Source organism: Motacilla alba, chromosome Z (assembly GCF_015832195.1).
Source record: "Motacilla alba alba isolate MOTALB_02 chromosome Z, Motacilla_alba_V1.0_pri, whole genome shotgun sequence".
Classification (NCBI taxonomy): Eukaryota; Metazoa; Chordata; class Aves; order Passeriformes; family Motacillidae; genus Motacilla; species Motacilla alba.
In genome coordinates this window covers 68,714,628-68,786,716 of record NC_052046.1, presented here as the reverse complement: position 1 = coordinate 68,786,716, position 72,089 = coordinate 68,714,628, and the positions used below count along the sequence as shown (strand labels likewise).

Here is a 72,089-nt window from a genome sequence, read left to right as displayed (position 1 = left end):
TCCCCATGATCTGGAGTCATTGTCAGAACTTTTTTCAGTCCCCTCATCTGTCCACCTGCACCCCAACAATTCTTTGTGCAAGTGCACAAAGGTTACCTCTGCAAGCTAACTCCAAATTCTCACCCTGTTCCAGGACTCCAGAGACTGCCATAAGAATAGTAAGGATTTGCTTTCTTTTATGGCAATCTGAGGGTGCATGAAAAAAGGCAATCATGCCCTTCTGCACATCTTCCCGGTTATCTCTGTGTCTTGCATATATTTATTTGTCTTTCCAGCCTGGGAGATGTTGTGCATGAGATCTTTAACTCAGTGTTACTGCAGATCTCTTTTAACAACATTCAAGAACTCCCCAGGCCTGCAAACACAGTGAGCTCAGCTAAGCCATGTTTTATAAATCAAAATATCTTAGAGATCTACAGCAAAATACATTATCCTCAGACTTCTGCCCAATTCCCAAGGTACAAAGGCCAGGCAGGTCTTTCTGGCTGAGTGGCACAAAGTCAAGGGAGAGCTTTTATTCCCTCTCTTTTATCCATGGGAAAGCAGGTGCTTCACGAAGAGCAGTGGTGGGTCCACGCATTAATAAAAACCTATCCAGGCAGATGTTCAACCAATCCCAAAATGATCATTCGCTTTCTAGCAGAAGAGATGAGCTCCAGACAGCTCCTCTTCAGCTTTCTCCCTGGCTCCTGTCCTGACAGGCAACATTCCCAGAGACTTTAGAGTGCTTAGCATTTGGAGGAAAAACACACAAATCAGTATTTGTGAAACCCTGCCCAAGGCAAAACCATAATGCCTTGCTCCTTCTTCTGGTCACTGGCCAGCAATATCAGGGTTTTTCCAGTACTGCTCTCTCTTTTCAGCAGCTCAGAATCTGGTAGGGTGGTGAAAGGCAACTCTGAAACTGCTCTGCAGAACAGAGGTCCTGGAACACCTGCCTGTTTGGGTAGCCCTGAGTCTCTATAAAGACTTCAAAAGGCTGCAATCCCAGTTCAAGACAGGGATCTGCAGCACAGGTATCAACAGCTGAGGCTCCAGGGAAGAGCCAGCTGAAGGAACTGCCCCTTTTATCACTTTTTACTGATACCTCTAAGAGGCTCTTTATTCAAAATAAAACAGTGATACTGCAGCACACATCCAACAGGGCACTACACATTCTGCCATTTGGTTTGGCAGAGTAGTGCCTAACAATTTGACATTTAACAATAAATACAGTAACTGGCTTTTTACAATGGCCAATCTCTCTGGCATTTATATTCCCAAGTGGTTTCATTAAATAAAGTTACATCAAATAAGTTTTATCAAATAAAAATAATTATGATAAATTTAATCTCACAATCTTTCAAAAATGATGCTTAAATACACTTCTTTTTGCCTTACTCTCAGATGTACAATATAAAGGAAATGTAGAATGTAGAATTACTTTGTATTCTGCTGTACAGGACTCTTACAGAAACAATGAAGCCTGCACTGGTGCTCCTGTAGTTACAGATGTTACAGGCAACCTAATGCCATAGAAAACCTACTCCAGCAGCCTCAAGTCACTCAGTATTTCAATTTGCCCCCTCCCCATTTAGGATTTACAGTCAAATACCAGGCAATACATGCAATTCTGTGTTTTTCCGGTGTTCCAAAGTATTACTTCCCTCTGGCACTTGTAGATGCAGAAGGAGCAATTGTTTAAGAAACAGATTTTGGAAGTGTACAGCTCTGAGAGCCAGGAAGTTATAAACCCTCAATTTGCAAAGTTCTGTAAGACCTACAATGATAAGGGTTACAGAGACATGTGAAATGCTGCACTTCTTTGGACATTTAGGGATTCATTTGTATCAACCTGCACCCACCTGTGGGATTGGCTTTGGTCACCTTGGGACAGGGACAAACCTGTTGCGTGCTATGACCTCCACTGGCTGCACTCTGAGATCAGTTCCATGCTGTGCTCAACAGTAGGATTAAAATTGAGCCATCAACATTTCAAAAGCACTCAAGCTCCCCTTGAGAACTGAAAAACTCAAAAAAAAAATAAGGAAAAAAAAGAAATTCAAGCATGTATGCTTATACACAAGCATGAATTATCGAAAAGCTTCCAAATTTGCCATATTGAAGTGTTTTACTCTAGACATTTCTCATTTATTTTCCAACTGGAACTCACAATAGACTGAGAGGGATAATCTCCAAATTCATTACTGTTTGTTTCTCTGTTTGAAAGATTTAATTTGAGGCTTAATGCCTTGAAATATGTAAACTTTGCATTTAATCAGAACAGCATCAGTTTCTGCAGCCCCTGTTCCAAAAACTGCTGCAATTATAGATCAGCAAGCTACACTCAGAAGCAGACAGTAGCTTCTGATAATTTTCTGGTTTAAAATTTCAGAGTCAATAAAGAAAATTTAGGAAGATTTTGTAGCCTTTTTAGAGGAGCGGAAACTGTCTAGAATATTATTTTTATGGCAGTGGAGTGAACAGTTTGCTTTAATTTTTATGCAGTCAAGCTTTCTTACGGAATATTCTTTTAAAGTGACTCTGTTTGGCTTTCAAAATATTTAAAAGTTTCTTCTCATTTCTTATTTGCAGTTTTTAAACAGAAAATAACTTCCAAATTTCACTTAAACTCAGAAATATTTTAAACATTTTAGCTGTCATTGAAACTATGGTTATGTGCTACCTATGACATTTTGGGATTTTGGCCTTTTTTTAGCAGAGTCCAAGGAGATCCTGTGAATTCCTCTTACGCATCTCGAAAAAGCAGGCACTTGTCAAGGACTAAAACATACTCTTACTCTGGAATTCTACAGTTAGCATATTATTGGTAAAGATCTGAATAAACAGGAAGGGACAAAAGAGCAGCAGATATCATTCCTGTAATTTGATGTGATTGAATACCATGAGGTGTCTTAGGAAAAGAAAAATACAATGTAAAACAATGTTTGTATTATTTTAATAATAAAAAAAATCATAAAAGTAACTAATGTTTTGATTAGGAACAAGAAGGGTCTTGTTTTTAACAGCAGGCCATTTCATGTCTTTTATTTAGAATATCTTAATCTTCCACCAGCAGATCTGGGACATACATTAAGGTATCCATCAACAAACATCCTGGGACTTTGGGCTGCACCAATAAGGGAATAGTGTGGGAGTGGTCCCTCAGGTATCCAAAGTTTTAGGTTATTAAAGAATGTCATGGAGGACAAAAGAATGAACAATTATCTTGTGTGCAGCAGGTCTCCATCTGTATGAGGCATATTATTTGCTTACAGAACCCACTGCACACCATCATCAAGTGAGATCATTCTCTAAATCCTTAAAAATTGCAATCTTTTTGCATAGACTTTTTGTGTGAACAGCATGCAACCCTGCAGGTCTCAATTCCTCCAAGACCTATACATGGAATTTCCAATCAGAAGACATAAAACTTGACAATCAAACCTTTGACAGCACCACCACTGTGTTAATTCTTCAGGTTTTCATAATCTAATTCCCATTACCCAAATTTGCACAGTCCACTGCTAATGTCATTCTGGTTAATTGTCACCCTGGGGAGATCTTGAATAATTTGAATTCCTCATAATTGAATAATTTTAATTCCTCGTAACTGCAGTCATAACTTGTCATTGCACTCAAGTATCTAAAATCCCAAACCAGCCAAACATATTGTGGGTATCAGGAGTTGCAAACTCTGACCAATTCTCAGATGTGAAGACAGCATCTGAGATTTTTCTCTTGGGCTCATGTATGAGTGGATAGGAAAAGGCTTTACTCTTCAAGCAGCACTTTGGCATCACAGAAAAGTATCTCTGCTAGAAAAATTCACCAGGTAAAAACTAAGTGTAGCTCTGAGATTCCCAGGCACTGAACATGGAGCTGAAACATGGCTTGCCAAGCTTCACCAAATTATCCCCTACTTCTCTCTCCCTGAGCTCCATGATTCATCAGGAATTCAGCATGGGAAAGCAAGGCATAAAGCAAAGGTGTGTTGAACAAAACTCTTGGGTTTTTAAGAGCTAAGCCTCAACACTGAGGCACAAAAACATGACTGACAAGCTGGTTAGTGTTTTAAAGACCCAGAGAGGAAGGAGGTTTCTTAATCGTGGCCTAAGTGACCCGAAAAGAAAAGATTTCCCCTAAGTCCTGTTATCCACGGAAGAATGAGAAGTGCGTGACAGAGTTGTACCATACACAAAGGGAGGAATGCGCAACCAGAGCCACGTTGCAGTATTTTATGAACTCCTACCAAGCAGTGAAGCTTCTGCACTTTTAGTGGTGAGTCAGGAGGAAGAGCAGGCAGAAAAAAATTATCCTTTGCCATGACTTCTCACCTAAGACTTCCATAATGTAAGGCTCATGCCCAAATTACACCATGCTTCTTGAAAAGAGAGCCTGAAGAAATAAACTTTTCAAGCAGGTCAGACAGGCCACTGATTTTGAGTCTTTTCTATGAGTCACATTCTCACAGCCCTTATAATACATAACGAACATTTTTCTTTCAATGTGCTTCTTTTGAAATCAAAAACACTTCAATGGTTTCCTCTTTTTCTCTCAAAGCAGTGGTTTGGGGACAAGAAAGATTGATTTACCAACACATTCCTGCAGCAGCCTGCATTTTTTCATGGGCAATTATTTTGCCAGCATTTGTTTTATGGGTTTACATCTCTTTTAATGGAAGACGCAAGAGGAAATAATTGTTTATATCTTACCATTTGTAGCTTCACCTTAGCAAAGGGGCCTTGGAAAAAAGATAGGAGTGATGTGCTGCAATGAATTGCCTATAATGATTTCAGCTTTGTTACATATGCTTAATATTTTCTATAAACAAAAAACTTGTGATTTTGGGATACAACTGTCCAAAATCAGCTCAAGGCACAGCAACATGTACATGACACCCAAAATTTGCCAGAATCATACTTATCCTTGGTTAATTTGGGCTCAAGAGATGAGTGATTAGAGTGTCACATAATTCCACTAAATACCCCTCACTAGTAATTTTTGTAATTTGTGACTGAAGGAAAGCTGGAGATAGCACACAGCACAGTGTAAATGTTTGGACTGAAATTATTCCTGTCTGGACAGACCTGTTTATGCATCCACTTCCAGTGCTGCTTCACTTTACATCATATCATCCTGTGTTTTTCATCACAAAAATTTTACTGCAAGGCATGTATTAAGTAAGAAACCTTGAAAAATCACTTCTACTTTAAATTCATGTGTCTTTTGCCAGAATGCAAGGAAGAAGAGGAACTATTTAATTGTGTATGTCATCTTCTTGTGGCATTTTCTGGCTCACTTACCTGCTACACTCTTCTTTAATGAAGACATAAATGGGAGACTGCAGCATGATACAGCAAAGCTGAAGTCCAAGAGGTCCTGTTTCCATTTGTGCATTATCATCTGGTAGGCTCACAGTGAATAGGTCATAAAAACAGGTTTCTGTTAGGATCATCACTGGCATAAAGCCAAGCTATGGAAGGAGGGACTGAGTCCTACGAAGGAGTAATGTTTATCTGTGCCAAATATTTCTCTCAGGTATCTGAGCATATCCTGTAATTAACACATTTATGCTAAGAGTAGTAATGAGATACAGATAGTTTATCCCTGGATAAGTGGTGCCCCAGACAACCAATGATTTCTTGAAGGTCAAATGTGTTAGTCGTGATAGAGTACAAAATCCTCATACCCTCAATGTCCCAAGATCACATCTTAACCATGACTGTGCTGAGACAGAAGGAAAAAATCACCAAAGACATAGCCTGGTCTTTCCTCCAGGGAAGTCAATACATTCCCACCAAAGAATCACCTACTGAAGGGAAGTTGTACAAAATCAACCTAAAGCCACTTGGATTACATCAGGTTTTGTTTATTTGTTTGTTGTTTGCAGTTAATAGTACTTGCCAGTGACATTCTATTTTGCTAGTTTTAACTTTTTCTGATTTTACGGACTGTTTCCTAATAGTTTTACTCATATGTGCTGTACATGAAGGTGATACGACAAAACCAGCCCCTTTGTGATCAATATCTGTTCCTGACAATGCGGGAATGAGAGCTCCTGCAATGAGGTTATCTCAGCACTGCTGTTTTGGTCACTGAGCTCCACTGATTCTCCCTTATACTGGCAAGAATTTTGAGTGTTCAGCCCAACAAATATGCTTTGTTTTTGTTGTCACTGAATATTCTGCTTAGAGAGAATATTTCAGGGAGTGTTTTATTTGCTGAATCTCAGCAGAGAGATCAGGCACTGAATTTAGAGAAACTAATTTTGTAACTGTGGATTCAGGCATTATTCTTCTCTATCCTCAGCAAATGCAGCAGCTCAGGCTCCAGCATGCCATGGGAGAGCCCCTGCCAAACAGAAAGCCAGTAGCTTATGACTGCACTGTGCATTCAGAGAAACCTCTCTCACAGAGAGTCCTTCATCCAACAACTTATCTTTATACTTATCTTTATGTTCTGAGCAGTATGGCAAGCAGCCTTTTGTGCAGATTGTTATCCAGGAGTACCTGTGTTTGGCTTGGGAATGTGGTGCCGAACCCCTTCCACGGGTCAGAATGCCAAAGAGTTGGGATCCTGCCTCCCACACCTCAAGAGCTGAAACCCAAGTAGTCCTTAAATCCTGAAAACAAACACCAAACTTCTACAGATTCATGCACTGAGAGGCTAAATTAACTTTATGGGATCACTGTACACTGCATGAAATAAAGTACGTGTTTAAGTCCTCTGGCTTCAGTGCTATTTTAATATTCTTGTTTAGTTGCCAGTAGACCTGAGTTATGGTTACATTACTGAACAGATGCTACAATGGCCCCTCAGAGCACAATGAGACTGACACGCTGTCACAGTTTGGCGCTGGCGCAATGCCAGTGCCCCCATGAAAATATATTCTCCCTGGTGTCTGCTGTAAGATGTGACCAGAAATAGAGCAAAGCAGGCTTCAACTTAATAATAAAGGAAAAGAAACCTTATTAACTTACAACTATAATAAAATGAACACACAGATTTTAAAATTAAAACCTTCCAAACCATTTCTCCTCCCCCCATTTAAATTCCCAACACAGTACAGTGAGACAAACTTGGACTTCCAGTCAGGTTACCACCTCAAAGATAATCAATTCTCAGTCTATCACCACCCTTCAGGTAATCAACTCTCATTTCATCAAGGACAGAGGAGTCCCTCTTGTACCATATCCTGACCTCTTCCTTCCATGTCCAGTGCTCTAATCACTGTGCATGGACCAGAACTGCTTTTAGGGTTCCCCTTCTAAGGATGCTTTGGTCAGTTCCAAAAAAGCAACAGTCTCTCCATTTCAGGACACCAGTCCCCCCCAGTTTCATCCCCTGGGGCTGAGGGGTCTTGAGAACAGAGATCTCCCTCTCCATCTCTGTTCACACCAGTCCTTCACTGCCCTCTCTTGGCTCCAAGCCACTGCCTCCCCCTAAATGCAGTCTCTCTGTGTCACAGGAAGAAAATGGATCTGTCCATGTCTATACAAGAAAAGAGTCCAGCCAAAGGCCATTCCATCAACAACTCCTCCCACCTAGGATTCCTCTCAAGGTCTTCTGACATCCTTCACTTACACAAACTTTTTGTCACACTTGCCCATTTCCCTCAATTTCATCTCTATGTCTCTTCTCCTTCAGATCCAGGAGGATCAGTGTTTGTAAGGTTTTCATCATCCAATAAAAAGTTTAAAAGCTTCGGCTCTGTCTACCCAGAATTCCCACGGCTGCTGGCTGCCAGGCATCTTTTCGCCACACCCCCTGCCTTCTCCTTCGGCTTTGCTGCTGGCACAGGATATCAAATTTCAAGGTGGCAAAAGCACAGGTACAGTCTCTCTCCCCCTCTCTCTCTCGGGAGGGGGAGGCTGCCTGATGCCTCTCATTGTTTGTCCACCCTTCCATTCTGCAGAGACCTTCACCCTGCTTCTCAGTCCAAGGCTCTGGCCTACCTCACTCAGGCCACATGGCTTCTCCTCCCCCACCCAGCCCGCAGCTGGTCAGCGAGGTCCGACCTCTTCACCGACCCGAACCCAGAGAGAGCTTTCCTCTGGGAGTCCTCTGCTTTTAACCCCTGTGCTCTCAGAGGGGTATCCATGTCCTCAGTGGCCACACCAGGTGCCAATATTCAAATCTGAGCACCCATTGGTTTGACCACAGCCTCCCAAAAAACTCACTTCCTTTTCAAGCCACAACACATGCATAAGTGACAGACACATTTTCCTAAGCATCCCAGTCTGACTGGCATTGCTATTGAGCCTATGAGATGGCTCAAATATCCTTCCTTCTTTACAAGGCAGATCAGTGCATTTGTGTGAATAAATGTCAGCCAAATGCATTAAAATCTTCCCTGAGCTTGGAGGAATATCACATTGTAAGATTCAGTGTTAGGGAAAGCTATATTATGTTTTGATCAGGTAGTTGTCAAATACAATGACAATGAGAATCAGTCCTCTAAGAAATCATTAAACTAAAAATTAAAACAACTAAGAAATCATTAAACTAAAAATTAAAACAATCACAGGTCATGCTACAGTTTAAGGCAATATTTTATTAGTTCAAGGTAATATATTCCCAAGACCACCTATAACCAAAAGGAAATAGTATGTTTGCCTTGGAGACAACGACAAAAAAAAAAAAGCTTAGCAAATTATGCTAAGACCTAGAGACATTGTAGGAGCATTTTTCTTCAGTATATAAAAAAATACATCCTGAAGTATATGAATTTGAGTTTGTCATTCCTAAATAATTAGCCAAAAAGAGGTTTTGGGTTTTTTTAGGAAATGAAAACAAATGTAAAAATTTTAACTTGCATTGATTTCAACTCCAAATAAGACTGCTGTGGTATTACACAGAACATGGAGAAAGTTGCACCGTAAGTGGCTTTAAAAGATCCAACTTCCAGAAGGAAGAAGAGCAATTTGAGCAGTTTATGTGACCAGTTACAGAATTTGATCATGCAGAAATTGTACTCATTTAGACTCCAAAAGCATATTTTTGCTGTAATCAGCTATTGCAGTTCTTGAGAGTCCTTAATCACACAATCTGTGTTTCTTTAATCTTGCTTTATGTCTCTGGCTCATATGTCTTTAGCAGTTTTACTTAACAGCAGCAGAAGTGGTTTATTCACAGGGAAGAAAGTCATCATAATCCCAACCACCATCTTGACTATTAAAATTCTGGTTACATCTGGGTACTACCACACCATTTTTTTGCACACCCATGTATTTTTCCAGGCTACCAAGCATTAGTAGCTTGCTGCCATGATAATTTACTTTCCCAAGATTGTAGATGGCTGCAGAGACAGTCAGATTTCCTCCTGAGGACTGCTGGACCAACTGTCTGCTGCTGTGATCAGAAAGGAATGCAAACCAGCTCTTCTATGGAAATCCAGCATGGAAAGTCAGATGCCACCACTCGGAACTGTTCAGAGGGCTTGGTCAATATATGATCACCAGCTGAAAATGTATTCCACCAGATATTATCAGAGTCAGAGGAAGGGTCAGGGCACCCCACAGGAAGATCTGGTGTGACCTAGAGCAAAACTCAAGCCCAAGTCAAGCAGCAGTTTTCTATTACAAGTTTATTTTTCACCTTTCCAGAAGCATTTTGTTGATGTTCTCTGTTGGCAGAGTGTGACTCTGGGCTAGACAATGCTTTGCTTTGTAGGAACCAAAACTCCTATGTCTAAAAACCTCAGATGTGGAAAAGCATCCAACTCAATGAAGAATCTGACTCTATTCTCAAGCAGACTATTCTGAATTTTGAAATAATTTCTTTCTGCATGCTATGTTCAGCTCAGTTCTAATAAAAGGAAAAAAAAAGAAAAAAGAGGAAGAAAAGTAAAATAAGGATATTTTGGCCAACTTATCACCTCTAATGGGAAAAAGAGCAGATGTGCCACCAGGGGTTGACATTCTCTCTACTGTAGAAGTCATTGCATGGGATGTGTAGGACATATAATAAGGGGAGCTGGAAAGGGTTTTAACCAGCATGTGTTTTCATTTCATAGATACCTTTTTCTTTAACCAGCAGAGCAGATGTGTTTTTTGCTTACAGATGAACATTAATCCTTTAATGATAAGAGGGATCTCATGCAAGGTGGAGGCTTTTTGAGAAAGTAAAATCTATTTATCCCCTGTAACCAGGGCAAGGGAGTGACTCTCACCACCACAGGAGGAGATTTCTGCATCTGTTCCCACTTCATTTTCTTAGGCTTGCCTGCTGTCAGTAGGTTCAATATGAGTTGCAGACACTACCAGTAATCATTTACAGTGAAATATTCAGTGTCATGCTGCTCCAAGGCTGGTAACAGTCCCAGGCACTCGAAAAAGCATCTTATTTCCCCTGAGCTCCCACAAAAGCAGCAGCGTAAACACCACAAAACATTGAAACCTAAGTGACACATGGCAATAAAGGATGAAAGTTTCATTTTATTTTAGATCAGTGAGTATGAGCACGCACAATGGGATTAAGAGAGAAAATTCGTCACATCCTTCTGTACTTATATGCACTTTAGGAAAATTCTTCTCTTCCCCAAACAAGCACAATTAAGTATATAATCCAAAGATCCCCAAAAGGAGAAAAAATGGCGGGTTTATCCCCAAGTATCCCTGAAGTACCACTACTTGTAGTGAAATTTTTTGTTAAAATTTTGCCAGAAAGTGTTCAGAACTCCCAACTGTTTCCCTCGCAACTGTTTCCCTCACCTGCTGACTGCATTGAGTAGGGCTCTTGGCAGCTCATGGGCTTAACCTTCAGGTCTTGAGGTTTTACAGTATAACTAAGGACAGATTTTGGGTTTCGATTGCTCTTACATGTGAGTATCATAATCTGCAATAAGGTGTTTTCCAGAAACAAATTCTGGCATGGAAAAACTTCATTTTAACATAATGCTTCAGACATCTTGTCATGGGCTCTGCTGCAGTGTCTTGTCAACAATGATCTGTAACAGGAGCTCTGCAGCAGTGTTTTGACTGACACATGTCACATACTTTCTCTAAAAATGTCCTTTTCCAGTGATTTTGAAGGATTGTGATTATATTCTGAAATGCAAGTGGTATTTTAATTCCTGTCCTCATTGAGAAACTTCCTTGACAGTCGGTGCTATTATGTCCTCGCAACACCAGAGCAAAAAAGCAGGAAAATTTCTTCACAGCCTGTCACAGGCTGTCTAGGGCACTGACACAGTCACCATCCCTGAAAGGATTTAAAGATGTGTAAGAATGGCACTTGGGAATGTGTTCAGGTGGTGGGCTTGGCACTGTTGGATTAGTGCTCGGACTTAATGGTCTTAGAGGTCTTTGGCAATCTGATTCTACTCCTACCTTATTCTGTGGTTCAAAATTATCTACAAACTGAATTTTCAAATTTGTAAAGAATCATGTTGGGAAGGAAAGCTGAAAAGGAGTAGCCTCACCTGATGTAAATGTAAATCTGACAGACAAGTAGAAGAACCAAGGGTTACAGGACTCAGTAAAAAATATCTTACTGGAAATGCAAATTTCCCCAGACAAATGAATCCTATCCTGCTTGTAAACAACATGTGGCTGGACAGGACAACCCAGGGTCTGGCAGTCAATATTCTCATCTCCAAGGATGCTCAGACAATTCCCTGACAAGGAGACAAATGGTTGTGTATTTTAAAATTTTTGTCTCCCCTAAAGAGCCAGAACCCTCTACAGATCCTTAAAAGTTCCTGCCCTTAGGAATGAGAATGATCCAGGATCAGCCAGGTGACACTTTCAGTGCTGCCCTTGGCACTGTGTGGGGTTGGTGCAGAGAAGGAGTAGAGGCAATGTTCAGACTGACCACACCACTGCTGCTGAACCTGAGATAACAGGCTCATTCTCTAAAGCAGCAGGAGCTCTGATTTAGAATTTTCAGCTCATACTGACCTCAGGAAGGACACAGATGGCCAACACTGGTAGAAATTTAGGGCTGAGCAGGGTGGGGTTGTTCAGACTGCTGTGATGTGCCCAGACTTTTCTCCTGAGAAGATATGTCAAAGATAGTAATGGAGAGGTAGAAAAACTCTCCTGTTGCTTAAAACACTCCCCCTCAAGCCAGGCTTCCAGTTGTCACTCACTTGATCACTTCCTATGAGCTGTGGAAAAACCCAGCAAACCAGGGAGGCAGAGAGGACCCTCCTGGGAGCCTGGCTGCACTGATTTACAGTTCCCTGCACAATGCAGATGAATGGATTTGGGAGCACAACAAGAAAAGACAGATCTACCCTTGCAAAGTGACCCCATCACCTCCCAGGAAACCTTGGCAAGGTGTCAGGAGTGGGGATGCGACACAGGGCCAAGGACATGTGATGTTGGTGGCTGAAGTAGAGCAACATGCAAATGTAGAAACTGAAAAAAAGGAATTGGTGTTTTTACTTTCTCCTGATGCTGTGTGTCTGCAGAGGTGGACATCTCATTGTGATTTCACTGACTCATGGATGGTGACATCACTGAGAGTCAGATTGTGACATCTCCGGGGGATTTACTGTGACATGTCATTGCTTATAGTTGGATGTCAGCAGACACTGGGCCAGTTTGGCTTGAGACAAAAATGGCCACTGAGAGAGATGGCAACTGCCCCATCTGCCAGGACTCTTGGAAAAACGTGGCTTCTGCTCTGCCCTGTCACCACCGCTTCTGCCTGGGCTGTATCCTGCGGTGGACACACAGAAATCCCTCGTGCCCACTCTGCAGGACACCGATAGAGACCGTCAGGTTTTCTGAGCAGGATGAATGGGACTATGTACAGTTGACCATCGCCTCCTCTGCAGAGTCACCAGAAGCCCATAGCCCAGCAAGGAGGACTCCCAGTCACCTGGATGAAAACAGCCCCCATAGCCCTGAGGTGTCCCCTCCATCTTCCCCAGAGGGAACATTGTCTCCAGGTGAGCAGGGGGCTGCAGGGCCAGAGCCTGTGGGTGGCCTCCTGCCCGAGGTGTGGGCCAGACTATTCCAACAAAACCAGTTTCTCCTGGAGCCTGTGCGGCCCTGGCTGTGTGAGAGGCTGCAGCGAATATACCGGGGCCGGTGGTGGCTGGTTGAGGCCACAGAGAGCTGCATCCTGCGCTACCTCTGCATCTGCGGTCCGGATGCAGAGGCCTTGGCCCAGAGGCTGCGGGTCTTCCTTGAGGGGTGCACAGCACTGCTGGTCCATGGCCTCATTGAGGTTGTTCTAGCCCGGTGCAGCGAGGAGGCCCAGAGGCTTCTGCATTCCCACACTGCTGGGGAAGAGGACAACAGCCAAGCAGAGAGCAGCACCTCCAGCAGATCCAAGTCCAGCAGGTTCAGCTCCAGTAGCTCCCAGGAGAGCACTCCCACCAGTGGCTCCAGAGTGGAAGAAGAAGCTGGTACCTCAAAGGTCACTCACCATGGGATTCCCAGCCACCCCGCACCTGTGCCCAGCCCTGCAGAGTGGGACCAACCCCAGAAGGAGCCGAAGCAGCCAGAGCAGCCAGCAGTGGCAGGTCCCTCTGTCCAGGGCACCATCTGCAGCCCCCCTGCTCCCAGCCAGGGCAGAGGCTGCTTGCCTGAGGTGACCCACTATGCCCAAAAGAGGAAGGCCCCCAGGCCTCTGGATTCTCCCCAGCCCAGCAAGAAGCCATGATGGGACTGACTTGACCCCTGCAGCCCTAAGCGGACCTTGTCATCATTTCAGATTAAATGATTAAACTTCATCTCTATCTTCATTTGCCACTTCCCATCCCAGGCCAATGCATTGACGATGCTTTTGGGAAGTGACTTCACCTTTCCAGGTTTGACTTCCAGAAGGCATTTGTGAGGTCTCCATTCAGTCAGTCCCACAAAGACAGGGGTCTGAATAAATCTATAAATGTTGGAATCCCTCGGTAACTGAGAGAGTCTGACATCCTTAAATGCAAGCATTTGAAAACCTCGCTTCATATATGATTTGGCTTGTGAAAGAAAAGTGTGAATCAAGAAGCAAAAAAACTGTGGAGAAATAGGATTTCAATAAAGTTCTTGCAGTTTTATGAGCAAATTTGAAATTGATTGTTGAAGTCTTTAAACCAGAACCCAATAGTTGCTAGGCAGCAGTGCCTTTGGTCTATAAAGACTCTGCTGTGAATTTGAGGTCAAGGGCAAACACTCTTACAATGGCTGAGTCAGTTGGTCTGCTCCAATCAGCACAAATGGTGTTTTTCAATGATCTCCAGGGCCAGGAGGCCAATATCTGACAGACAAGGTGAAATGAATAAAGAATTTTAAAAAATTAAGAATTAAAAGAAAAAAAGAATAAAGAATAAAGAATTAAAATATATTAAAATATTAATAAAAATGGTGACAAGAAGTTTACTGTTATTTTTGACACTAGAAGTTACCTAAAGTTGCAATGGCAACCCAACTTATCTCACACAGACCAGTGCACACTACACACAACTGGACAGAATCCACTTGAAATAATGTATTATCTGCAGTATTAGTAACGAGTGACAATGTGCCCCATCCCTACAGCAGCGGTACAGTTGTTAAAATAAAGTAACCTTTTAATCCCTAATGCTGTGGCTGATCATTTTGTTATATTACGCTGTAATTATTGCACAGCAAGTTGTTCACTCAGGTGGAATAATGGACAAGGATGAGCAGTTTTCTAATCTTTCTTCTCTCCTCTTATCAGTCTTTGTGCACATTTCCTCCCACCCTTCTCTCTCACCTGTCATGCACAGGTGTGTTTTCAGGTCCTGTAAACCTTGATTTTAATGTTTAACTTTGCAGATACTGGTTGCTTATTTTTGTTGAGCCTGACAGGTACAGGATACCGCAACACAATTTGGAAAAAAAAAGTCATGGTGAAAAGCTTACACTTAAAGCAGCTTGTGATTAAAGGGAAGTGCATATATAGGAAAGAAGGCTTTTATTTTATCTTGAAACCAGTGGGAGCTACAATTCCATTTGTGACTTTTGACCTGGATGTCTCTGGAATCAGACTCCAGGATACCTCATTCTAATTCTGAGGAATTCAGTCACAGCATGGATCTACCCTGGAGGTGTTGGTCCTTGAAGGGCATAGTGCCTTGGAGCAGTGTTTCAGGGGTCGAGATGCCCAGACTCCCAGCTTCCACGTCTGTCAGCCTCCACTGATCTCAAGTGACAGGCTACAGTTTCTTTGCTGTTTGTTTTTTCAAAATCTCATGAGCTTCAATTCTTGCTGAAATTGTCTTTTGGCTTCAAAAGGCAGTCCATGTCAAAAATCAGTGACCAGCAGTATGTGCCAGCATCATGACTTGAAAAACACATGTCTTAAAATTATTTTCACCCATTGTCAGGCTTTTTTCCTCAGCAAAGATCAATTCTAGAATGCTTTTTATATACATAGAGGTTTCACACATTTTTTAAAACAACTCTGCTGATTTTTTTCTTTAAATAAAAAACTTTCTACCTGACTGAAGAGATAAGTGACCCGAAAACCATTGGATGAAGGAAAAAACACAGGATAGCAGCCCTTCGTGCTTGTTTTTCTCTTCAGTTTGTCACTCTCTATCTGTTGTTTCTCTCCTTTACAGGCAGGCTAATGAATGACAGGGTTTAGTAAATATTTGGTCTGACACAGCAAAACAATTCCTTTTTTTTTTTTTTCTGGAACTGGGGGGTTAACTGTACCAGAGAAGTCTTCTGTTGCTGGTGCCCATTCCTATTGACTCTGCTTTGGGATTGCCATTTAGGGACACAAAGTTCTGTAACTGCAACACTTTATCAGGACTCAGGGCCTTAGTTGAAAGTACCAGAACAAAATCTACAAGAGCACAGAATTTAAGGCAATGAAATGCTTTCCAATTTCTTGGCATCCCAAATGAAAGTGTTTTCTGCAAGACCCACAATAGCTGGAAGAGAACTTCTCCTTTCGTAAGAAAGAGCTCCCAAAGATAAGAAAAGCTAAACAAAAAGGAAAACATAAAAGCAAAAGTCTCTGTGTTATAGAGGTTTAAGAAATGACTGATAAAGAATTATAATGGAAGCCTCTAGACAAACTTTGCAACACTGACTAAAGCCCCATTCCAGCTGGAAGCTCACTGAGAGCCAGTGCCAGGATCTCATCACCTGTCAAACTATGGGCAGCTTGCAAAACAGTTAGATAAACTGCTTCCATCCTTGAAACATTTAAAGAAAACCAACCAATTATTTTACCCCAGAGGAGCTTTTGCAGAAACTAGCAAACATAATTAATCCAGTTGTATCCTGGATATATGATTTGTGCTATATCAAATGGAGCATTAAATGTGTTCCAGGGCACCTGAGCTCTTAGCCACAAGTCATCTGAGCCTGTGAAAGAAGATTTGGTAAAAATTGGCATAAGTGAGAAACAATAACATCAGCATCTTTGTGACAACAGTTCTTGAGATATATTCTAAATTTCAAAAAAGACAGCTTTTTCTCTATGTCTATTTTGGTCTATTCCTCTTGGAATTTGGATTTGACTGACTATTCCCCTGGCTCGATGAGAGACATCCAGAGAGAAAACTCTGTTCTAGTCCTCTCCTTAGAGCTTGGAGCAAGCACCAGCTCCTTATCATCATGGCAATTCCCATCTGTCTTCTCTCTTCAGCTATTTGGCCTCGGGATCTCTGCAACAATCCCATCAAGCTCTGCAGAGAGCAAGAGGGTATTTGTCCCCAAAGTTCTCTGTCACTCACTGGACCACCTTACTGTGAATGCCCAATGAACCTCTGCAATGGAAGGAGATGCAATAGAGATGGACAAGTGTCACGGTTTGACGCTGGCCTAATGTCAGTGCTCCTATGAAAACCTATTTTCCTCTGGTGTCCACTGTGAGATGCGATTAGAGACAGAGCAAAGCAGGCCTCTACTTGTGAATAAGGAGAAAAAACTTTATTATTATACAATTATAAAATGAACACACAGAGCAGAATGGAAACCTTTTAAACATTTCTCCTTCCCCCACTCAATTTTCTACAGCATGAAACAAAACCTTAGATCTTTATCCAGTCTATCACTCTTCAAATGATTAACTCAGTCCATCTCCACCCTTCCGATAATCACTTCTCATTTCATCAAGGAGAGAGGAGCCCCCCTTGTGCCACCACAGGCAAATTCCCCTGGAAACACAGCCGAGTCCAGCTGTGTTTCCCCGTCACTCAGCACTACACGTCGTGACTTCTTCCTTCCATGTTCAGTGCTCTCACCACTGCACATGGACCAGAGCTGCTTTTAGGGTTTCCCCTTTCAAGGATGGTTCGCCCAGTTCCAGGAGAAAACGACAGTCTCTCACTTTTTCTCGGGACACTAGCCCCCCCCAATATTTCACCCCCTGGGGCCGAGGGGTCTCACTATCATTTCATCACCTATCGTCTCTGCTCACATTGCTCCTTTAGCACCAAGCCACTGCCTCCCCCTAAAATGCAGTCTCTGTATTATAGGAAAGATTCTGTCTATGGCTATACAAGAAAAGTCCAGCCAAAAGCCACTCCGTCATCTCCTCCACTTAGGATTTTCCTTAACTTCTCTCAGTCCTTTTTCACTTGCACAACTCTGCATTACACTTGCGCATTTCTTCTTATCTGTCTCTCTCTCTTCCTTCAACTCCCGGAGGATCAGCATTTGCAAGGTTTCCATCGTCTCACAGAAGGGTTAAAATCACAGTCTCTGCTCATCTCGAACTCCCACACTGGCTCCGCCACTCTTTCCTTGCCGCCCCCCCTTCTCTTCCTCGGCCAGGCCGGTGCTATCAAGTTTCAAGATAGCACTGGCACCTCTCTCTCTCTTTCTCTCTCTCTCCTGAGGAAGGGGGGCTGCCCGCTGCCTCTCCGAGTTCTTCCACCCTTCCATCTCTGTGGGGAACTCACTCTTATCCAAGCCATCGCCTCCCGTCCTCTGCCCAAGGCTCCGGCCCACCTCCCTCGGCCGCATGGCTTTTCCCCTCCCCCACCCAGCCCGAAGCTGGGCAGGGGAGGTCTGACTCCTCCACCGACTGGAACTAAGAGAGAGTTCTCCTGGGAGCTCCTTGCTTTTAACCCCTGTGTTCTCAGAGGCGGATCCATATCCTCAATGGTCAAACCAGGTGCCAATATTCACATCTGAGCACCTATTGGTTTGACCACCACCACCTCCCAAAAACTCACTTCCTCTCAAACCACAACAACAAGGGACATATGCTCATGAAGCTCAGAGAATATTTCAGTGTGTGATCCTCTTCCTATCTACTGGAAGAAGGATGCACTTGTGTTTGTAAGCATCACAGACGCACAGGAGAAAAATTTTGCATTTAATTTGGAAATTAGGTGAAAGGAAGTAGAAGATCGCATGGAAAGTTTTTACCAAAAAATTAACTGCTTTGCCCCTACAAATCTTGAACATTTCCCTGCAAAGAATCCCCAAAGCACACTTTCTGTTCCTATTGATTGGTTGCTTTCAAGAATTGCCCCAGAAGGATGACACTGCCTGTCCTTTTTCAGCTGCTCAGATCATGTCTCTCTGCTCTTCCTTGTCCATAACTTCCCTGCCTTACTGCAACATTCCCAAGAAAACCTGTAGATTGTGGAGGTGCTGATGTTAATCCAAACTATAAATAACACAGCCTTGCAAAGAACACACTGGACCATAGTATTTGCACATTATTTGGTCTAAATGACCTTGTTCTGATTTTCAGAGGGTTATTTTGTAATTTAATGGTTCAGCTGAATTCCTTGTCCTGAAAGATTAAGTTTCTCATTGTCTCATTCAATAAAGATGCAGCCATTCCAGACCTCCTCAAGATGAAAAGAGCCTGGAGAATACTGCACATGTATGTGGATTTTCTGAAGTGATTACTTTTCCTGTCTAATCCTACAGAAAAAAAAATATCCTGCTGAAAATTAATTGCTGTAATTGAACTGAAAGGCTGCTAGGTAAATTTTATTCCAAAGTGTAAGTTTAATAAAATTATATGTAAAGAAAAACATGAATATTGACAAAGAGTCTTTGCAATGCTATTCTCCATATTTTGTGTTGATGGTAGAAATTCCCGTGGTGGGATTTTTTTCAGTCCCTCCATTACAAAGCATTTGCAAGTGAATATTTTCAGCTCCTGCAAAAAAACATTACGCAAAATAGCAGAAACAGTTACATTGGAGCTGCATTTCCAAAGCCAGGGAAATTTTACTTTAATGCTTAAGGTCAGAGAAGGTAAAAGGAGAGTGCCTTTTTGTTGAACATAAAGTCATAATGGAACTGGGAAAATCCATTCTGTTCCTCCTCCAGATGGATATTCTCATATTTGAAACATCATTGAAAACTGAGGCCAAATTTCAAGTGACTTTATTTCAATCAGCTGTGTTAAACCATTATAAAGACCATCATTGGCCTGGCTTAAGAAGTATCTGAATGAATGATAAGCAGAAAGTCTGCACATTCAAAATGATACTTTCTTGAATAAGTCATATTTTCCAGAGGATTCAGAAAGGTAGTTTGGGTTTGTTTGGTTCGTTGAAGGGAGGTTTCTGTGTATAAAAGTGAAAAGACCTCACACTTGTGGTTAGTTAGCTCAAGGGAAACTGGTTTGAGGGGTCACTGGGCTACTACTAAAGACACAGAGAATTATGAGCATTTCCAAAATGTGCTTCCTTTGCTTTCAGACTCATGGGAGAAAATATCTAATCAGAAAAAAAATGAAATCATTTGAATTCAAGCATTGCTCTGCCCTCCATTAAGCCACAAAATTACACTCTATCCTTCTCACTAATACAAACACAGAAACACTGACAGCCTTGGTCTGTAGAAAAAGGAAAACTGTCACTACCGGTCACCTCATCATGATGAGAGCAGTCAGGGTTGGCAGAGCTACTGTGCATTTAAGTCTCCAGCAATCACATTAATTTGCTGTATTCACATAAAGTGAAAAATGCAAAATAAACACAATATTTATCTCCAAATGAGATTTTTGTGAATTTAAATCTGCTCACTTGTTTTTCAACCAGGCATTTATGCCAAAATGGGATGTAATCTGAATCCCACAGAAGATTTTTTCACGCAAATAACACTAATACTTTATTGGTCATTTAAAGTAACTTATATATTTTAAATGTCTGTGCCTCTGAGCTCTGAAGATCTATATCTGCATTTCCTAGAAAATCCAATGCCATTTTACATTTGTAATTCTGTCCTAAGGAAGCAAGATTGTGTAAAGCAAAGAGGTGAAAATACAACTTACAGGTAAAGCTCTAAAATATTCTGTCCATTTAATTTGTACAGAATTAGTTTGTAATTTAATTTTAAATTATTAAATTAATTTGGAATTGAATGTGTAGGAAATTTTGCACATTTCACAACACACCTTTGTGATGGAAAATGGTCTTTTAAGGCTGCATTAATTATGTAATAGATGATAGAGCACTCATTCAAATCCCTGATATATTCCAAACTTAACTCTTAAATATTAAATAATCCAGACAGTCCCACCACAAGTTTCAAGCTCTATCCTTACAGTGCTAATCTGAGCAGTGTGCACGACACACAGAGAGCCCACCCACCCCTGGAGGGTGTCTGAAGCCAAGCTCAGAGCCTTGCCAATGACTTGGGTTTTTTCTGTTGTGTTTTCATGGATCATTTCCCTGCAACCTGAGGAAGACAGAAAGCCCTGTGCTGTTCTCTGGTTGGCAGCACCTGTATGACCTGGGTGACCAGGAGGCTCCAGCCCCTGTGTGCTGCTCCTCTAAACAGCTTCAGGCACCAGCCCAGTGACACTGAAAATGTGTTCTGGTTGTCTGCACAAGGAAAGACTGATCCCACAGGGATGGGCTCCAGGGACGTGAGCCATGCAAGGAGAACAAAAATAACAGGAGACATGGAAATTGAGGTGATGTCAAGCAGAAAAACTAGACAAAAATACATTTAAAGTTATGTTTTAACAGTGCAGACTGAAAAGATATTGTGAAAGATAACATCAATTGTTAAATCTCTGAGATAGGAACTGGAAGTAAAAGGACAGATCATGTCAGTTTCATCTGGATCACTGCTTTCATGCATTTATTTTCACATTTAAATGATACATAGTGTATTTATTTAATGAAACCTCTCCACATATAGATTCCAAACTGTAACAGGCTGCAGGTGCCTAATCTGTGCTCTTTATTAAAGAATTCCATTCATTGCTTAGTCACATTTTCCTGTGCATGAATACAGAGGCAAATATGATGCACCACACAGTGAGATGCAAATTACATGTTAGAAAGGTCTGGAAGGACAAAAGCTAGAACCAGAAATACAAGTTAATTTTGACATCTAGACTACAGACAATCAATTTCCAAAGGAGACCAAAGGAAGAGCATTTATTAAGCTGCCACTCACAAGTTAGAGGTAAAACTGAAGAAATCTGAGGGACTCAGTTTTGGTTGGTAATTCCTGGCTTTGAAAGGGGCAAGTTCAAAATTCAGGCTGCCCTGCTGTACCTCAAACTGGGCAACTTAATCCTGGGAGGTGTCCAAGGAACTATTACTTCTGAAAATTTTGCTCATAAAAACATCTGGCATGTCGATGCCCATGCAAGCCTATTTCCCATGCACATGCTCTCTTTGGAAGGCACATGTTTTCCTCCTGGCTGGAGTGCAATCCAATGCCATGGGAGGGATTTCTTTTCATTCTTTGACATGGGCTTTTAAAAATTATTTTCTTTTTAAAACTCACTTCATACATTTCAGTGCAGTTCAGGTTGCAAGTAGGTGAAGAGACTCAATCTCATTCTGTCTTTAAAAATTTGAGGTGGCATTTTAGTAAACACCAGCTGGGTGAAAAGATTCTGCTGTTGTTTGTGTTACTGATGGTCTGGGGTAGTTCCATAAAAGGGTTTTTGGTGTAAGCCAGCACTTTGCTCATGGTTTAATTTAATCAGTGGTAGTGGCCCTACTTTGTTGCAATTTAATAATATGAAGTCTTGGGAGAGAACAGAAGTTACAATATGCTGGGTAGAAAGAGGTCAACCTTATTTGCTATTTCCATATGGGTCTCTTTCAGCTGCCTGAGCTCTAGTAGGCGGTTGTTGCATCTTCCTCTCTGCTACCTCATGGCAGCTCTCAACAGACTAAAAAGCAGATGAGAAGTTTTGGTCCTGTTCCTTTTGTTTGTACAGAGACTGTTTCAATAATTCTTTTGTTAAGATCTGAGCCAGAATACTCTTGGATCAGACAAATGACAGCAGTGCTCCTAAGGAAGTTTACTGGCTTTCTGAGAACCTGAAATTAAGGCTTGAATGGTTGCAATACAAACTATAAAGAGAGTCATTCTTTAGCAGAGAGGGTTCACAATAATAAAATAAAATTCTCCTCACTATTACAGTCAAAGTCAGAAATAGAAGTCATCAGTTCTCTGGATTTTTTATCCTAAAACCATTTAGCAAAACACTGTCCAATTCACATAAAAATAATAGGATCTAATATTTCAAAAATCAACAGTCTAAGTAAGATTAACTCATTTTGTAGATGAATTAGAAATCACTGGTTTGATTAGAAAAGTGAAACCCCTGAAAAGGGGAAGTTCAGATGCCTTGAGTATTCCTTACCAGATAATGTCAGAAATTCAGACATCCCTCCCTGGGTAACTGTGAAATTAATGTTGTATTGCACATCTTGTAGGTGTGCACCCAATGAAATGACCAAGGTGTGGTAAGGTATCTGTTCTCCTCCTTGATATTTATTACCTGTGACCCTCCTTCTCCTTTGGTCATCTCCACAGATGAAAGAATGAGTGCCATCGTTTGAGCTCTACCAGCATGTGGGAAGTCTCACCCCATCCTCAGTACATGGGGAAAGAGGCACGAGGAGTCTCAGCTCCAAGGCTCTCCCTGAAGGGTGTGTTACAGATATGCAGAGGTGTCCCAAGTCCTGCCCTGCAGGGGGATGACTGCCTCTCCCCAAGGCTGAGTGAGGACAAAGCAGAAGCAGCTTCCAAAGGAAGCCCCGAGAAGACAAGAAGGCTGCACAGGGAATGGCCAGACAGAGTCACACAGCTCTCTGGGGCTGCGGCTCTACACACAGAACTGGAAGGCAGCCTTTGCCTGAGCAGTAATTGAGATAGTTACTACATCGCCACATGACATTATAGACTCTTCTTAAAATTATATAGAAACCTCCACTTTTTGACATACATTGAATTCAAATAACACTTGCTATTAACAAGCATTTTATTAAAATGTCTGGTTTCAGTCCCTGAGTGTCTCCGTCTCTCTGGAAGCCTCTCAGGAAACCCTGGCCAGCCCCGGGTCGGCAGAAAACGGCGGGGGGAGGCAGCCCCGAAGCAGCCAACAGCAGGGGGACACTCTCTTGTGCCCCAAGGGTACTGATGGCTATTCGGCTAGTTGCCTTTGCAGCAGAAGAGACACAGGAGATCACGGTAGAGGATAAAAGGCCGACTCTCAGCAGGGGCCAGTCCAAGGTTTATTTAGAGCTCCCGAGGGGCGCCCTCACCTCAGGAGGCCTCTTGGTCAGAGTGCCTGGGAGGAATGCTGAAGTCACATTTAAAGGGTGGGAGGAAACTGAAGGTATATACATTGCTGACCAATAAAGACCCTCCAAGCATGAAACCTTGGGGAATGGACATTTGGGATAACATATAGGATAGTACTTGGGGGCTGACCCCTAGCCTCCAACTAATCACCCGGCAACTTTGTCCAAAAGTTCTAGATATAGAGGATGGGATACTGAGTGACTGACAGGGAGCCCAGGGCAGGGATTTGGGGATGACCTCAGCGAAAGAGAATGATTACATAGGTAGAGGGAGGGGGTACAATCTGGGGTAAACCATTTGGGAATAATAAGGGGATATAAAAACAAAGCTATTACAAAGTATTACAAAATATAAATGCACACTACAACACCTGAGGATGCATTGAAGAGGTTGACACAGAAATCAGTGGCTCCAAGACAATTCCCTGAAATCTGTGTGAAATGAAAGAGAGCAAAAAAGAGCAAGGCATAAAACACAAACTTTTGCCACACTTGGAGCCAGATATATCCCCCCTCCTGAGCCCTTCTAATAATTCACTTTCGTAATTAAAAACTGGTCAACTGAATCTTCCTTTCTCATGAGTCAAAAGTCTGCTTAACTTTCAGCAACAAAAGCATCCTCTTATCCTGCTTGTTTTATTACACAAACCTTCCAGTCACCTAAAAGTAGAGATGAAGAACAGAAAACTAAGATGAAGTTAAGCCTGTGCCTGAGGTCTTTTTTTATCTACAAAGTGCCATTTCACATTCACTCCACTTTTGCCATTCAAAGTGCATTACAATTCCACAGTTTACAGAATCATAGAATCACAAGAGGGGTCAGGTTGGAAGGGACCACCGTGGATCATCTGGTCCCACCTCCCTGCTCCAGGAGGGTCATTCCAGAGCAGGTGGCACAGAATTGCATCTAGATGGGTCTGGAATATCTCCTGTGAGGGAGACTGCACAGCCTCTCTGGGCAATCTATTCAGTGCCCAGTCACTGCACAGGGAAGAAGTTCTTCCTCACGTTCAGGTGGAATGTCTTGGGCATCAGTTCCTGCCCATTCCTCTGGTGCCACTGCTGGGCCCTGGAACAAAGCCTAATCCATGTTCTGAACCCTCCCTGCAGACACTGACAGACAGGGATGAGGTCTCTCCTTAGAAGTCTCTCCTTGAGGCTTAACTGCTCCCTCAACCTTTCCTTGTAAGAGAGATGCTCCAGTCCCTTCTTTGCCTTATTTGGCCTCTGTCAGACCCACAGTCTACTTCATAACCTCTTCCACAAGGCATGGCAATATTTGTGTCTCTTTACATCCTTACTGCAATCAAGTGCCCCACAACTGTGTTTGATTGATTGTCCAGTATCACCAAAGGCACTCAGAACAGAGCTGGCTGCCATAGCTAACCCTGTAAAGCAGCTGATCAGAACCTGGAAGCCCCTGTCCAGTGCAGGGACTTATGTTACAGTCTGCAGGTACTGGTCAGGAGCAAACAGTGTGCAGAAATTGCTGGTGAGGGCTCAGCTTCTCCCTCCCTTCCAGTTCCCCTCTTGCAGGCTCCTTCTGAGTACAGTTGCAGCATTCCAGGAACAGCACTTAGAAAACACAAATATTTAGAGTGGAGCTCAAATTGAATCTTCAAATTGTGGTCTGTCCACAGGAAAGTGCTTTAGTGTGGTTGCTTTCCAGTGAGCAGCCTTCCTCCATCTCCTCCCGACAGGTGAAGGTAAGTCACAGCTGCTTTTGAGTTTCTGCCATGTGAAGGGACCACTTTTCAAAGGTTTCCTGGGGATGATTTGGAGCACCCTGCATTTACAAACTTCCTTCCCTCAGCTGTCTGCAGTGGTCCCCTGCAATTACTCAGCATCTGATAGGATGCTTTCCTGTTAGGCATTTCCTTCAAGAACTATTTGCTTTCACAAGTACTTTCTTTTGACAGTTTCAGGAAATTTCCAACCATTCCCCTCATATGAATTATTCTTTATTGCTGGTTTGTTTTTTTTTTTTCTGGCAGGTATTGGCCTACGAGTACGGGTCACAACTAAGACACTGTTTTGAAAGTCCATTCAGAAACAAGTGAATTTTATTATATTCCCTGGGCTTTCCTTCCACGTCAATGAATCTGGAGGGGAAACAACAAAAAAGCAGGGGTGATGGATGGATTGAGAGCAGCCCTGTGGAGGACCGTGCAATCTTGAGAAGGAAACATTGGATATGAGCTGGCACTGTGTGCTTACAGTCCTGAAAGCCCTCTGTACCTCTGTCTAAAGAGGGATGTCCAACAGGTCAAGGGAGAGAATTGTGCCCCTCTGCTGGAGTGAAAGCCAGCAACAGGATGCCCATGGATGTTGTGGATGTCCCATCATTGGTAGTGTTCAGGGTCAGGTTGGTTGAGGAACTGAGGAACCTGGTCTAGTGGAAAGTGTCCCTGACCATGGCAGGGGGCTTGGACTAGATGATCTCTACAGGTCCCTTCCATCCTCACCCTTTCTGTCATTTCATCATTTCAGGGCACATGGGACAGGAGAGAAAAATAAATGAAATGTGATCATGGCAGCGAGTGAATGGGGGGATCTTCTGGGCCACAGACGTGCAAGGAGCTCAAGATGAAATCAGCACCTTGGGCAAGAGTCCTCTTAAAGCATGAAATGTATCTCCTGGACTCTCTGTGGCCTTAGATACCCCAGGGAAGAGAGAATATCTTGGTACGCTGAAATTCCAGCTGCTGCCTGCATATTTACACTTGTAAAAATCCAATTCCAAATGAAAAGGAATGTAACTGCATACTTTAACAGGCATTTACTCCTAATAACAATACAAAGAAGTCCTGATGAACAAACTTCCATCTTTTTCCACATCGACTGAAGCACCAAAGTATGGCAATGGACATCCTCCATTTGCACCAGTTTGAAGAGAGATCTCTGCACCCTGAGGCAGAACCACGTGGTGGTTGCACACAGCATCCTTGCCTCACACCAGCCAAGCCTCAAACCAGGAGAAATTAGTTTCAAGCGAAGAGAGAACTGCTTGTGCTGATGACTCTCATGGATGACAACAGCCAGAGGCAAGAGGGGATGATGGCAAGCATGGCCCACGTGGTGATGGGTCCTGGGCTCTCCAGAGTCATGACAGGGTTCCTCTGGTCCTTGTACCCCACTCTGGAGGGACAGTAACTCCAGCTCCTTTCTGAGGCTCCTTCCTCCTGACAGGAGGATGCATCATCCAGCCACAGGCAGTCTATGCTGACTGGTCCCACCACTCCGCTCCTCACAGAAAACCTTGGCAAGGTGTCAGGAGCGGGGATGAGACACAGGGCCATGGACAGGTGGCCAAGGCAGAGCAACAAGGACAAGTTGAAAACAAGAAAAAATATTTTCATCTTTCTCTTGACAACATGCACTGGTGGGGGCATCGCCTGATGATGGAGGGTGACATCAGTGAGAGGCAGATTGTGATGTCAGCAAGCGCGGGATTGTGACATCTTCCCCCTCACTGCTTAAATACAGGCAGGGGCAGTCCTGGTGCCAGTCTGGCTCTGGCCTGAACTCCTACCAAGCAAGGTGCAACTGCGTGATTGTGAGGTGTGGAGGATCGATCCAGGTTTCTCTGGTGCTGAGTGGTGCCTGTTCTTTGCAGGTCCCAGTGTCAGTCGCAGAGCAACCAGCAGGGTTTCCCCAGCCCTTCGTGGCTGGAGCAGAGCATACTTGCAACACTGACAGGAAACATCCCCCAGTTGGACATGTGCAGGTGACGGTGCTTTAGGGAGGTGGGAGAGTGTCCTTCTCCTTCCTCCCCTCTCCTGCAGGGTGTGACACCAGCAACAGAGAACACCTCCTGATACTCAGCACTCCCCATGTGCTGCAGAGGCCAAATATGGCCACTGAGACAGACGGCAACTGTGCCATCTGCCAGGACACCTGGGATGATGTGGCTTCTATTCTGCCCTGTGGCCACCATTTCTGCCGGGCCTGCATCCTGCAGTGGGCACAGACAAATACATCATGCCCACTGTGCAGAGGAGCAATAGAGACTGTCAGGTTTTCTGATGATGCCGGTGACTATCTAGAGATTGTCATCACACCCCCTGAGCAGCTGCCAGCGGCCACAAGCTCGGCAGGCAGAGCCCGTGGTGGCCAGGACGAGAGCAGCCCCCATGGCCCTGTGCCGGCCCATCCCTCTTCTCCCCAGGAGACAGCAGCCAGAGCTGTTGGCGGTGTCCTGCCTGAGGTCTGGGCACAGCTTTTCCGTCGGCGACGGGAACTTCTGGGCCCTGTGCAGACTTGGCTGCGCCAAAGGATGGAGACCATCCAAAGGGACCGGTGGTGGATGGCAAGGAACACACAGAGTGCCATCCTGCATGTTCTCTGTGTGTATGGGCCAGATGAGGAGGTCATGATTCAGAGTTTGCAGGGCGTCCTGGAGGAACACACAGTGCCACTGGTCCAGGGCACCATTGACATCATTGTGAGACACTGCAGCTCACGGGCCCAGAGACTGCTGCACTCCCACGCTGCCGCAGATGAGGATGACAGCTCAGCAGCCAGCAGCAGCTCCAGCAGCTCCAGTTCCATCTTCTCCAGCTTCTCCAGCCCCAACAGCCCCAGCACCTCCAGCCCCAACAGCCCCAGCAGCTCCAGCCCCAATAGCCCCAGCTCTTGGACATGGACTCTAGCCAGCAGCCCGGAAGCCTCCGTGGAGGAAGAAGAGGAAGCTGCCACAATGGAGGCCACCCCCACCAGGAGTCAAAGCCACCCCCCAGCTGTGCCAGTGTCCCCAGAGCAGGACCAGCCCCAGGAGGAGGCAGGTCCCTCTGCCCAGGGCACCAGCCCCAGACCCTCTGCTCCCACCCATGGTGGGCACTGCTCACCTGGGCGGCCCCAGCAGTCCCTAAAGAGAAAGGCCTCAGACCCCGAGGACTCTCCCCACTCCTGCAAGAGATTCCCCCGCCAGTAGCACTAGCAAGGCCCTTTCAACCCCATATTTTAGAAAAAAAGTAAATAAATTACTGTTATTTCCCTCACAGTCTTTGGGCTCTGCTTCCTCAGCCTTCCCCTTGTGCCCCAACATGGGTGGCATCCATATCCTGTGGGGCACATCCTTAGGCCCAGGGCCACGTGGGCAGCACCTTTCTCCACAGGAAATGCAAGGCTCCAATCTGTCTGGATCTCTCTGCATGGCTTCTCTTCCCTCAAGAGCCAACAACTCCTCTGAGTTTGAGATCAGCAGCAGCCTTGAATTGGGACACTGAACTGCACCATCCCAATCTTTGAAAAATTCCAACCTTCTCCTCCAGCAGAGCTTCCAGCTGTCCCTCGCTTGGTCAGTTCCCAGGAGGTGTCCCACAACAACCCAGGGAGGCCCACAAGACCCTGCTGGCAGCCTGGCTGCCCTGATTCAGACTCCTTTTCCTTTATTCCCACAGTTCCGTAGGTTGAACAATAGGAAGGGGCCCTTGTTTGGTCAGCAGTGAAGTGTCAGACTGCACCTTGCTGGCACAGTGCCCTTGCCAGTCTTCAGGGTTCAGATGGGGAGGACAACTCAGCAAAGGCAGGAGGAGAAAAGTCAAGCTGCACCCCTGCGGCCCCATTTGTTGTGTATTTGCAGGTTTCTTTTCTTAGGGGCCCACATGCTGTTATTTGAGTGTTTCCTTGTCACCTCAGGAATGCTGCCAGCATGGAAGCCTGGCCTTGTCATTGAGCAGATGAAAGAACTGCTGCTGAAACAAAAGGCAGAGAGAATTCCTTCCTGGGTTTGGAGCCCCCCTAGACAGGACCCATTCTACTGAGCAAGCAAGGCTGAACAGTCCCACAGCCCTAAACACAGGTGCTAAGTGTCCTTGTGCCCATCACCCTCAATCCAGCAGGGCTGCAGAGAGGACAAACTCTGATCTTTAAACCAAAAGGGACAAAACCTTGCACAGGGCCTGGCCGGAAAGGCCTGGATGTGATGGCCTCTCCCAGGGAGGGAGACGAGAGGCCCTGTGAACGGACACCATGGCAAGGAAAGCATGGCAAGGTGTCAGGAGCAGGGATTAGAGCCAGGGCCAAGGACATGTGATGCAGATGGCTGAAGGAGACCATCATGGAGATACAGAAATTTAAACTAAAAGACAGTATTTCCTTTGTTCTCTGACAACATGTGCCTGCAGGGATGGAAGGCCTGCTGTGTCATCACAGACTTAGAAATGAACTAACTTTTAGATACAATTAAATGAGGACAAAGTCATGGTAACAAAAGAAATCTGTTTATTTGTAATAATTCACCTGAGCTGCATGTATGCCCTCTTTCTCCCAAGAGTCGAATGCACATAGTCTCCAAAAAATTTACTACATTTCATTGCCTTTCCTGGCTGGGACAGTCCCCATCGCCTTTTCCATTGGATGGGTACTCAAGAATTTCTATTCCCTCATCATCACCTACTTCTCTGTCCCCTTCCCTCTCATTCTACTTCCTTTTCGGTCAGGTCTTCAACCTGGCCGCTTTCCCAGCTCACAGCAACACCCAACAAATTTACTGGAGCAAATCCAAACCAGAAATAAGAACACATAGAAAAAAACAACTTTTGGGTTTTTACCTTCTAACCTAATAACCTTCAGCAAATATTACCTCATCTCTCACAACAGGGTAGAAGACTCTGATGTTGCCAAACTCTGAATGGTGAGATCAGGCAGTGCTGGATTGTGACCTCACATTTCCTCACTGCTTATCATGGGATTCCAAGACTAGGAATGCCTTTTGTGCTGTCACAGGGGCTGGAGGCTGGTGTCAGAGAGCAGTGGACTTTGACATCACAGGGGGATGGATTGTGACATTGTGCCCCCCACTGCTTCCATTCAGACACTGACAGGGCCACTCTGGCTCCAGCGAGCGGGTAAGCCCGAGAGGATCAAGCCAGGCCTCTCTGGTGCTGGGCAGGGCCTGTTCCTGGCAGATTTTGGTGCCAGTCCTGGAACCATCTCTCCTGGCATGGCCACAGAGACAGACGGCGACTGCCCCATCTGCCAGGCCTCTCGGAAGGATGTGACTTCTGCTCTGCCCTGTCACCACCGCTTCTGCCTGGGCTGCATCCTGTGGTGGGCACACAGAAATCCGCTCTGCAGGACACCCATAGAGACTGTCAGGCTTTCTGAGCACACAGACAAGCATCTGGACACAGCCAGCACCGCCCCTGAGCAGCTGCCAGCGGCCACTGGCCAGGCAGGGAGGGCTCCCGGCCGCCTGGATGAGAACAGCCCCCATGGCCCTGTGGTGTCCTGTCCAGCTGCTCCACAGGGGACACTGTCCCCAGCTGAGCAGGGCCCCTCAGGGCTGAAGTTCCCGGGTGGCCTCCTGCCTGAGGTGTGGGCTGGACTTTTCCGTGGACAGTCGCAGCTGCTGGAGCCCGTGCAGCCCTGGCTGCGCTGGAGGCTGGAGTGGACGTTCCGGCACTGGTGGTGGCTGGTCGAGGCCACAGAGCTCCATCCTGCACGACCTGTGTGTCAAGGGGCTGAACGCCGAGGTGTTGGTCCAGGGGCTGCAGCCTGTCCTCGAGCAGCACACGGCTCCACTGGCGCATGGCATCATCAGCATCATCGTGGGCCATTGCAGCAAGGAGGCCCAGAGGCTTCTGCACTCTGGTGCCATCAGGGATGAGAACAACAGCCCTGGGGCCAGCTCCAGCTCCAGCTCCAGCTCCTACAGCTCCACCAGCTCCAGGAGCTCCCAGACCAGCAGCTCCTGGATGGGGGGGCTCCTGCCCATGGTCCCAAAGTCTATGATGTGGAGGAGGAAGCTGGCACATCAGAGGCTGCTTTCCCCGGGGGTCCCAGCCACCCCCCACCTGTGCCTGTCCCCATGGAGTGGGACCAGCCCCAGGAGGAGCCACGGCAGGAGTAGGTGACAGTGGCAGATCCCTCTGCCCAGGGCAGCAGCTTCAGCCCCTCCACCCCTGTCCTGGGCTGGGACCAATTGCCATGGGGACCCTTACACTCTGTTAAGTGAAGGGTCCTCAGTCCCCAGGACTCTCCCCAGCCCTGCAAGAGGCCAACCCACTGGCAACTCTAGCAGGGTTCTCACAAATCTTCATTGAAGGAAAAGGAAATAAATTGTTATTTCCCTTACATAGTCTCCTGGTAGTGCTTTCTCCCTGCAAGGCAGCAGAAGCCAAAGGCAGAGTGGGCAGCAGAGGCAGTGGGGCTTGATGCAGGACCATGCTGTCAGACTGCCTCTGGTGCTCCTCTCTGCCCAGCCATTGGCACATCTGCTCTGCTCTGCTTTCTCTGTGCTGCCTGATGCCAACCAGGGCAACCTGCAGAGAGTAAATTTTCTGGCAGACAAGCAAGGTCTAGTGCTTGATTTGATCCTGAATCATAATTTTATCTCAATTTCCCAATCAAATGAAGTTGTTTCAGCACAGATTTATTGTTACTGATAACATTGTTGAAGGATAAAGTAATAAATTTGACTCCAACCATTATTAAATCTGGAAAAAATATTTTATAAAGCAATAGTCTTCATTTCCTATTAATAAAAAAGCTAGAGTTGCCCAGTTTGAGGGAATTTACTGAAATTATATGTCAAGTAGATACACTATCCTGGAAGAGTAAAATAAAAATGACTTGTTGAAAAAGAAACCAATATAATAGGGCTGGTTGAGAATCATATATCTCGTGGGTAACACATGACTGAGATTAATGGGGACCCAGAGTTTTAACAGCAGACAGATCTATTTCTTATTGTTCAGTTTATAAGATAAGAGAGTTTAGAAGCCATATTGCCTTTTAATGAGAAATAAAAAATCACCTTTACAGAAAGGAGGAAATGCAGTTAATTTTCAGGTCTTATTATTTTAAAATATTTTAAAATTAAACTAAAAGAAGAGCAGCAACTGTTTTAATTCAGTGAAGAAAAATCGACCAGGAGATGGATAATGAAAAACTTCATTGCTGAATATTATTTTTTTCTCTTTTTCACTTCTTTCAGTCTGTTGCCACAGCAGACCCACGTAATTTTTGTGTGAGGACCTCAGAGTTGGATGCACACCTCCCTTGACTTCCTAGACAGCCTTCTTTTCACGCAGTCCAGCATGAAAAGGTTGACATTCCAGGTTTCCTGCACATGTTGTATCTCTACCTAGGGAAGGACTGGGAGTATGCTCTGCCTTCCTGATGACTTTGGAAACCAGCTTTCAGCCTGGCCAACACATGTAAATGTCAACCAGAAATAAACCAGAAGTCCTACAAAATAAATAATATAAAAAGGGAAATGCCTGAGAGAGATAAACAGACACAAGAACGGCTGGAAAAGCAACATAACAACTGACCCTGGAGACAGATCCCTGAAGTACAGATGGGCTCTCCAACCACAGTGATAACTCTGCACAGTATCAGGGACAGCTTTAGCTGGGATTAATTTTAAACAACTGTCCAAGTCAGACACTTTAAGTAGATAAGTGATAGTCTTTCAAATGCAAAGTCATTTTAAGAGTAGGCTGGTAGTTTTGGCATTCTGCTAAGTGTCCAGCTCTAGATTTGAGATTTTCATTCCCTATATGCATCTTAGAAATATTGTGAAATTTTATTAGTTCTTTTTACACTGTCTCTCAGTGGGTTCCATTCGATGATCTCATTGGCCTTGCCTTGGTTTCTAGACTCTTTTTTGGAATATCCTTTAGCCATGTCAGAGCTGCCAAAGAAGGCTTTGGGTAAAGTGCTTTTTTTGTCTTTCAGTTAGTGTGAGTGAGTATTGTTCCACCTGGACAGACTTTAAGCAAGGGTGCTTTGATCCCAGCTGCAGCCATGGAGACAGTTGGATGAACAAATTTATGTTTGGCTTAGTGCTTCCTTTCACCTTCTCTTCCACCTTCAGATCACCAGTGTTAGATATGTTCTTTTCTTGAGGTCCACTGCATCACTCAGGAAATACCTAGGTTGTTATGTGCCCCACAGTACAGTATTTTTACGTAGTACTACCTATATAAAAATACCTTGAGATGTTTTCTTTGTACCCCTTTGAGCTCAGATACACTGGACTACCTGTGAACTGTTCTTGATGAGTGGCCATCAGGTATTGCTCTTGGAATCCATTTTTCCAAACTGGTTCATCCTTCACTCACGTTATTTACATTTTGCCACAGCAGACATTGTCATCTATCCTTTATGCATGGCTGCCACTGCTACGTACCACAACGTTACTATCAACAGTGAAAAAGAAAGGGCCCAACTGGAAAAATACTAGCCAGCAATGGAGTTTCAGCTAAATCTAAGTTTCTTAGAAAACTTCCATTTCTTTTCAATTTTTTCAATTGTTCTAAAGAACTGGGAATAAAACACATCCCCTAAAACAAAACATGAAATCTCATTGCTAGAATCTCTTTTCCCTACATGTAATGCATAAGGCAGTCATCTCAGAATCTCAGAGATTTGTGTCAGCTCTTTACTCTGTCTTTTTCCACTTTTCTCCTTCTACAGAGACATTGGATTGGTTGTTTGATTAATTTGGAATCTGTAATACATTTTCTACCCAAGTACCAATGTGATATCATAAAGTTTTAGCAAAAGACTTTTAAGTAACTCACAGAATCATAGAATAATTTAGATTGGAAAGAACTTCTGGACATTTGTCATTCAGATCCTTTGTTCTGCACACTGGCTGACAACTGCAAGAACAACCTCTCTCCAAATTTGTGGATACCCTGGAGTTGCCACAGGAAAGAAGCACAGAAAGAGAAAAGGGTTTTATTGACAGGATACAAAGGATATTTGGACTTTTGCAGTGGTAATTGGGACTGGAGGAACTGCTGGAGCAGTGTAAGACAATTGTGTTATGACAGCAATGCAATGATAACTCTTACAAATCACCAGTTAAAATCACCAGTTCTTTTCCATTTAAATTCAGTAATAGGGTAGGTGTCTGGGATAGAAACACTTGCATTAATCTAAATCCAATATTCAGCAATGGATATTTGCTGAGTCAAACCAGATACTCAAAATTAATACAATTGTCTTTTCTTTTTGGTGTGACATGCTCCCAGTTTTCTCTAAAGGAACTAACAAAGGCATGCGCACACACACACACACAAACCTCTCAGCAAGGCGGAATCTTTAAGTGTGAAGCTCAAGGTTAAAATTTGATTTTAGAATATCTGTGTGATTCCTCCTCATTAGACATATTCAAATGAAGTGAAATCAGTTCCACAAAAGAAGGAACTCCAGGGAAGGAAAATGCACATTTTCTGAAGGGAAACTTAATTCAAACAAATATTTAAAACCACCATTGGAAAAGTTAAAATTTTAAAATTTGCATTGCTTTTGGTTTTTATTTTTTCTTATTTTCTTTCCTGCAGAGTACTGCCTATATAATATATTAATTTTCCTGCTATTTCTCCTGAATTTAATTATCATTTTAAATGAATTGTCATATTTACTGAGCACCACTGATGTTGTTTTATAAAATTTCAGTCAAATTGATAAGTTTAAATTTGTATTCTCCTTGCAGTGAAGCATGTAAGGTTTTAGGACACAATTAACTTTGAAATACTCAGAAAACCTTCATCAGCTTCTTAATGAGATAACAGCAATCAAACTCCCTTTCACAAGAGAGAATTACCCTTTTATTTCCTAATCAAGGACTTTATGAAACTGATCAAAATGTTCCTGTGATATTAAAAAAAACCTGGTATTTTCTGTACAAGTAACCAACTACTTTTCAAGTTTTGTTTTTACAAATATTGTCCCAAAACAATTAGCCAACCAGAGTAAAACAAAATGGAAAACCCTGACAAAAAGTCATTGAACCTTCACCTTAAAAGAAAAAAGGGGGAAGAGTGCTCTTGCAGAAGTGAGATAGAGCTATCACAGAAGAACTGAAATATTTCATGTAAAGTATTTAAATTTCTTGTAGAAATAGATGGGCAAAATTCAAAGACAATTTTAAATTTATTTCTTTAAATTTAAATATAAAATTCATTTTTAATTTTAAAATTTGGGTTTAACTTTCAGTGTTAACTTTTTATAGATTTGCCTGAACTGCACAAGTAAATAACCTAAGAGAGGAAAAAAAATAACTTTACTAAACATGATACAGTTCCAGAAGACTAGGTGGCAATGTCTGTGATGAGAGCAGGAGCATTCTCAGGATGCATATTTCTCTACTGAAAAGTCTCACTAGCAATAGTTAGTAATACTTGAGGAATGAGGGACTCCCTTGCTCAGATTCCTCATTCTCTCACAACAATATTTAGCTGCTCTCTGGCACACTAGTTCATGCTAAACCAAGCAAGTTTCAATTTATTATTAAATAAGCCCAGATACTTCACTTATTTTGCTCACAGAGACAAGGACTGAGAGAAGATAAAATCAACTGCCTTGAGAATCTCATATAATCAAGATTTTAGAATAGCTAAATACAGTGCTTCCCAAGTGTAGAAAACTTGCCTTATTTTTTTTTTCTTACTTTTTTCAAAAATTATTTTAAGCTGTTCAAGTGATGATGTCAGCTACACAAGTTCTTATCTCCCACATTTTAGTTATGCTACTAGTGGAATTATAAAATTGCTTATATTTTCACTGTTGGTTTTCCACCTGTTGATTTGGAAGTTATGCTTGACTGCTGTTTTTCTGCATCTCTTTGGATGGAGAAGAGAGGATACAAACACAGATCCAACAATTTGAGAAGGATGCAGTGTTTTATGAGCTGTTCTGGTTGTTACAACCCTTATTTTTGAAGCTGAGGTCACATCTACACACAAGTCCAGCCATTTGCAGGTGGATTTTACTTTATGAAACTAATTTTTACTTGGTGAATTTGTTTTCTTCTGCTTAACCATACCACAGTCAGCAGTAAGCTGCTTACAGTAATCTCTCTTCAAGCACAGTTATCATTTATGACAAAGCCCAAATTCTTCCTACTGAAGGTAATTTGCTGAGATGCCCTCTGCAGTTAATGGCAATTCAGAGGCACTAAGCTGAGTTCCTCAAGTGCCTAAAAAATATCTACTTCTCTCTAAAGGCTGAAGTGAATTTCTAAATAAAAACCAGCAAATAATCATAACAACAATTAAAAAAATCAGCCACTTTACTTATCTTGATTTGCCTCCACAGTCAGACCATTCACCTGTTCTGTTCTCTTACAAAGGGTGAAGTTTGTTCCTCTCAGGATGAAAATGGGGGTAAGAGCTTCAAAACTGTTTCTACATCTTGTAGCTGAAATCCCATTCACTCCAGAGAAGCTGTAGTCAGACCTCCTTTGCTGGACCCTCTGGAATGAGGAGAGTGTCTTTTTTAATCAAAACAGCAGAATTCACATCTCTGTGGTTTCATAATGCTCCTTTTTGATCCACTCTATTGCCTAAGAACTCCAAGATCACTGTATTAAATACTGGTTCAATACATTTTGATTTTTAAGATACATTCTTTCAGAAAGTCTGTTCAAAAGCTTTTGAACATCTCCTCACTCTAAGAGTTTCAGACACAGCAGCCCCTTAAATTCTGAAAAAGTGCAAAACATTTCCATTTCATGTCCTGTTACGATTTCACCAAGTCTTTCCAAAAGAAGAAAACAGAAAGCCTTTAATATTCCATTAAAACCTTCAGCTTGTTAATCACATCTTTTTTACAATGAATAGTTTTGAAAACTACCTCCCAAAGTGAATCTTTCTCCAAGCAGACAGACTGGCAAAACCCATGTATGATCAAGTGATAAGATTGAGTTTGTACTCTCACAAATTTGTTTTTGCTCCTAATACCTCTGAAAACCCATATTTTTTCTGATGTTCTTTGTTCTTTAGAAACTGTGAGAAGACAGGAATATTTTTGCCTGTTGGAAAAATGCCATAACAATGTGCTGTGGATTAGGTACGTTCTTCTCCTTACCATAAAGAGACACTGAACGACCAGAAACATCAGGGATTTTGTGGGAGGAGATAGGAGACACAAAATCTGTTGCATTCTTTAAGTTCCCTTGAATAATTCTGCAAGTTGGCAAAGTGCACAGAGATGTAGTCACTAGAATGAGGCTGTTACTCACATCTAGCATCCCCAAATCTTTGCTTCACAGTTTTCATATAGTTTGTAAGTGAGGGATAAATCCAAGATTGGTCTAATTAGTAAGTGTGGGATTCACATTCTCTGAACCTGAGAGAAGCAGTGAGAGAAACGGAGAAAAGAATTATCCAAACAATTCTTATCTCAATTGCTGCTCCTCTTGTTGTTCACAAGTAGAATGCATTGTGGAAGATTGTTTACCTGAAGGGAATTGGTAATTGGATTCCAGTGTGAGTGTTTTAATTCACTGACCAATTGAATCCAGGTGTGGGTCTCGTGACTGTCAGCTGACAGTCACGAGATTCTGTACAGTTGGGTGCTTGAGCAGATTCAATTTAGATGTAATGTGTTGTGATGCACTAGATAGTTATTTGGATGCTGCACTGGGTGTTGTGTTAGATGAATGTTTCCCCCCTTTCCTCAGATGGTTGTTCCCTTGGTAAGGTGGTCTGTCCCTTGTAGCCTCTCCCTTCGCCCCTCCTCACTGGTGTCCCCTTGGCTGCGGCCTTCCGTCCCCGCCTCCCATTCCGCAGGTATAAATGTCCCTTGGGATTGGAATCCCTCCTCTTTTTTTCACCTGGATGCTCTCCGAAGCAGATGTCCCTTTCCAGCTAATAAAACAGGACATCAGAACCACATGGAGAAAGAGCGCTTCTCGTCCTTTACTTCGTCCATGTAGGATCCGTGCGGGCTTAAATCCCAAACTAGCCGGGGGGATTCACAGCCCGAAACCCACGGGTTCCTTCAGGTGGCGCCACACATTGGGCACCACCTGTAGGAACCCGTGGGTTTCGGGCTGTAAATCCCAAGCTAGCCGGGGGGATTTACAGCCCAAAACCCACGGGTTCCTACAGTAATGTACTATAGTGTGATATAGTATAGAGTCAGATGCATCATGTCTCCCGGCCACGGGGGTTGCCTTGTTACTATAAATAAGGGTAAAAATATACTCAGGGTTTGATGTGTGGGGATCCCTGCAGTCCCAGAAGGGATGTTGAGCCCAATTTCTTTGGTTTCATTTCCTCACAGCAAAAAAAATCAAGGAAAAAAAAAAAGCCTCAAAGTTTAATACCGCTTGCTGGGTTACGGGGTGTCCCCAGATAGCTGCATTAGAAGCCGGATAGCTCAGCCCTGATAAGAGCTGCCTGCCCGAGCTCCGAGCAGCGCCTTCCAGCCTTCGTCTTAGCAAGTCTTTTAGTGATATTCAGCTTTTGTGATTTTCAGCTCATTAGTGATTTCAGCTCTTAGGCTTGCTAGGCTAGGCTTAGGCAGGCAGAGCAGCATTCAGCTGACATGGGAGAAGAGAGGAGAGGAGCCATGTGAAATAATCCGAGTGATGTCTTTTATTATCTTCTTTTCTGCGAAGGGGTTCAGTGACAGCTCTTCTAATGAGCTGGGCAGAAACAGGGGTTTATATAGGGCAAAAGGGGATTGAGAATTGTCCAATAGAAAGGGTTAAAAGGAAAGTGACCTATAGTCTTACAGAGAAATAAGCAGGGGTCTAAGAGCGGGAGACAGGGGCTCCTAACATCCAGTCATCATGACTCAGCATTTTCTGTAGATACTTCAGACAGAATACTGTACCTATGAACTGTGGTTCCTGTAAGTTATGTTTTCTATGAATTACAAAATTATATTAATATATGAGGTAAAAGCATCTTAGTTTTGATCAGCTAGTTGGCTGGATAAAAGTTACCATAATTGAAGCAGCCATCTGATGGTCACAACTGCCATGCTGTCATTTACAAGTCATGGGTGTAGCCATGTGAAATGGAAAGCTACCAGAGAACAAAAGCATTTGAAGTGCCAAGATTTACTGTTCTTGCAAGTGTGGAAAAAAAAACCAGGACCAGTCAGCCTGATTTCTTGCTAGAAACAGATGGTAAAAGAACTTGAGAGAATTAGCATGCAAATACAGATAGATTGCTGCAAATGCCACCAGCCTTTCTTGCATCGGAGCACATGTGTGGGAAGATGAGCAGTTCATCAATGACCTTATTTCAGATTTCCCAGCAGAGCAGTGTCATTTCAGGGAACCATCTTTCCCTACATAAGTAGTATCAGTTTTGTTCCAATGGCTGAAACAAAAAATTTGTGAAGGAATAGTCTGAGAAGAAAAGTATTTCTTTTCATCCAATACCAGAGGAAATTCAACATCTACAACCATATAACATAATCATTTAAAGCAACATAAATTGGAAGGAGAAGGAGCAAAATGCTGTCTTTAGATCATAATCATTTGCAATAAAATTTGTTTCCTCTTGTGGAGCGGGTTATAACAGTAGAGTTCTGTTTTCTGGTGAAAATATATATAAAGTTTACTTAATTTGTTATTTCTAGTCATCTCAATGTATCTGCTGAACTAGGTGAGAATGCAAAGTGACGGTAAGAATGGTTCTGCATTGGTCCCATTGGATGTTAAATGCTTGCGGTTAGGTATCCCAGTACCATTTATGAGACCTTACCAATGCTATGTTTGGATTATCAAATCAAAAAAGCAGAAAGGCCCAAATAGTATCCAAATTCCTCTGCAAAGAAAGGGATTTCAAAGCTTCACAGGGCTGTAGCATTAAGCTTTTCACTCCATTACCTAGAAGAATTCAGTAGCACAATATATGAAAAAATTTAGGACTTGTACAATACAATTTTTCTGAAACCAATGGAACTCTAGAGGTGTGAAGGAGACCTTCTTTAAAGGATAGCAAGTTTTAAAGGTTTGTCAGAAACAAAAGCTTTCAAAAAAACTGACAACAAAAATTAATTTAGGTTTCATGTCTCTAAACATAATGAAGTGATGGGATCCAACTGCTTCCATAGATTTAGAGTTCAGGTAGAATTTCCCTTGAGGTGTCTTTAGGGAAGATGCCAGTATAGCATAATATTCAAAACATTATCATTTTGAGCCTATATTTCTATTGCGGTTTTCCTCATAATTTTCAAATTTTAAGACGTAGTTCTCTCTCTCCCCTCTTTCCCTAAAATCACTTCTGTTTTTATGGATGCCCATTGAATTTAAATGACATCATTCATCAAATTTTTTGATTTGACAAGTCAATGTAATATTAGATAAAAAAACCAAGTGGGCTGTTAAAACATTTTGATTACTCTTTTACATCAGGAAAATGATGATATGTTCCTAGTAAATACTATCAGTAGCTATAGCGCATATTTATAGATCTTTATCTAGTTGATGAAATGCCTCCACTTTAATATTAAATAGATCAAAAAGCAGAACATTTTTTAGTTTGAGAAAAAAAGAATATGATGTATAAATGGAAAAAGAGATCGAAGGGATATAAATTATATGAACTTACTAAAACATCAAAGCATTCTTTCCCAAGTTTTTCCTAGCAGACATGTATTTAAAGAAAAGAAATCCTGAGTATTTTTAAAAGTCTGAGTGCCAGTGCTCATGTCACAGATCATATGTCAGCCAGCATAAACCATTGTTATTCCAGAATATTTCTTTATTTTTCTCTCTAGTTCCAAGGAAGAATTGATAAATACATAGTGATTGTGATTTTTTTATACCAAGGATATGTATCATTACATATAATTTTGTGAGGCATCTTTCATGTATACTTTAAAAAAATATTGTACACTAAGAACTGAACATCTGAGGGATTCAAAAACATGTGAGCTGAGATCTTATCTACAAAGAAAACACTATGTTCATATTTTATGCATGGATCACTTTAATGGAGTTAACTCATTGAACACTTAGATTTAACCATAAATCCGAGCCTGTGCCTTAATTTATTAATGTCTTAAGTATTGCAACATCAGTGGGCAATAATCTGAGACAAGGCCAGCCATATTGCAAACACATAAGTAAATTATGAATGTGCTATTAAAAGCATTACAGGGATATGTGTTGATGTGGAAGCTGAATCTATATCCTATCATATCATCCAGTTCTAAAAAACACAGTTTCACTATAAACCTTTTTAATTAGAGAAATGGATTTGAATAAGTGGCTTACAGCAATGATAACATCATTTCATACACTCACTATATATTTGTCACTGATCCTAAAGCTTTTTAAATGAAAGAAACAACAGTGTATTTTAATTTTCCCCAGGCTTTCAAAATGTGGGGTAAATACATCCCAGTCTTTTTTAGGAGTAATCCTTGCACATGATATCAAATGCAGTTGTTTTTCCCAAGTATGTCCTTCTGCTAGAAAATAAATTGAGATTAATAGGTTATTTCTTGAACACTGCCCAAATAGCTCATTCTTAAGAATGCCACCTGGTTTAAAAGTCATTTAAATATCTCCTACCATGTTGTGTTCCTGAAAGCTCTTTCATTTAAAGAGATTAGAATTTAGTAAGTGAAAAATGTGAAAAGAGAATATCAGGATACTGTCAGCATTCTACTGTCTTCAAGAAATAAAATTTCAGCGGAGTATCTCCTATTCCCATTTTTTTCCTCTGGAGGCAAAATCAAGATTTGAAGTTTCTGCTACTTATGTTACAACTATCCCTTTTCTCTTTCTCAACAGAGTATAAAGCCATTTTAAATGAAATGGGAAAAGTTAAGTCTGCATAACAAATCACTTAATTAGAGCCATGTAATTAGCTTGCCTTGAGAGAGCCCAGTAAAAGCAGCATGTTCTCAGTAATTAGTCACTATAACAGTGAGAGGAAAAAAAAAGACAGAAAATCACTAAAATTTTGGTGTAGCAATGAAGTCTACTTTCCTTCTTCTAGTCAAGTTAATAAATGCCACAACAGTATCGATTTAATACTTCCAGATAGATTTCATGTTCTATCAATAAATAAATAGGGCAACTAAACTCTAAAAACAAACGAATAAGCAAAAAATATGTTCCTTCTTGAATTTTTCAGTAAAATCCTGTAGCCATTTGCAGAGAAGCAGTCCCTTCCATTAAAGGTTTCTATCTGCTTGAGCTTTCTTTTTTCCATTTGCAACTTATTTCTATAAAAAAAATTCAGATACTCCTTCAGATTGTGAAAGCACACATCACCTTTTCAGATGAGTTGCAGAGTCTTTGATATGTGTTTTCTTGGCTGTAAATTCTACACTGTAACTCCATTAAAGACTGCCTACAATCCCTTCAGCACCCCATATATTCATGCTTTTTAATATCATCCTGTTCTTTTTCTTCACGGTTCAATAACTTTGTGATGCCAACAATGACACAAATTAAATCCTAATTTACATGTCCTCTTGGTAAGTGTCATTGCTAGAAATTAATCTTCTGATTAATTTCTGGCAGTGATTAATCTTCTGAGTCAAAATGCTGATCAAATATTTATGTGTGCATAGGTAGGTGTATATAATGAACATACACGTAGCTGTGAAAATTATGTGTAAAAGACTAAAATGCATTAGCAAAAATACAATTTCCCTCTATTCTATATTCACTGAGGAAGAAGAGGAAGAAAGACAGACTGTCAACAGGTTTCACATGGTCTAGCCAAAGGAAAATAAACCAGTAGAAAACAGCACATCATTTCGTTTGGTTGAGTTGTCCATATGGCAGGAAAATGAGTCTATAATGATTAGTTTCTATCACAATTGGAGCCACTACACTTTGATACATGAGAGTTTCTCTGAAAAAAAAATTAAAACCAGAAACAACCACAACAATAGTTTTCTTCCTGTAAGATAAAAAAAATCACACATCAATATGTTCTCTCTACTGAGTCATATTATGAACCAATTCACTTCCACTTTATCTGGAATTTATGAAGTTAGCTCTTCTAGGCATTTGGCTGGCTAGGCGCAATTTTCTAGTATAATATCCAAACATTTTTAAGCATTGCTGTCTGCTCAAATAATTAATCTTTTCCAGTGATGAAGTGGAAGAAAATGATGGGGTGATGGACTGGTGATTCATGACTGGTTCAAGACATACCATCAAGATGCTGGGCTGTAATCTAAAGGTTGAAGAGAACAAGTCTTTAACAAACACTTATTCTCAAGCCTTACGCATTCTATCCAGCTGTTAAGTACTCTCGCTTCCAGCTTACCAATTATAGGAAATCATTAAAATAATTGTATCCAACTGCTAGTTAGATTCAGATATAAAATGACTGACTTGATAATACACCATTAAAATTCATAGGATTGACAAGATATTGAATTAGTAGCATTTCCACTCTCATTCACAAGGCTGCAATAGAAGTCAAAACTCATTCTTTGGAGGGATTTTAATTGTTAAATCCAGTCTTATTCATATCACACTCTCAGCAGCTTTTTATTTCAGAAATGGATTTCACTGTGAATTATATGAGGCAGGAAGGGAATAAATCCACTGCCTCTCCAGCTATAAATTGACAATTCAGCATTCAATAGACTAAGGAAGAAATGAAAACAGAAAGTGTAATGATCTAGTCAGACAACCGAGGTGTTAAATGAAAATAATTTTCCATATTGATTTTTCATTCTTCCTTCCCCCATTTTGACTGCATCAAATTCAGAGAATATTGTGCTTTCCTCAGCTTCAACAAGAGTTGAGAGATATTAAATTTCTTTGAAACCAAACAGTCCAGGGGACACATGAACTGACCAGTGCCAGGGAGATTACCACATATTAGTCTGTGCTCTTTCGGTATCCTAGGCAAAAAAGACACTTAAAAAGGCCAGCTCAGGGTACAAGAAGTTATCAACTGAATGAGTGAGGAGCAAAAGAATTAAATAATCTCAGTAGGATACCAATACACTTTTGAGATGACATAAGCCTGTGGCTATCTAGAGAGCATCATTCCATTCTGGGCCCATAAAAACCTTGAAATCTAACACTACTGAGGGCACTTTTCCAGTCCTTTCCCCATGTGATGTGTGGCAATCAAAGGAGAAGGAACATAACATATTGCTTCAATAAAGCTATCAGGTTTCATACCATATTTATGGTTTTGGGTTGCATGCACAGGGATAATGTGGAATGAGCGATGCAGAAATCAAAGCCTTCTTCTTTGGCCCCGGAGCTCTGTGGTCCCTACAAAGCATATAAAACAAAATAAAGCATTTCTAAGCAATCCATATGTCATCCTAGTAAGCAGATTTTTAAAAGATAGTGGCATGGAAAAAGAAAGAACTTTGTAGAAAATATATGTCAAAGGTGTTGCAGAATGAAATTTCACTTAAAATTCATCTCACAGATGCTCTCCCAAGGGAAAATGTTAGAATAGGCCATTCTGTGTTTGAAGAATATCTTCCATACCTCGCTATATTGACTTACACATAAGGACAGAGTCCTTTAAAATCACTCTAAACATAGAGAAAGATGACATTCTTTCTTTGACATTGTTATACCAGGCAACTCCACAGTACTTTAATGATACACATAAAATCAAAAGGAGGATGGCTGCCAGGTGAGTGAGTGTCTCTAATAACATCACATCTGTCGAGCTGGGTCAAATGAGACTGCAGAAAAGGAAAATAATAGCAGGAGGACTCTAGCACTGTGACAAGTGTTGATATGCCTGTTCCAAAGGTTTCCCTTTATTCCTAATATTCTGTGAAGGAATTTATTACTGGTGATTCTCTGGCGCAGGCTTCCTGTTTGTTTTAACACACACTAACAATTAGTGAGTTTCTCAGTATGAGTGTTCCAGTGAATCCAGTTACGAGCAGCCCACATCTACAGTGAGGCTAACATCTGAGGCTGAGATTATAACCCTGGCTGCAAGGATCAGAAGAAAAAAGTATCTGTGTCAAACCAGAAAAGGCTTGAAGAGTTTCAAAGCAGGGGCAAATACTCTAAGATTAGATATCTCTGAAGAAGGGACAGTAGGTTAGTGAAAGGGCAATAGAGCCGTGACAGAGCCAAGTCATGGCATGGCAGATCAGCCAAATGCCTGCAGAATCTCCCTGTCTCCACCTATTTAAAGACCAGTCTATACCACTCTCAGAGGAAAAAAATAATCTGGCTGTAAGAAGAAGACACAGAACTAAATTAATGACAAATTTAGTTATATGGTTGATGTAATACACTGCCATTTCCTAGGGCAATCCATATCTACAGTGTTGCAGTAACCATTATTAAATCCAACAAAAAATTACCTCCATGAGCCTCAGTCCAGGAGGTGCTATCTCTCTGTCCCTACTAACACTTTGGACAAGAGAAAGACAAATAACCCCCAGTCAAAATCCCTACAAATAACTGGGTTTGCCATGTACACTTCCTGTGCATTACACACCTAATGATGCATCTGTCACCAGTTTATTTTTTAAAGTAGGAAGTTTATTGATGTGTGTTCAGTTTTGTATCCTGCTACATCTTCAGGTGAGTCTCTAGAAAGCACTCACAGATCAGACATTGAAAATAAACCATTCTTCAATTTCTGAGACAATGTATGAAGATGAAAAAGCATCCTCTGTACTCTGCTGCAGATAATCTGATCATTGGAGACAAGTCTGTGCCAGATATGACAGCTGTGAGCCAGGTAAACCATGAAAGTCATTGAAAGTGCAGTGAGGAAAAGTTGTAGGCATAGTGTCCTCTCCTGTGGAAATGAGATTTCCTAAAACAAAGCCTATTTATGCAGTGTAGCATTCTGACAACTTAAGTGCACTGTGTGCAACATTCATAATAAAAGAGCAGAAATTATGTGGGAAAATGTTCTGTATGTAAATTAAAACACACTTATTCTTTTTTTCCCAAGAGGAAGTGGAGAAGCTGCTTTTTTCTTTCCACATCTGTCATCCACCCTCAAAATTCTTTACAAGCTGTTGCAAATGAATGATTTATGTCACTCAAGGAAAAACCAGCAAAAGTATTGGCAAAAGAAGGATTAATAAAAAAGTAAAAGCAGTCACAAAGTTTGTTGGCAAGGCTCACTCTACTACTTACTGGATGGTTAAAGCATACAAGAAATAGGACTAAAAATCTAAAATAAATCAGACTAAAAATCTAAAGTCAACCAAAAATTTTCTACGTGGAGGTTGGTGATGCAAACAATAAAAGAATGCAGAAGGGTAAGGACAAAAAGGGTGAAGGGATGCCCTCGAGTCATAACATTCAGAGTGGACTTTCTTGCGAAACCTAGCCCTGGTCTTGACAAACATTTTAGGCCTAAACAGCACTTTAATCAAAAGCCTAATTTAAAAAATTTAGCAGAAGGTTCTATGTAGTTTGCTATAAGCATGACAGTAATTCACTTGTAGGTCTAACTTGAATGCAAATCTAACATACTTAAGACCATGGGATTTGCATTGCATGCACACAGAGACTGTGCAAGTTATACTGTGAAAAATGTCCCTCAAATTCAGTGAAATACTCACTTCAGATGCCTTTGCATCTTCTCAACAGGGAAGAGAAAGGGCTGAGCCTCAAGGAGTGGGGGGTATCAGGCCAGGATCCATTTTCATTTGCTGGTCCTCCTCATATAGCAAACTTGAGAGTTTGCTGGCTCTGAGAGGTGCCACCTAAGAGTACAGAACCCAGCTGGTGTAATTTTAAAATATTTTATGTCAGTGTCAGGAAACTCAAAGAAAAATTGAAGCAAACACCATCATAATTTCATTCTGTGGAACCTAATTGAAATGTTATCAGTACAAAGTCCTGTTCTCTTCCATTCAAACTTCAGTGACTGAATCTCTCATGGGCCCAGCTCTCATTCTCTAGTGCTTTGATGTTTGTCTTTAGTGAGACACAAATTGCTCAAAACCTTTCTCCTCCAAAACAGGCCTTTTCTGCCTCTCCTCATATTTTCCTCCATTTTTAATGAACAATTCTCTTATCTATTAATACATTTTTCAGTCTCAGAGTGAGCTTTGAGAGAAGGCAAACTCTTTCTCTCGTCAGGGAGTTTACAGACACTGAAAAACAAGTGTCATACTGGCTTTGGCATCAGAAAAATGCTGTATTATCCAAACCCATGGCCAGCTTTTCAGGTGTGGTTAATTTTAATGTCCTTTCTAAAGGCAGTGATGGTATGTGACATAACTACTAACCTTGCAAGTTGCATTTCCAGCACATTCAGGAGTTAACATGTTTTTTGCCCGACTGTTATTCAGCCTTTTCTGGCTTGGCTGGAGTTTAGGAAAAATAATTAATAGATTTCCTGACTGACCAATTCAATGGTTTTAATTGAAGGAAAAAATTAAGCTCAGGCATGAGTAATCCTGGATACCACCTTGCAGCACATTTATGTAAGGGAGTCATCTGAAAAAAACTCAAAGCATAGTAACGGCAAGGAATAAGCTAAGTATTCTGATAATTTATGGAATGCAAAAGAGATTGACTTTTTTGACAGTGAGATAGACTACAAGACTGGCCTTGGAGGATAACAGTGTGAACAGATATATGAGACTGTAGAAGAGCTGGAGTTCAAAAATATCACATGAAAAAAGAGCAAAAATGTTGATTGAGCACATTATCTGAAAGCCTAACAGTGAACTCAAAAATGTTAAGGTGCTGTAGGTATTAAAATTAAAGTATCAAAAAAGAGAAATAAAAGGCACTGGAAATGTGAACTAAATGAATAATTTAGCAGCAAATTAAGTTCATTAATTTCAGAAGGATATTGGACAGATTTTCAGTAGTAAAGCAGATGTCCATTTACCATATGGATGTTTGAGATAGGGAATTCTGAGTTGCCTACAGAGACCAGGAAAAATTTTAAAATATGGAAAGGGTAATGGTGCCTTACTCAGAATTACAGCATTCAGACCTCTGGGTAGGCAGAGAGACATGATCCCCTCACAAAACTCATCAGCCACTTTGAGGGAAGAGGAATAGCTGTAATGACTGAAGCTGTCACAAACCCCCACTAGATCAGTAGGTGTTAAGTTGTGCCTCCTAGTCAGAATACATATTCACCAAATTGTGCTTTGGAGAACTGTAGAACCCTTATGAATCTGGGACAAATTTTCAGAAATGTTCTCTCAGCTTTGGCTACTAAAGAAAGAATAAATTCAAGTTTTCATAATCTTTCTTCATCATGAGAATACTTAGGTCTGAGACATCTTTGTTTGAGGGTATTTTTTATGGCCTTTTCTGAACACCACCAAAAAAATTAAGATGAAAAAACATCCCCTTAGATTGTGTTATCTTGCACTGCTTAGCCTCACTGAACTCATTAGGATTGTCGTGGAGTTTGCTGTTCCAATCTTCAAGCTCTTTTGTGAATAAAGCAAACAAACAATGTTTTAGATAAAGGAAGCAAAAGTGTACAGATTAAAAATGCAAGGATCAGTTTCTAGTTTTATCTGTAGCCTGTCCAAAATCTTGTTCAGCTATGGAAAACTAGCAAGATTTATTATTTATATGGCATTTTTATGTTCAGTTATGTCTGTAGAAATGTTGACTGCAACTCACTGCTTTCTACAGAATTTTCCTTTGTCCAAAACAAAACCAAGCCAAATGAGAAGGCAAAAAAACTCCAAAGCACCACAGCCCAAATAAGAGAACATTTTGCTCTCAATGGACAAAGTTAATTTAATGCAAAGTAGATGTAGTTGAAGCATTTCAGTATTTTGTCATAAATACAGCTTATTTCATTTCTGAGCCTCTTCAGTCTAATACCAACATAATTTCTTGGCACTTAAATTATCCCTAAGCTTTCCAAACAGTAGGAGTCAGAAGCGAAGAAGCCCTACACTTTATTTGACAAAATGTACATAGCTTTTTCAGCTCCACAATTTCTCCCTTGGCTCATGGCTGCACGTTAAGAAGGCTTCTCTCCACAGCCCTAAAGGGTGTCAGGGAAGGGGCTGGAAGCCCCATAAGGGCAGGAAAGCCAGGAGCCCTGTTTTGGCTGACATGAGCAGTGATGAGTCAGGATGAAGAGTGACAATCCCAGGTCAGGCTTGGGGCCAGGGACAGTGATCAGGGTCAGGCACAGACCAGTTAAAAGGCATTAAAAGGTCGAGCCAGGAGGTCTGAGTCATTGAGCCCACACATCTACTTATATAGCTGTAGTGTAGCATGGGCAGGAATCTGCCTCAAGTTAATAAAAGCTTCCAGATCTGGCATTCCTAAAGACATTAAAAAAAAAAAAAACAACAAAACCTTAGGAAAGAAAGTTCAGGAGGGTTTTGCACAAATTGAAAAATAAATGTCTTACTTAAAATCTTAGTAATAAAGTTACTTTTGTGTACATTTTCTAAAATCAAAATTTATTTTAAATAACGGCATATAGGCAAAACTTTAGGAGACAGTAAGCTTCACAGTCTTAGCTTAAGTTACCAGAGGAAAAGAAAAGTTATCATCATCTCTATAGGTGCTGAATAAAGACAATACTCCTGCAGACATGCAGCTTATCCAGTCTCAACCAGGCTCTAACTAATGTTCACGGAAAATTGTAATAACTGGGAAGAAGTGGAGATAAAGCTTCCAGTTGAAGGGTTGGAGTCCTAAAGCTAGCTAAATCTCTGTGTACTTATATCAAGAATTTCTGCACCTCATCTTTATTGGGTCACAACTGTAGCTCCATTCCTGCTGCCTCCCAGCTACTAGTAATTTATATAGATGCAGTGAACAGCAATGGCATAGCACTGCTTGGAAGCTCTGCCAGGTCTATTACTTCCACTCTCATTTCTGAAAGCAGTAATAAAAAAAATAGGTTCTGATTTAGAAGCACTGCAACACTTCATGTTTTGCAAATGGGTCTAAAAGAGAAGGGAAATATGCAAATTAATTTTTATCTCTAGAGTTGAAATTAAGTTTTTTCAATTAGATAAAGTTGCCAACTAAGGACCCTCCTCATTATCATAAAATCCCTAAAATGTGATCCTGACTATGTTGAAATATCTTTTTAATTATTTCTATCCTGATAAATGCCTCTGTACTCTAGTAGTTTGTAGCAAAAAATCATTTCTACCATTCACTTTTTTTTTTTTACAGTGGCCTATGCAAGAATAGTCTATGCCTGGTTGCACTTTTATAAGTATTTTCAAACAGATAGCTCTTTCATGCTGAGTTTTCAAAAAGTGTTTTTACTGATGCAGACACAACACTCCCGTCTAATGGCAATTTGCAGCTTTTTCAGAGCAACCACAGCCCTGAAGACTAAACAGCAAGTGAATCCTTTTAAGACCTTCTATTTGTATTTCTTCTAGCATATTGGTTTTTAAGGCTGATATGAGAAACATAGGACTACAAGGAGAATAAACATTCCATTTCTTTACAATTAAAACCAATGGGAAAATGTTTGGGAACTACAGATTGCTATGTGAAAACACTTGCAATACTTCTCCTTCCTATCTTTGTCCGAGAGACAATTGCTATTTGTGCATTGCAAGATGGAAAACCTTGTTATTGCTGCAGTCTGGACAGAAGAGGACCAGTCACTCACCACCAGCATGTGCCAGGATCAGTCCTGTCTGAACCACATCCCTGTGGACACCAGTCCCATGGAGACATGAGGATTATTGGTTTGTGTCTTTCTGTGGAGCAAAGGAGGTGAAGGAAAGGGAGGTTGCTCATCAGTTCCATGAGTAGCTGGTTTATCTTCCTCACCTGAACACCTGCCTGTGACAGCTCCATTCACGGACACACCTCCAGGTTGCTCGTTTTGATTCACTAAGCTGTAAATTAACCTTAGCGTAACTTTAGACCCTGTTTTTTTCCTCTCCATGCAATTACAGTGGGTCACTACAATAGAAAGTAGGTACTCCAGCAAGATTTAGCACATGAAAACTAGGAAGTCACAAAACTACATGGACACCAGCTTTCAGTCTCTGAGTATTAAATGAAGAAAACATTACTACATACAATCAATTTAGATTCCTTATCTCACTCAATTTTAAGGGTGCTCACACTCAAAAATATGTTAATACTTCCATTTTATGAGCATGATATATCAGCCTTTTACTCTTTTCTCATCTGCATTTTCCTATCGATTGGGAGCTCTGAATGTAGAGTAGGTAGATTCATGAATCATAGGCCTCAGTGCCACTTGCCTTGCATTTCAATTTCTTTTCTGTCTTTCTGTGCCACAGTTATATAACCCCTGAAATCAAGGTGAGCTTTAGCTTTCACATATTTATGGCTTCCAAGCTGTGTGGCTAATGGCCAGCCCTGTGTTTATGTGAGCAGTTTACTTTACCGAAGTAGTAGTAACAGCCAAATGATTAATTCCCCAAACATACTCTAGTTTCATTTCACATTATCCCGCCTAATCATAAAAAATTTGGTGCGTTAAAAATAAAATAAATTAAATTAAAAACAGTATTAAGAGTGAGGACCTGCTTCTTGTGAAGAAATAAAAACATGTCAGTAACTGATGTCCTCATATCTGCGCTCTGTTTCTTCATGCTCACAAATTTAGTACATTATTTTGGTCACATCACAAAGCTATAATATAAGATTTCCATACAAGTCTCAGTCCTAGTGGTAATTGTCAGTAAACCTAGATTTTGCCAACAGTTTATCTATCTCTTAGTTTATCTTATGCTATGGTTTCCCTTACCATAGCACCAAAAAGCGAAACAAAAAATCCAAACCAAACCAGCTAAAAAGACCCCAAAACAAAAGCAAAAAAACCCCACCAAACCAAAAACCAAAACAATGGACTATGTTGTGGCTGTTCCCATACATACCACATAAATTTCAGGCTGCTTCTGTCAAGACTCTTTCATTGCACAGCTCTCCTTTCTTTCAGCAGCATACATTGGTCTTGCTTTATCCTTTTCTATCTTTTTTATCACAACAGCCCACAAAATATACCTTTGCCCCTGCTTTGTCATTCCGCATCCTTTGAAGGGTCCACAACAAACAGGAGAGAGTTTGGGGAGTTCTTCAGATACTCATCTGCGTTATTTCAAGCTTCTGTAGGAATGATTTTGACTTTGCAACAAAACTAGAATAAAATAATAAGTACTTTTTATTAATGCATATACATCCAGGTGACTAATGTGCTGATGCATCCAAAGATGTTTAACTGCATTCTGATAACCTTTCAGTGATGCCATCTGACCTTCCCCGACTATGCAGTCCTAGGTAATAAAACAGATAGTACCTAGCACAACAAATAACCTCAGTACACACAGGTAACATGACTCATCTCCATTTCAGTTTGAAGCAGTTTGGCAGTGCCTGATCACTAAAGGCCATGAAACTAATGTGTGGATCTCAGGATGAGCATGGAGGCTGGCCAGCAGGAAACAGACATTTAATAGTCAAGAAAAATAGGCAAAATCAACCTGGAAAACCAGGGATTTGCTCTTCTGCCTCTTTGAGTAGTTTACATCTGGGAAATGCAGGTTATGACAACTAGTTATTTTTCTGTGTTACGTGGAAACCAGAATTATCAGATACTCAAAGTTTATATAATCACTTGGAATAAAGTTCTCAAAATGAAACTTATTTCGATGTAGAGGAACAAACTTTTTTTTCCAAGTGCTGCAGTGTCCTCAGGGAAGTGAAGACAGATGCTTTCTTATCTTGGAGCATTGCTTACATAGAAAGTGAGTAACTACAATAGTACCAAAATATCACCATCTTAAAAACATTTGAAAAGCTGTGCAAGATTTCATTTTTTCCCTCACCTATCTGAAAACCACATGTCCCAAACCCACAAAATTATTACCTTGCCTGTCATTGGAGAAAAAATTGATAAAACACATACCCAGCAGTTGCATTTGTAGAGAAGACCTCATGATCAAGATGCATTTTGTTTCCAGAGTCAGCAAGCAAACTAAATTGTTTGACTTTAATATCAGTCTCATGATTTTTTTTTTTTTAATCAGCCTAAGTTGGCAAAAGTGCTGATGGAAGCCAGAACCAGCAAGTTTCACCTCTATTAGCAAGTGCTTAGCACACTAATAATATGAGGCATACACTGGAAAATGTCCAACATTGTCTTAACTGAGTTTCAGGCAATTTAATAGGAGCAAAAACAGACCCAAACCCCAGGTTCTGACAAGAAGGATGCTTGTGGCTGTGTATCTGTTGGCTCTTAGCCCTAAGGATATATTTTTACTGTAATTTGCAATTGCATGGGAAACACATATGGGTAGCAGGTAAACAGCTGCTGTTTACCAGATGTTCACTGTTCCAGAGACAAAACCCAAGCTGTACTTGGCTACAGAGGAGCTGGCTGAACTTAGAGCAGAACTTTTGATAGATTATTGTTCAAGAATTTGCAGAAAAGGATGTGCAGTCTGTAAGACCTTTTTGCAAACAATATATTGAATTAAAGCAATGGGATTTTTTTGAAGGGCCTGTGTGTTCTAACCCCATATTGGCTTGAGTCATATGCTTTCCTATTATTTCACTTTGACTTTAACTGCACCAGAAGGTATCTTCATACTTTCCAAAAATAAACTCAGATCAGACCAACATGCACCAGACTGCAAATTTAAGTCCCTGCTCATATAAGTACAGTGCTTACACGTCATCTTAAATCATCTGGTGCTATATAGATATCATATACATCTGGTGCTATATAGACAACATATTACAAATGTATCTGCCTAAAAGTTAAAAGTTCATGTATCTATGTTTCTATAATCTGGGCCTACAAAATTAAAGAATTAGCCTCCAGAGATAGGCATTCTGGAAGATGATCCCTACTTCTTTACAAAAATAATTCTCTGTCTCTTCATTTTGTTTAGATAAAAAAGGAAAAAAATCCTTATGTTAGTTTGCAGCTATTTTTAAAGAATTCCCTCCATGCTGTCTAATGACGGCAATACTATTTTTCAAATCATACAATAGAGTGCAATATTTTTTAAGAAGTATGCAGCTAAAAAACTGGAACTATTTCATAAACAGGAAGGGAAAGCAGGAAAAAAAAAAAAAAGAGGTGAGGTCATCAATAAGAATAACAGCTCTGGGACCATGATACTTGGTCTATCATTTAACGAGAAATTGCAGTAATTATGTGGGCCCAGAGGGTTTCTGCACAGTACCTTATTTACGTAGGTCAATGGTGCCTGTCCAAGCTCCACATTTGTGAGCCATTTACTGCTACATTCATTAGGGCATACAACCCAGCTGAGGGTGGTTAATGATTTGTTATTATTCAGGAAGACGGCATCATTGAGGCTGCTGGTTATGGCAAAATAGCCATCCCATCAGTGCTTCTGTTCTAGCATGCCTGAGCAGAAAATATGTTTTAGAGCCTCAAATATGATTGAGAGATGGGGGATCTCATCCAAGTGTGCAGATACCTGATGGAGGATATTAAGGAAGATGGAGTGAGATGTTTCCCAGTGTCACCCAGAGATGGGACCAGGGTCAATGGGCACAAATGAAAGTACAAGAACAGGAGAAAGGGAAGGGAGAAAAATTAAAACAGAGCAGCCACTCAGATTGGAAAACATATTTGTATGACCACCTCATAAGGATGGGCTAGTTTCTTGTCTTAGGTACTTTTTTACCAGCTCTGTATTGAATTCTACAATCCATGGTTGCAGCCAAAACATTTAAAAGTGAGAGAGGGAACAACAAATTGGGTGTTGCCCTTTAAGACCTTCCCACAGATTCATGATTGATCCATAAGAGGATTAGGACCAAAGAGATCTCCTCTCCAATGGGGTGTGTGAATATTTGCTCTTTAAGCTTTGACAAAAGATGAGCAGTTTTAGTTAGAAGATTGTGGTTAGGCTCACTCTCAAAAATAAAAATGGGATCACTAAGTGTGCAAGATGATATTGTGGGTTTCAAAGCCTTTTTTAAGGCTTATTCCCAAATTCCCGTAACATGCAGTCAAGATCCAGCACCTACAGGTGTTGCCTGTCATGACATATAATTTTTGCTGGAGACAAGGGAAAAAGTACTCCCCCTGGAGTACTTGGGTCAGAAAATTCTGCAGAAAAAGCAACACCAGTGAAAATTAATTGATCTTGCAGAGCTATGCATTGCATCTCTTGGCATCTTACAAATGTCACCCTTGTAATATGATTAGAACAGGGCAATTCATAATCCTAACTTATTATGCTATTATGAGAGCTGAACAGGGAATTTAGTACATCTGGTCTTATTCTGAGCTCATAGTTATTGAACAGAACAAACAGTTTTCATTTCTCTGAAGGCTTTGTATCAGCATAATTACTAAAGCAATCTGTTTAGCTTTTCCACCTGCACTAAAACCAGAGCTCTCAGCTTGGGACTCATGTTCTCCAGTTCCTCCAAAGCCAAAGTAAGACCCAGGTACTCTGTGAGGAAGTGCCAGTGACATTCTGTCACTTAGACAGAATTTCAGTTGATAAACTGGATCAGAAAACAGGCTGGATTTAGTTTATAGCACTGTCCAGGCACACAGATTTTAATCACAGGCTGAGCCTGTCAGGGTGTCAAGCAAGCCCGACAAACTGTCATCAGTAGCCAAGTCAAACAGATAATTAGGAAAAGTCTACTTATTTATGCTTAAATGCAATACTATCCCACCTCAGTGCAATGATATTTACAGGATTGAGACTAGAGGGTTTAAATCTATAGAGGCTTAAATCTATAGAGGCACTTTGCTCTTTCTACTGGCAGATTAGTAAATTTACCCATATTTTAACAAGCATTTCAAGTTATTTGACTTCCCTGAAGTTCCTGGTTCCAGAGCTCTTATGCAAATTTCTAGTCTGGTGTGATTTATTCCCATAAGGATGCTGACTTCCATGGACACAAAGAAATCCTTCTTCTTTGTAAGAAGGTGTATATTTTTACAGCATTCCATTGCTCCTGTCTGGAAATGCTATGGCTGTATGGATTTTGCTGATTTTGTCCATTGCTTAAAGAGTTTACTGTTAAATGTCAGTATATATGAAAACTCACCACTGTCATATTGGGACACAGCCCCAGCAGACAATAGTCCAGTTCCTCTACACACACCAAGAAAAAGGCCTGATCTCCTCAACATCTTTCTAGAAGAATTGGTGCATGCCTCAGGGGAATCACTGTGAAATTTTCCTGAGAGCTTAACAGATTTTTGAACTGTCATGGAGTTCCAGCACTACTGCACAAATCCCTGCCTTCCTTTTCACTTCCTTAAGTACACAATAAAGTCCTCTTTCCCCCCTACGTTTTTTTTACTGTTTATCTTGAAAACAGAAATCCAGGGTTTGATATTTTCTATGGTAGTATATAACACAGAGTTTCATACTCAGGACACAGTAGCTTCACTGGAATCGGGATTATTTCTATCACAGAAACTTTAAAAATTAAGTGAAAAACCAAACAAACTGATTAAAGCTCCATGAAAACTGGAATAGAAATTTGTGATGTCATATGGAATTGGCAGTACATGACCAGTTTGAGAAATCTTAGGGATTTAGAAGGATAACCCAGAATGCACAAACCCTCAAACACCAAGCTGAGGAATCCCAACCTCAAAGAGTTATCTTGCGTACTGTCCTGACCAGTGGTTTAACTCCAGTGGTTCAATTCCTTTCGAGAACAAAACACAAGAATATGCTTATTTTCTCCCTGCATTTGCTAAGTTTCAATTACTACCCATGGATCTGGCAGTAACTTTTTACTACTCCAGCAGATCTGCAAATATATTCAAGCCTGTTTAAGATTTTAAACCTTTTTTTTTTTTTTTACTCGAAGAATATGATCATGTGTTCAGCTACCCAGCTACCAGTGTAGTCAAAAGGACATCTCCAGGTGTCTCAAGGACAAACACCTCCATCTTTTGAAATTTCACAGCGCTGCATATTTAAAATAACTAACATATATCCTTGTCTATGCATCAAGGGTCTTTGCACAGCAGAACTGATTCTAGGTCCCAAGGATGTCATCAAGTTCTTTCCACCCACTTTTCATCTGTGCTGCCTTATATAATCATTGGACAAGCTGATCCAAATTTTACATAATCTTCGTAAATGGAAATATAATAACTAGGTTAATAAAAAAGAGAGTCACTTGGCTGATCACAAAGTTTTTTCAGCCCAATGAAAATTGGAAACAAAGGAGCAAACAGAGTTCTGAAAGCCTTAAAACCTTCCTGAACATATTAGACACATTAGATGATGAGCATACTAATATTAGCATTGTTTAGATTGAAAGTCAATCAAAGAGAAATCATATGTATTTTAGTTTGGGTCTAAATTATTAATCATTTTGACATCGCTGTGTCCTCTCAGATTTATCAAGTGGGCAGGTAAGAATAACAAAACTGATAGGTATTCTTTTGTTGTGTCCTTCCCGTAAACCAGCTTACGTACTGTACCATCAATTTCTCAGAGGATTCTCACTGTTTTCTATGTGTAATTTAGGACTTTATTAACCTCTTAGGTGTAGCCTTGCCTTCACTGTCAACTTTGAAAACCAGTATCATGCAGATTTTAAACAGTTTCCCTGTGTTGTGCAGATTGGTGGTGCTTACATAATGAAAACCCAGTAGAGAGAGGGAAAGTTTGGCTTCCATGTGTTTCTTCCCCATTCTCTGGGACTGTAGGTACTACTGCAAACACTGTGATAATCCCAGTTCCAAATTGCAAGCATGATGGTAGAAAATTCAATCACAACTCGAGCACTTTAACTTGCAAAGACAGAAACTATTGCATTGCTATGTGTTGTAGCAATTTCTTCTGTAAAGTGGGACTGAGTTGTAACAGAAGGGTCCTGGGGAAATTGTCAAATGTGATTTAATCTGAGTTGTATGATCATAAAAAGAACAATCTTCTGAAAAACCTGAAAAATCTGATTTCATCACCAAAATGTAATTTCTCTTCTCTCTCCCGAGAAATGCACAAACTCAGAGAGGAAAAGCTGTCATTTATATGTGCAAAATGCTCATGAGATAAGGATTTCCCTGCAGATGTGGCTTTCAACAACATCAGAATGATTCCATTCATTTTACAACTGTGGACGTGGGGAAGCAGCCAGCCCTCACAATATGTTTACTGACTAATAATGTTGAAGTAGCCAAAAGCTAAAACCGCTTCTTAGGGAAACATGCTCTGGAGCAATTCTCCCTTAGAGAAGTAAAACCATGACTTTGCATTGCAACAGACCAGAAATCATCACAAGGTGTTGCACAGAGACCTGAAAGCATCAGAAAACAATGAATATCTTCCAAGTATGTGAACAGCACAGATAATATTGGAGGATGCGTTCTTGCATAGGCTTTAGCTTACCTGTGACAAAGGATAGAAAAAGAGGAGCATGCAAGACTACACAGCCATACAACCATCTCTCAGAGAAAGAATAATCAGCATCATAAAGTGGAGACTACAGTCACTGCTAAGCAGGAAGTAAGCTGAGTATTTTATTCAGATAACTCAAATAATAAAGCCAGGAAATCATACTATTTTTCCTTAGCTTTTTGCCATGCTACAGCTGTTTTGTAACCCCACCTTCTTATTTCTGTGGTTTTGCTGTAACAGCTCCTAGAGCATTAAAGACCCCAAGGTACCTTAGATCCTCAGCAGAGCTTTCTCAGAACTGACTCTTGCTGGAAAATGTATTTTATATAATTTCCTATACTGCTTGGGAAGCAAAAACTATAATTCACTTTGGTAATTAGAATAAGAATATTGCAATAACTCTTCTCCCAGAACTACATTTACCATGAAGTTATTAATCTTTGGAGCCTATTCTTGCATGAGCCAATTAATACATTGACAACATTGTGATGCTTCATAAATAGTCTTAAAAAATGAAGCCCCAGAACACTGCAGTCTCAAGAATTAATGAACAACAACCTGGGCATCAGGTTTTAATAATGGCAGACCCTGCATTTGAAATTTTTCATATGAATACTAATGAGTTAAGGCCCAGCTTCAGTACCCAGTGGTAATTAGGGGAAAACCCTGGCACAAAACCTTTTATTGTTTGTAGTCATATACTCTTGGGTCTCTGCAGGTTCACAAGACAGGAGATCTTGATATGTTTTCACAGCGCCATTTCCACCACCTCATGGGTTTGCACATGATCAGCCCAGTGCTGACTCTCATCTCTGCCAGCAACAATCCCATACTGCAGTGGTGAGCAAAGGCTGCCCAGAAAGCCCCTGGAAGGACCCAAGCTCTGCTGGCGCTGGTGACAATAAGATTGTCATACTGGGGTGCAGGAGAAGCAAATTAAAGCCAGGGCTGAGTGGTCTCAGAAGTTCCTATGGGGATCACACAGTTAAGTCTGCCTTAGCCATTTCAATGCTTAGCAATTTCAAAAATTTAAACTGGGCTGGAATTTTGAGTCAGGGTCCATATTTTCATTAAAAATTTAGGTTTTACCAGATTTTCCAAAATTCTGGTTTTACCAGAATTTCCAAAATTCAGAACATCCAGCTTTAGACATATCCAGACAGCACAGTATCCAGACTCTGAACATTATCCAAACCACCACCACATTTCCAATCTGTGACATCTCTTTTTTGTGTTTGAACTTTCTTTTTCCATCTTTTCCAGAGAAATTTTCTTTCCCCCCCTGCCCCGTTATCAAGCTGCCATAGTCCACAGAGAACAAAAGAGGGCTTCCTTTTTCTTGTCTACCTACAAAAGCTTGGCAGTTCTTCAACAGACAAATAAATAAATAAATACAGAAAATTTAATAAAGGAAAAAAAAAGAAGCATGATGAAAATACCAAGCAGTTAGTCAATGCAAGTTTAGAAGAGGTCTGTGCAGCATGGATCACATATTATCACATTAGGTCAGTAACCCTCGACCTCTTTCCCTTTTTAGCTACATTCTATGTAGAGTTGAGAGAAACTGCAAGTGATCCTCTCAAGCATCCAAACAGCAACCTACAAACTTCTGCTTGGGTTTCAAGGTGGAAATGGCATCCAGATTTTGAGAAACAGGCAAACAATCCCAATTTAAAGGTACCTTTAGCAGAAGCAGTACAGACTTTATCTGCATAATTATATCAGTTTTAATTCTTCTGCAATTCTCAGGAAAACATTTGCATTAATTTAACAAAGTTGGTATAAATTAGAGGAGTTGTTAAAATTAGTGGGCCACCTATTCTCAGACAGTCTGGTCTTAATAATAAACTCACTCTTTTAAGAGAAAATTGCAATATTAAAGGCCAAGACTTCCTACAGGGGTTGGAAAAATTCTGACATGAAATGTGTCTTGAAAGGAATAAAACTTCACAGGAAAAAGACTCAAGTGCAATGTCCTGACAACACAGTATTTCTCTTGAAAGTGCATATATTTGGAAATAAAATCATTAGCAGGTTCTGTATTTCTCTTCTACATTTAAGAAAGGAAGCAGCATTTCTCAGGTTGATACTGATTTTCTAAGCTACCTTTAATACTTTAAAAAAATGTACTAGGTTATCAAAAGAGAACTCTAATGTTTCAGTTTTCTTTCTATCATTGTTTCATTTCCTTAACTGAATACCTACACTTGGATAGAAACACACACGTATCTGTATATGCAGTGTCTGTTTTAAGAAAAGATCTGATATTTTGGTTTTTTGAGGGGCTTTACTCCTGTTAGTGACACATCATGCTAAAGTCACCCTTCAGGAAGTGTATAATGTTGCCTTTTAATTAAGTTTATGGTGTCCCTGCCATAACCCTCCTTAGATTCCTGTCATAATTGATTTTTACTTTTAATACAGCTTCTGGAATAAATGGATCTATTGGCTTTTGTTATTAAATTGTTTGCCTTTTTAATATGATGGAAGAGGCATCACCAAGAAAAAAAAATCATTTAAATTGATTTTAAAATAAATTATTGAAATATAAACTTCTGGGGATGAAAACTTACATGTTACTTTGAAAGTGAAATTACTTCTAACAAAAATATTTCCACTAACCATACCACTTTATTTTATTCCCTTAGAAATCAGTGTTCTCAAAACAGCATAAAAGCCATGTAGTCAAGAAAGCACTCCCAAATTCACTAATAGCCTCAAACATGTATGTTTTTGCAAATGGAAATTCATCCTTGAAACGCCTCCCAGTCTCAAGAAATGCCATCATACAGATACCATTTCTGAAATCAGTAGTGCCAGGCCTCGTTCACCTACACCACAAAATGGCCCATCAAGTACAAAAACAACCACAAAATCTGGAGTGAAGTGGGCAGTGCCCTAAACAGTTCAAGTGAAATTTGATCTGTTTTTGTGAGAGTGATATGAAATCTGACATCCTTTCATTGCTAGCACAGGTTTTCATGTGACAAGCCTTAAAGGGTAACCAGAAACCAGTGGATTGTAGCAGCCTCATGACTGCACTTTTTTTGGTCAGATTTCTCAAGACAGTTGAGGTTAATTTGAATTGAGTCTGAAAGCCTCCATTTTCCACCCAAGTGACACATTATTCTGGTGGCACAGAACCAACAGCAATTTCACATACTCTGAGCCTCTTTAGAAACTACTAATTATATGTCATATTAGCAAGAGAATTGCCCAAAACTTAACACAAGACATGCTTCTTTTGCTTTCTTTAATAATTTTTCTCATTCCTGTCAAACCTGCTTAAAACAGACATGTTCACAGAAAGTAATACCCTTTCCTCCATATTTAGTACCAGAAGCTGGCTGTCAAAAGAAAGTTATCAATTTCACCAAGCAGCTACAGAGAACTACCATAATGCTGGGATTGCATGTGATACAAATCACCTTTTCATTTTTTTCTTTCCCTGTCTGATTTTGGTTTCGCTAAAAAGCTCCTGATAAGCTGTTGTTATTGGTTGGTACCAAGAAATAAAATTTTACTAGATGAAGATCTTAGTGGTCCTGAAGAGCACAGCTATAGTCAGCCTCATCATACCATGCAAGAAAAATCTTCATTTCCAGTCTGCACAGTTTGGTAGCTTTAGGAAACTTTTAGGAAATAACATGCACATTCAGAGAATTCTGTTTTCAGGACATGTAACATTACAACAAATAAACAAAACAAAACAAAACAACAAAAAAAGCCACAACAACAACTGCAACAACAAAACAAAATAACAAAATGAAAAACAAACAACCAAATTTTAAATAAACAACCAAACCCACAACCAAATACTAAACCAAAAACAAACCAACATCCTGCGTAGTATCTGTGTGGTAGTGGACAGTTTGGGACAAGCAATTACTCCTCATTTAATACTTTGGTAAGTAAAGATTTTTCTTGCTGAGCTGCTGCTGTTTGTGGATGCTTAAAGCCTTGTTTCTTGTGAAGTTTGATTTTTCCCAGGAATGAAAAAAATGGGGTTATATTTCTGTGTGATGATTCTTCAAGACCATGTAGGATTGACAGAGGCAAAAGCCGTGTGCAGAAACTGTGCCACAAGCTGTGGGAGTTGACAGCCTGACACTGAAAATAGCTGTCATATATAGAGCCCTTTGAGATCCTTGGCCACAAAAAAGGGAAACAAAGTCAAGGGAGAGAAAGCAAAAAATAAGAAATGCCAAGATATTTCTTATGGAGATGCTATATCTACTGTTTAAGATGACCTTCAGAGAAGCAGTTCAGTAAGAAATTCATGCTCACTCACCAGTCTGGTCTTCTAAAAATTGCCCATTTCAGTGACAGGGGTTATCCAAATCTGGAGCAGTAAACCAAACTGATTATTCACACTGTAGATCCCTTCCAAAGAAAAGCATGGATGTTCCATTTCTTTAATTAACACAAACTAATTATGTGTACCTTTCAGGCAGCTTAGCTGTCTCGTCCCAAGCTGAGAGCAAGGAAAGGAACAGGAAGGAATTACATCAAAATAAATATGTTCAGAAGAGTGCAAATTCGCTCTGATATTCTCCTTATATGCCTTAAGTCCAAAGACAGACTGCAGAGTCTGTGTAAAGACTCAAACTCTAGGGTCTTTTTGCACAAATTTTTGAGCCATGCAAAGATAAGACTTGCAATGAATCGCAGCAAATCACAGCTGAAATTCTGCAGAAAAGCTGTTGCAAAGACATGGCCTCTACTTTGCTCCCCCATTTTCAGTTCTGAATAACCTGACTTGTGGAAAGTCTTGCTTTTGCAGAAAAATTTTGGGCAAAGCCTCATAAAACCCAAATCCACAGAGACTGTTCTCCAGTGGATTCTTAGAGCAGCGGTCTGTGCTGCCCTTCCGGGCTAATGTCAGTGATTCTGGCAGAGAGCTCTGTCTTTGCTTGAGGAAAAATTTAAAAAAAAATAAATTAGAAAGTGACTACCTGAAGGCAGAGTTCTCCTCCTCACATGTTCTGCCTGTTTTCCCTTCCACACAGAAACAGGCTAGTGACTTGGTATGTCCCTGGCCTTTCATTGTGGTTGAACTGCCACTGTTAGCCCACAGCCTGGAGGTAGGCTGGTGACAACATCTCCGAGCATATAATGGTATTAGAAAGGCAGACAATCATACAAAAAATGGATGTTCAAGTACAAAAGCCACTAACAGAGATTAAAATAAAGCTGATGAAGGCCAGGAGCTTCTGAGAAATAGGCTTAGAACCATTACAGGTATAAATTCCTTCATGGAAAATTGTAAAATGCTATTCCTAAAAATACCAAATAAAAATAGCAGTATCACATTCCTCTTTGGCAGAAAGCTCCTGAGATGCAACCTAGAAGCAACAGGTAAAATAGCTCCTTGTAAACAGGAACATCACCAGCCAGAGCATAAATTTCCCTGCAATCAATATCCCACCTGTCAGACCAAGCTCTATTGCATGAAAATTCAGAAAGAATGGACATAATCCAGGCTTTTTGGACTCAGAGGAATAAATATCCTGATGATGCATGGATCGTCAGCCTAGACCGGGAATATTTTCCCATTCCTGCAAGATATGCCAGTATTATAAAACCAGATTCAAAGAATGAGAATACTAACACTAATTTTGTCCTCATCTGCATTTATGAGGAATGCATGTACATATACAAGCTTATACATAAAAATATGTATATGCCTGTACAAATGCAAACACATACTTGCAAAAACACACTACATACACCCATGTTAAAATGTGAACCCAAATCTTACATCACTCTCATACAGAATTCAGTTCCAGAAATGTTTGGACAATGCTCTCAGGCACAAGTTGTGTTTTTTGGGGTGTCCTGCACAGGGCCAGGATTTGATGATCCTCGTGGGTACCTTCCAACCCAGCATGATTCTATGATTCATTTTGCATGCAGTAGAGAAGGGATTTTACCAAGAGTTTTTTGATAGAAATGTGAATTTATGCTTAATAACAGCAACAAAAACACCTCTCCTCAAATATAAAACAAACGCTAAAGTAACATAAGCAATAGTTTATTTTGTCTTCACAGTTAGGGCTATTTGAAAAAGATATGATGGCTTCATTTTTGTTGCCCAGTTCTACAACAATTCCTCACATTATTTTCATTGTCAATGGAGAGAGACCAGGCTGAAAAGGGTCAATGGTATTTTTGCCTAAAAGAGCATTTACAAGATTAAAACTGCTCATGAAGTTCAGCACTTGTCAGCCTAATGGTCAGCTTCTGAAAATGCAGAAAGAAAGAGCAAACTGTCCCAGACATCCTTGAAAGCAGAAGGTAATGCCAAGGAACAATCTTTGTGACTAACAGAAAGCTTGAAAATGTTGGAGTTATTTAAAATTGGTTTTAAAGATCTTGTCTGTTAGTGCATGTTGCTGTGCACTGGTAGAAATATCACAAAAGGAAACCATATCTGAAACAAAGTTATGGACAAAGAAATAACCTTTTCAACAAACACACCCTTTACTGAAGTCCTGCTTCAGAAAGTTGTATTACCTAGACCTGTCTAACTGCTACATTTCTTCAGCAGAACTGTGATTTATTCTTTATGTTGTGAGATACTTTAATATTAATAGTTACCTAAAACACTTTAAGAGTTTTTACTATTTAGCCTTGCTACAGAAGGTTTCAAGCATCAGGAATGTGGATTTTAACTGAAAATGAACAGGTAAAACCTGGTAAACTTAAAGGGGGAAAACATTTTAAGCAAACAAAGCGAGCATTAAGATTCCTGAGCTGGCTTGGAAGACACTGCTATCGTATCAACAGCAATTAAAGGCAGAACTAAAATCTTATAAAGAAGAAATTGTAGAACAATGACCGAAGAAAGTAAATGCAGTAACATGCAGAAGCCATCCCTAATTAGATGAAGAATCTGGAAAAGCTTTCTCTGTTGGAGATGTGTCTGAAGCCTTTGACTAATGCTGTAGGGCAAAGAAACATACTTTCATAGCTCTGTAACAGTCTTAGTCATCATCAGAAACCCGAAACTGTGAATTTCCACCTAATTTTGCTTGTGCTGGTAAATGAAAAGAGGTTGCCAACAACACCTTTTAGAATATGTTCTCTGTAAAAATCTCTCCATACTTCATGATATTAGGAACATCCTAAAAGGAACAGCTTTCACACAGAGAGAAGGCAGCTCACTGAGAAGCCTGGGGAATATCTTGGGACACAAATATTACGGGCCTTTTTAAGCATCACCTTAGGCTGATGAAACATGGAGTTCTTAAAAAAGGATCCAGATTCATCTAGGGAGAATACAGGGAAATATATGCAAGACCAATGCTATACTTAAAAAAAAAAATCCACTAAAATCCAAACAAACAAACAAAAAACCAACCCCAAAACAACAAACAGCAACAACAAAACAAAAACCACAAAACAAACAAACAAACAAACACCATCACAAAGACAAGATAAAAACAAACGTTTTCTGAGAATAAAATTAGTCTGCATCACACGGCAGAGTGCAGATAACGTACTGAAGACCTGATTCTGCCAAAGTGGCTCCATCTTTCTTCCTTAAAAGTTTAAGTTTTAAATTAAGTGGCAGCACAACAAAACCAAACAGACTTGCAATCCTATTCACAAATCTTCCAACAATGAGCAGCAGGCATCCTTAGCACAATAATTTTGCTTAGAATTACCTGCTGGCACTTTTTCATGGTCTTCAGGCAAAAGTCTAACTCCCTGAGGTGTTCCCATTGTACTGAAAAATTATTTTTCCCAGTCTTTGTTGAAGCTTCTTGGCACTTGAAAGAAATCAAATATGTGTCATTTCATATTTGAGGCAAAATTCAAGTTTTGAAAAAATATATATAAATAACACCAGAGGTACACGTATCATCCATGAAATGCTGGTAGAGGTGTTAGTCCAGTTCCTGAGATAAAAGGAAAAAAATTAGCAGTGTAGTAATGTCATTTTCTCTCCTCATTTCTTAGAAAAAAAACTTAGTGGACGTTAGAAGTAATTTTTGAGCACACACACACACACACACGAGAGTGTCATACACATAAACACACAGTTCCTTAATATTAATTACAGCTTGGGAAAAACAATCCAAGCAGATAACTCATAATTCTTCAGGACATAATAACTGATGAATGGGGACATTTTACTAAAAAATACAACATCATGATTGATGAATCCCAACAACAGGAAACATTTCCCAGTGAAACAAGATGAACTTTAAGGTCCTTTCCACCTATGATTCTGTGATCTACCTTGCCTATCCCACTCAGTATTAAATACAAACCTGGCAAAAATCTGCTCACTTCTCCTCCGAAAATTCTAATATTACAGGCATATAAAAGTGGAAATTGATTTTTTTGAGTCAAAAAGCATGATATCTGTCAATCTGTAAGGTATAAAATATCAACAGGGGAGGAACAAGAATTTTCCTTATAAGACTGTATGACTCATACACTAAAAAGCACCATCTTACAGAAATGAGAAATGTATTGTTCAGAATTCTTTACAGGGTATACTGATTGCTAATCCTTTTTTTGCTGCTAGCTTCATATCTCTCCCTCCCAGTGTTTTGGCTGTTCTTCTGACAACTGACAGGCTGCACATCTCACGTTTTAAAATATTGGATATGAGACTCTTTCTAGATGAGACTTGGCTATTCTGAAAAGCACCCTGTTGTGATCAGGAGAAAATACAATGCTGTAAGCAAAGGAAAGGTGATAATTTTGTCCTTTTTTTTCCTCTTTATTCTCCTAATTACAAAGTAAAGGAAACTCAAGACTGAAAGCACCTCCCTTATTATTTCAGAAGCAATATTATGAAAACAGCAAACTAAGATCCCCTTTCTACAAGCACTAACTGGCTTTCATGGAATAATTTCCAACAGTGATTGTAAATCCATGCATAAATGCTTGTGGCAACTGTGAACTTGTTTTTTTGGCTCCCAAGTGTAAATATGTTGCCATAATGCACATTATGCTACTGCCAGATGTTAAATGACATTGCTTTTGTCATTATATTTACTCCTCTGTTTGTTTCCTCTGATTTGGAAAGACACAACTTTTGGAAAATCCCATTCTCATGTAATTCAAGGCTACTTGTACTCCCTATATGGCTTCTTTGTCCTTACAAACAGCTTCATAAATATGCACTGACAAAAGCAATAAACCTGCTTAAAAATGATATACAGACTTGTTTTTAAGGTATTCTCATAAAAAAAAAGCTTCACTTAAAAAAAAAGCTTCTGAACCAAGGGTTTAGCTGTTACTTGTGACACTGCATACGAGAATAGTAGAGAGATTCAGAGACAAATTAAAACAGGAATTCCACATGACAAACTATTTCGCTAAGTCCTGTCATGAATCATGACCTTAACCTTCCTGAAAAATTTATTGCCAACATGGGACTGAATATAAATAGTTTACAATGCCCGTGAAATCTGAACTTTAAAATTAGTTAGGGTCATCCAGAATTTCTTGAAGTGTTTCCTTTCAATTCAAAAGCAGCAGCAGAATTTGGATGAGAATAAGGAAAAACAAGAACTGCTTTCTATCCAGGACAAGGATAGTATCACCAGATTCCCTGCACTTGTATACCTTCATCTCTCTTCCATAAAGGGAGAGATGTCAACCCTGATGCCTTTATGTCATGGTATAAAAATTCAGGCCCAAAACTCAGGGAACACAGCACCAGGAACTTTTCTTTGTACACCACAGGTACAGTTGCTGCACACAGTTCACTTTGCTGCTTTGAAGCTTTGGGCAAAAATTAACATTGGAAGCAGGAATGGTACATGAAGAGGTCACAGTCAGTTTTTTTTAAACTCAGAGAAACCATTGCTTTGTCAAAACAATACACTCAGTGACTTGTAAGTGCACTTTCATTCCCATTTAAATAAAGATTGACATGGTTTGCAAAACCGAAATGTTTGAACTGTTAGAGCGAGGCATGTCACACATCTCACCAAATTGGTGCTGAATGTGGGTAAGAGCAGTTCACCTTGTACATCTGAGAGGACAGCAGCTTTCAGTTGGAATTGTCATTTGGGGATACAATCTCTTCACTAAAACAGGACTTCTGACTCCATCTTAGATATAACTCTAGCAGGAGATAAAACAGAAAGTCTTCTATCAAGCTGCCTCTGAACTGATGTTTCTCCTGATTCCTCAGCAGGAAACCTTCAGCTTTTCTGGACTGTCTCCCTGTCCTCAATTCTGTCACTCAAAGGAAAAAAATACAGAGGAAAAGAATTTAAGTTCAAAAACAATGGCAACTACAGTTTAATGCAGAATTATCCCTCATCTATTACTAGAAGACACTAATTAATGAAATAAATTATTTTTATTCTCGTAAACAGAAGTGTGTACAAGTAATCAGGTAAAGAAGTTCTGTCAATTTCTACAGTAAGATAGGAATATAAAGCAGGACAACTCTGTTTTACTGACAGCAGATAACCAATATGAGCAGGTAAAGGCAGGAAATATTACTACTAAATATCCCAGTGGAAGTGGAATTTGTTCAGCTAGAATAAACTCCCACACTAATCCTAAGCAGAAATTTTCTTCCAGAGTTTTTATTCTCCAGTGAACATTAGTAAATGTGTGTGTGTGTGTGTGTGTGTGTGTGTGTGTTTGTGAGAGAAGGCCATGCATCTCCTCAGCAACAGATAAGTTAGAATGGGCTTGTTTGAATGTCTACAAAATAGGATGCTGAAAAAAAATTACAGTCACATAAGAGGCAAAAGACTTGCAGAAAACACCTTATTATTTACAAGTGTCTACTGTAATTTTCCCAGGAATTTCTCATTAATTTTACAACTATCTTTATCTCTAAAATATAGATATGTGTTATCTAAATATATAGATATAGATATATGGATAGACACATATAGATAGGTGTATATCTAAAATATAAATATGTGTTTTCTGCACAGGATCAGGCTCTACACTGTTAGAGTAGATCACCAGAACAATAGAATCTGACTGACTTGTTTATGCTGCTTTTGTTTTCAACAAGGAGAAAAAGGGATTCTCTCTGGTAATCTACATTGCAATGAAGTAAATTCATCATAATTTTGAGGCTAGGCATTCATGGAATAGATTTGTTGATGTTCTTTATGAGTACATTTAATCCCTTTTAATGATTCATTTCTTATTCCATTAACAGCTTCTCCAAATCTAATGTTTTAATCAAAATCCCTGTCTCTTGTTAGATGGATAGGAGACTAAAAGTTTGGATTTTAATTTTTTTTCATGCTAGGGTATATTTTATTGTTGAGAGTACATCATCTCCAGTTGGCTTTTATTTCTTTCTCTAAAAAGCCAGTTGGCTTTTATTTCTTTTACTTAGAGATTTTTTGCAAAAGAGGAAATAATAATATCTCCAAAGTGCATCCAAGAAAGGTTAGCCACTCACCCTCTATTAATGTTGTGGTAATCATAACAGAGATCTGACAGTCCTTGGGATCTCACAAAAAGTTTTTTCTCCTTTTCTTTACCCAGGGTTCCTAGCCCTGGTGAGAGGCAGCTGCAGGTTTTTCTTCAAGTCATTTTCAGTGCACAAATACAAGTGCTGGTGTTTTACATCTTGCTGAGGACTTATGGTTATTGAATGTGACGTAGAAAGCGAAAAACTGACTGAACACAACAGACACATCACTAGCTGCAAAGACTTGACTAAGCTGCTTTATACATTTGACCCCAGGAAAACAAACATAGCTGGCATTTTCCTGAAAAGAGAAATACCTTCACCTAGATTAGAGCTAAGCACTTAAGCTCTGAGTGACATGGATCTGGAAATCCAACACATTTAGTAGGAGAAGTCTTCCAGTCCTGCCTGAATAAGCCCATTCAAAGCCCAGTCTTCTTTCTTTGTGCATTTTAGATCATTTTCCAGACCACTGCTGAGGCTTAGTGCTGAAGTGACTCATTCTAAATCCCCTTTGTGGTCTAATTGGATTTCCAGTGCTTAGATACTGCTGCAATGAAAATCATTAGGAGCTAGTTCTCATTTTTAACCAGCTGTTCTCATTATCAACTGTCCAATTAGGCTTTTGATAGCCCTACTTGACATCTTATTGCATGCTTGAAAAGCTAATTTTCTTTAAACTTTGGCTTTTTACAGAAATTTTGTTGATGTTTCATCTTGAACAACAAATAAGCATGAAGATCAAGAGAGTTCAGAAACAGTCAAAGCTTCCCTGTATTTACATCCTTACTCAGTGTGTCATACATTGTACCTCATACAATTCTTATTTCAGTGCTTCAGCGTTTTTCAAGAACTTCTCTAAATCAGTAAATTAAATCAACTATATTGTCATCTTCTCTCTATTGTTCTGACTTCAGATCACATTAAGGCTAAACAAGAAATCATAGGCTCATTAAGGTTGGAAAGGAAAGGGTGTTGAGTTCAGCCACTAACCCAGCGCTGCCAAGCCCACCACTAAACCATGTCCTGAGTGCCACATCCACATATTTTTTTAATCTCTTTAGGGATAGTAACACTGCCCTGGGCAGCCTGTGCAGAGCTTAACAACCCTTTGGGGGAAGAAATTTTTCCTAATATCCAACCTAAACATACCCTGGCATAGCTTGTGTTGATTTCCTCTGTCCTATTACTTGGTACTTTGGATGAGAAATGAACACCTACCTAATTTCAACATTCTCTCAGGGAGTTGTGCAAAGCCAGAAGGCTCCCCCTGAGCCTCCTTTTCTCCAGGCTAAGCCCCTTTCCCAACTCCCACTCCTTTTTCTCCAGACCCTTCTGCAGCTCAGTTCCCTTCTCTGGACATGATCCAGCCCCTCAATGTCCTTCTTATCATGGGGGGTTGCAAAGCAGGCCCAGGACTTGAGGTGTGGCCTCAGCAGTGCCAGCACTGGGGACAGTCACTGCCCTGGTCCCACACTGCCTCGGACAGCCCAGGAGCCACTGTCCTTCTTGGCCACCTGGGAGCCCCTGGGCTCATGTCCAGTTGCTGTCACCAGCACCCTCACCCTTTTCCAGACACTTTTCCCCAAGCCTGGAGCTGCAGGGGGTTGTTGTGACCCAAGGGCAGAAGACCCAGCACTTCCCCTGAGGGTACACCTCACCTGATTGGGCTCATCCCATGGATCCAGCCTACTGAGACCCTCTGCAGAGCCCTCTCGCCCTCCAGCAGATCCACATCCCACCCAGGGTGACTACAGGGGCCCTCGATCCTCTCATGCAGACCTTTGGTGAGGATGTCAAACAGGCCTGGCCCCAGCACTGATCCCATGGGAGCCACAATGGTGCCAGCCCAACTGGGTGTCCTTCCATGTCCCACCATTCCCAGCCCTGCCATCAGCCGTGTTCTTGCCCCAGAGCACAGGGCCCTGTCCATGAGCAGCCAGTCTCTCCAGGAGATGCTATGGGAGAAGGTGTCAAAGGCTCTGTAAAGTCCAGTCAAACAAATCCACGGCTTTTCCCTCAGCCCTGAGCAGGTCACCTTGTCCCAGGAGATCAGGTTGGTCTCCTCCAACCAACCAGGTTGGACCCGCCTCTCCTAAACCCAGGCTGGCAGGGCCTGATCCCCTGGTTGTCCTGCATGTGTTACTGATGGCACTCAAGGTGATCTGCTCCATGGCCTCCCTGGCACTGAGGGCAGGTGACAGGCCTGCAATTCCCTGGATC

The 72,089-nt window shown here is 40.8% G+C and overlaps 1 long non-coding RNA gene across 3 annotated transcripts; it reads right to left on the bottom strand.

Annotated features, from left to right (window-relative positions):
* Positions 1–35,581: 35,581 nt before the first annotated feature.
* LOC119696185 lies at positions 35,582–53,108 on the bottom strand. Of its 3 annotated transcripts, none has more exons than XR_005255522.1 (6): positions 52,987–53,108; positions 52,086–52,218; positions 50,713–50,803; positions 46,697–46,840; positions 44,313–44,408; positions 35,582–36,656 (listed from the first exon to the last, which is right to left on the bottom strand). It is a non-coding gene; the product is annotated as an uncharacterized LOC119696185 (long non-coding RNA). The 3 variants fall into 3 exon arrangements; XR_005255523.1 differs by lacking the exon at positions 35,582–36,656 and adding an exon at positions 39,302–39,519; XR_005255521.1 differs by lacking the exon at positions 35,582–36,656 and having other exon boundaries at positions 40,734–44,408.
* Between the last annotated feature and the right edge of the window lie 18,981 nt (positions 53,109–72,089).